Genomic DNA, 72,089 nt, shown 5'->3' with positions numbered 1-72,089 from the left:
GGAACTTCCAAGACTCCTGCCAACTGAGGTCTAGTAGCCTACCTATTTCATGCTATTTTAGGTACTACTAGGTCTAAAAATCCAAGATGTGACATTAGACACAAAAAGAAGTTTCTATTGAAGCTTGTGTCTGAGATTGGTTAGAGCATTAAATGAAACCTACTGTTGAAGATTGTTTCTAAGTAAGTTGCTCTATTTAAGGCTCTCTGACATATTGCTTTTCTTCTTAATATTCTTATTGGCTCCTTGATAACCTATAGAGTGTTTTTAATATATTATGAAAATATTTTCTCTTTGATAAGACACTCTATTATAAAATAATTTTTAGAACGATTCAAAATCCAACAAAATAATCTTTCAATGTAAAACTAGAATAAACTGAGCATTAGAAATCACTAGAAAGAAATCTTTAATTTATCAAGATAGTCCAACTGAGATATATCATTATAAAGCTTGGTTTGACTATGATAAAACTGTAGTCATTTTTGAGTTGATCTTTATCTTGAGTATATTAGAGTCAAATATTCAAATATATAACGTGAACTTTGAGAATATGATTAGGATAGGGTTATAGTTAAAAATGACTCTGAATATATTTTTAATACATTATGGTTTTAGTATAAAGCTTACAATTAGAGAGTGAGGCTTTTTTAACTTCGTTCATATCAAAAATTCACGAGTCAAATACTCATACTTAGAAAATGTTTAAAAATTAAGAACCAATTAAATGGCATTTTGAAACATATTAATAAAACCTGATAAATATATAATTCATTATTTTTTGTACAAAATAAATTCTTCTTTAAATTTGTTATCATCAAAATATGAGATCATTTATTCTAAGAAATTGTCCCTAATCAACCGAGAGGTGTTTGGAGGTAAGAGAAAAATAAGGATATTTGACTAGGGACAATTTAGTTTTTATAATCCTTCCAATAAATATCATTTTATTTAAGTCTTTTTTTAATTTTTTTCTAATTTTTTAGCCAAGATAAAAGGAACTAATGGATGAAAAATAATATTATACTACATTATAAAACATATATATAATATACAATTATATATTTTTTTTGGGTAGGACAGTGTTCTTTTCCTATGGCCCCTTCTTGCCCACGAATAAGCCCAAATTGGAGATGCCTTTTTTGTTCAGGCATCTTTTTCTTGAAATGGGCAGGGCCTTTTTATTTATTTTTTTTGCGGACTTGGAGTGGATGCACTAGGTATATGAGTCTAAGTTAAGAGCAGATTAAGAGATAAAAGATTAACTAGTTGCTTTGCATCAGATTCCACAATTACTCTTTAAATTCAAAGTCCCAAGCCGAGTTCAAGCCTTCTAGCAAGGCCCATCCCTCAGCCTCCATGGCATTGGACTGTCTAATTTCATTATAAAATAATGCAATCTAGTCTCCATTGGAATCTCTTAATAACTTGCCACAACCAGCTATCCTTGTTAGAATAGAGCTAGCACCATCTACATATAGTTTAGCCTAATTAAAAGAAGGGGCCGCCAACTAGGTAGAGGTATACTACCTTGACCCTCATTATCTTTTCTACCATCATTTTTTAAGACATAATTTCTCTATGTGTGATATATGACTTTTATAGCACGTATTGGTTTCTCAAATTGATAATTGTAACATCCTAATTGCTTTTGGGACTTAGAGTAGTTGCTTTGCCCTTAAGAATGACATAAAATTTGGCATTAGGCCTAAAAAATGTGTATGAATATACAATTGCAATATAATAAAATTGCTGTGGAAAAGGAAAGAAAGCAAGATTGCCGAGGATCTAATGGCAAGATGACAAAAATAAGGAAGAGAGAAGGAATGCCAAAGAAGGGGGAAAAAAGAGAGAAAAAGGTGCCTATAGAGCATCCAAAAGTGAGTGAAGTAGAGACTAGGTCTTTAGGTTATTATTAACACTTGTAAAATTTATAAAAATTTAAAATTTAAAATTCCATTCTCATCTGATATGATTTTATTGTTCTCAGTATATTATTGTCTTGTTAAATGTACCATGATCTACCTAATTGTTGATCTAAATATCTAGTTATTTGCTTGCATTTCTAGTTACACTTGGCACCTCATAGGTGGTGTCAATGGGTAAGCTGGATAGGAACTGAGTTATTAAGATGTTTTGTCTCATCCCATTATTTTTACCATTTTTTAGGTGGGAGTAGTAGGGAAAGTTATGGAGGCAAGAGGCTACTCCCATCAGTAGTTAGCCTTCATTGATTGTTGTGCTTTGATTTGTCATTAATTGCATTTTAAGGCTTTTTTACATTCATCTATTTGATTTGAGGAATTGCATTTTATTGTTTGTCTATTGATGTGAACCGGACAGTATTTGGTTAGTTGGCTAAAAGCCATAAGATTTACCTTTTATTTATTCATTCATTCTTGAATCCACAGGATATGAACCAATTCATTTAATAAGTGAAATGTTTTCTTTGAGGTTGTGGCCCAAGGCCCCTTTATGACCGTGGCTGTGATATGACTGTGCCTACTAAGTACTTGCGGTTCTTTTTATTTTATGACCATGTTAGATATGTAGCATTCCTTTCTAGCATGGTTAAGATAGTGACAAGTAATGTCCAGAGTTTTCAAATAGATACACCCCAGACAAGAGGTTCGAATCCCCACTGGAAAAGATATCCATATTTAATGAGAAATATTATTTTTTTTTATTTCATCAAAGTAGATAATGATTAATAATTAAAAATAATATAGCAATAAATATTATTCTCCGTTATGTGTTGTCCTTGCCATTTTCAGTTACTTTTCTTTAACCCCTAAAAAAACAGCCTAGAATTATGGAATCTCATCCTCACGCACTGAGTATCAAAGAATCCTACCCCGAGTATCCAATTTTGATGGTTGGTCAATGAAACCAGTGAACATTAAAAATTTCGCCCTTAGCCGAAAATAGAAGTTGAAAATTTCCCCAAAAGAAATCAACTAAAAGCTAAAAAGCCAATACTCCAAAGATTAATTGTCAACCATGACGCATCCTGGTGCGAATATCACGCCGTCATCACCAACTTTTTCCGTTAATAAGAATTTTTTTATTATACATATTTTATTAAAATAAAAATAGGCGAGATTGAAGGTGGCGTCGTATTATTACAAAATTACAGGAAACAAGTCGCATTCATAAAGTTCATAGAATTACAAAGAAATAAGAAAAAAATGACTAAGAATTATTTAGAAAAATGAATCAAAGACAATATGACTTTTGGGCCAATATTTTTATCTGACTTTTAATTATAAGTCCCCTTATAATTTAATAATATATGGGACTATTAATATCTTAGTCAAAATTTTGATTGATTAATTAATAATGCCAATGGTTCATAAGAAGGCATATTCCATCCACGCATTATTGGCTAGGCGGGCATTTGGTTATATAGAAAAGCGCTTTTAAAAAGTATTTTTCTGTAAAACAAGACAAAAAACACATTTAAAATCATAATTTGGTTTCCATCTAAACATAGGTTTTCTTGACCAACTAAACTATGATTAATTAAGGAATAACAATATATAGAACTGTATAAATAGTTGATGAGTTCTCTTAAGAACGATTTTCTTGTAACAGTGGATCATAAGAAGGCATATTTCATCCACAAAACCTAATACCTGCACTACCTTTGAGTTCAGTGAATGATTTGGACGGACATATGCTTGAAGAGGTCTCTTCCACAAAAGCATATTTATATGTCTAGCTTTTAAAGGGAGAAGAACAACTTGTAATTTGTAATCTGGGCTTTGCGCGTTCACCGACCTAAAAAAAGAGAAGAACTTGAAACACCACGAGATAGAGATTGGATTAGATTTGCAAACAAAATTAGGAATGTTGAGGTACAAGGGGTTCATTTTATATTTATATTTAAGAAAGATTAACAGCCAAAGATTAACAATCATTCTAGATTTAAAGCAAAGAAAGGAACGATAAAATGATCAAAGCAAAATGAAGATAGAAAATGATTCAACAATATCAGTCAGTTATATAATCAGAAAATGTAATTATTTCTACCATAAAACGATCCAATTACTTTTATGCAGAGTACCAGTGAATTTGATATATACCATTTCCAAAGCTTAGCATTAATGCCATGTGAAATGAAGAATCCCAATCCCCCCCGGGAAGTTAAGATCGATACCTAGCGAGCTAACATTCGATAAGCCATTTTAATTTCCTTGCTTGTGGCGAATTTAGAAACTCCAAGAGCAGCATAATAGTCAGAAAAAGACACAACTACTATTCGCAGGGGAATAATACAAGAGAATAAAGTTGGTTCACCTCATAGCGCGGATGGCTCGAATTGAGCGATGAAGCAAATGAAGACTGCCTACAAATTAGACGGGCTCCATGATTATTCCAAGGTAGCCATTTAATCATATTGATTCAAAAACATAATTGTATTGAAAAGGAAAAGACGCAGTAATCAATGCAAAAAAAGAGTCATTTTGAACGGATACATTAAAGACTTGGAAAACAGAACATGATGAAGAATGATTATCAGTAACGAATTTACTGGCAGCTGAACGCGAACCGATCCATTTTAACTTAAACAAGCATTACGAGATTTTAGAAAGAAAGTAGGTTTAGAAAGTAGATAGATAGATAGATATGTAATTTATTTTATTTGGGTTCACGTGATAGAATCCGTGATCACATAACAAGCCACGAAAAGCCATTTTTCTTACAAATTAACAAATTATGAGTTTATCAAAACATTATAAGAACTCAAAAAAAAATTGTAAAGACTCAATTTAAAATAGGGTTGAGGTGCAATTTTAATAATAAAATTTTAAATTAAAAACGTGTAGCACTATAAAATTTTGAAAGGTGTAAAAATACACACAAACTTTAAAAAATAGTGTAATTTTTTCACTCTCATTAGTTTGGCCAAACGTCTATTAGGTCATCATTATCAAGTCAAAGTGCTCTATATGTCCCAATAAAAAATTAAAAACATTGCACATCACTCTCCTAAATCCTAATTCTCCTCCTTCTCTCATTTATCTTATTTCTTCTTCATCACACAGCCCAATCTATCCTCAAGCCATACGACACATAACCTATCCTTTTCTCGCGTTGCTCCCTACCCAAGACTAAGAAGAAGGACCTGAACCAGTTGCCTCCTTTATTTTCAAATTTGATGGCATCCTCTCAGCTCTCTTTTGAAACCAGTCATGTTAACATGGGCTGCCTAAGTTAATGGCAATTTTGCCTCCCTTAACCAGTCAACGATAATGGTAGCTCTCCACTAAATGAACCATTACATCATATTGTTCTATCTTGTTTGTTTCTTCCTTTGTTTTTGTGAGTTCCGTAGGTTCATCTCCTAGCACAACAAAAGCTATCCTCAGAATTACTTTAAAAAAAAATGAATGAATAAAAAAGAAGGAAACATACAGAGACAAGGAGAGCAAAGTAGGAGAGGGCGAAGCCTGCAATTTTGATAGTGTTAGCACACTTGTGAGCAAGGTCTTTGTGATGAGGATGAAAGGAGAAAATGATCTTGAGTGTGAAGAGTGATTTTGTGCTGGGAGAAGAAGAATCAGTTAGTAATTTTGTGTTAGGGCAAGAAAAGGATTTGGAAACACTACAAAAAACAACTAATTTCGGATGGATTACCGACGAAAATTCTGGCGCTAAATTTAGCCATGGAATTAGCAATAGAATTTTTTTCGTCAGAAATTTCTGTAGCCAAAATTTTATAATTAAAATTAGCCACGAAATTAGTGACAGAATTTTTTCATCAGAAATTTCTATGGCTAATTCCATAGCTAAAATTTTATAATTAAAACTAGCTATGGAATAATTTTCCGTGGCTAAATTAGGGACGGAAAATTTTTTCGTCGCTAATTTTGTGGCTAAAGTAAAATTAGCCACAAAAATTTCTGACAAAAAAAATTCCGTCACTAATTCCGTGGCCAACATTTTATAATTAAAATCATTTAATTTTTTATATAGAATATCTATTAGATTTTATTATGGTAGCTATTTTTTGAAAAAATTATTTACGATTTAAAATTCAAAATTAGTGTCATTGGAAATTAATATTATATTAAAAATATTTTTTTAAAAATAAATAGTAAAACAAATATCTAAAGATTATTTTGTCACAAAAATAGTTATTATTAAAATTATCATATGGTTTATTTTTAGTTTCTAATAATATATGTGTGTATATATAATTATTTGTGTAAGAGAATATTATATATATTTTTAATTTTACATAATAAGTCAGCAAGTTCATTGTAACTCAACTGGTGAAACCTCTCGCGTGTTCGCGTACAAACAAGGTCCTTGGTTTGAGCTGTGGAGAATTCACTTTGAGAAGGAATTATATGGTGGTGACACGTGGCGATACAAGGTGGCATGTGAGATAGCGACATGTGGCTATGGAGGTGAAGTGGCAGCGACACATCGAGATGAGATGGCGACACATGGCCACGGAGGTGAGGTGGCAGCTGGTAGAGGTGCCACGTGGCATTTTAATTTTTTCTAAAAAAATATATTAATTACCGATGGAATTAGTGATGAAAATTATCCGTCACTAATTACTGACGGAAATTCCGCCAATAATTAGAGACGAAAAAATTTCATGGCTAATTCCGTCGGTAATTAGCGATGGAATTGAAATTTCGTCACTAATCCAATTAGTGACAAAAGAATTAGTGACGGAACAAATTCCATCACTAATATGATTCCGTCGCTAAATAAAAATTCTGTGGCTAAATTCTATCGCTAATTACATGAAAATGTGTTGTGGGTGGCCACCATGTAGGAGAAAGAGAGTTTGAGGAAATTAAAGACAAGAGAGGGAGAAGATTAATGAGGAGAAAGGAGAGAGGAGTGAGTGGAAAAAATAGGACCCACCTAAACAAGTAAACGGACATTTCGGCCATGTAACAAAAGTGGGAAAATTGCACTATTTTTTAAAGTTTGCGCATACTTTTGAACCCTTCAAAACTTTATGATGTCAGACACTTATTGCATAAAACTTCATTATTAAAATTTCACCTTAACCCTTTAAAATAAGCTAAAATCATATAAACTTATACATTATTATTTTTAGTTTTTAATATAAGAGTTAAATTAATGTTCAAAAAACCCAACCACTCACTGAACCGGTTTAGACAAGGATTCAAGGGTTATCAGGTTAGATCAAGGTCAACTCAGGGTGATCAAATCGACTGTGTTAAAATAATAGATTTAATTGACAATAATATAATTTAATATACTATATTTTATTTTAAGCATATTTTTAATATTAATGATGAAAAACAAATGGGCTTAAATGAATTAATTTTTATTTTATTTTTTTGCCAACAAAGTGCATTAAACCCAAAAAGTCAAGTACAAAGTTTGTGCTAATAAGAAAGCACAGACACAAGCATAGAAAGTAACTAAAAGAACAAAACAGAGAAGAAAATCCAAAGCACAAAAAATATAGCAAACAAACGGCACATCTAGCAATGACTTCTGCTGCTGCTCTTGCAACAAATGTGGCAACACCCAAATTAAAGGGTCAAACCTCTTCACTAGAGCTTTAGGACCCATTTAGAATAGCTTATAAGTAGGCTTTCAATAGTGATTTATGAAACACGAGGTAAGTATGTGAGAGGAGTTTTGTCTTGGCTTACGTGAAACGTAATAGAGAATTTCCACCATGATCCCAAATAGGCTCTTAATAACTCTAATGGCTATTAAATTTGCCTCTCTCATAATCCACTCACAAGAAAGATTCCTACCCACTTTCCTTGATACAAGAATAAGCTCAAGGAGGGGAACATCACTACCACAAAAAAGAGCTTTCAAGACATGAATTTATGGTGGTCATTAGGAAAAACGCTATAAAGAAAATGATAGTGGCATTTTTGTAACTATAGGGAAGTAAATTTTACTTTTCACGGCAGTTATGCAAAAAAAAACGCTGTGAAAGTTCCTTTAAAGGTGGTTTTTTAAAAATCTATCAGAATTTTAAAACCCTATCTATCGTGTGATATTTTTCACTTTTCACAGTCAGTGCTCATGGTCCCCTATTACCATCCCTACTCAATTTTCTCCCTCCTCCTACCTTTGCCAGCATTTATCCTTTACTTCTATCATCTCTGTCATGTTCTTCCATCACCGTCACTGTTATGGTTGTTGTCGTCCTCCTCCTCCTCCTCCTCTTTATTCTCATTTGTGAGTTTTTTGCCCTTTCTCTTCCATTCTTTCCGTGGGTTTCATAGCTTTTGCAGTTTGGTTGTTTTCTTTGATTAAAAATATGATGTTTGTTCTGAGTTTAAATAGATCTGATTTTTATTCCTCTCGTTGATTAAACATACTTTGATATTTGAAAGCTTGACTAGATCCTATTTCTCTCCCCCTCATTTGTTCATAAGAGTTTGACAGCTTGAAATTCATGAATCTTATCATATCTAAGTCTTTGATTTTACCTTTATTAAATCTTAGTGGCTTCGATCTAGTGTTTGAAAGCAAAGCTAAGTGGGGCTATTATGGCAGGGAAAGAATCTACATTTGCTCCATCAGAATGCTTTTGACTGGTGATAAGTTATTAGTTGATTGATTCTCAAACTCCTTCCTTTGGGACTTTGTTCGCTCGTTCCATCTTGATTAATAGGATGAAAGGTAAACTACAAAAAAATAAATTTCACAGTGGTTATTTATATAACCGTCTTGAAAAGAAAAAAATTTCATAGTGGTTATTTTTATAACCGTCGTGAAAAGTCACATACCACGGTGGTTCTTAAACCGCGTGAAATCCTCTACATTTTACGTTGATGGCAGAGATATTGTTCTCAAAACCACCATGACAAGTTCATTTTAACTGTCGTTAAATGTCTTTTTTATAGTAGTGCATATCTCCAACTTGAAAAAGAACAGTGCTGACAAACACAATAGCCTCTCCCAGTTAAAGATGATTATTCTTGACAGATTGTCTAACAATCTAGCATTCGGATCCTATTTAACAAAAGGACCATCCTCTTTTCCATCAGCAGGAGAAAAAACACATGTGCTTGATGGAAGCAATCTCAAGCAAAACACCGGGTTTAATGGGTGCTACTCCAATAAATAGAATGGGGTTTGGATGCTATGGTTTCAAATTAAAGATTTCATGGGAGTTAATGCTCATCAGAAACAAAGTCAAAATCATGCTACTCTGTAGTTCTCTCTAGCATATGCTTCTCACTATGTAGAAAAGGGCATGAACTCAACCTCTGGCTTTGAAGATCAAAGTCCAACCTAAGCCTTCGTGTTTTGGATCTCGTCTTTTGCTTTTCATTGTGCTTGCTTGTATGTTTGCACGAAGATGTTGCAACTGCTTGAATTAATTACCTGGTTCTTGAGTTTTGTTTATTTTGCACCTTGTACCTTCTTAATCTTTAATTCATGGCTTTCATTTTATTCATTAATCTTTAAAGGTTTATCATCCTTCTGCAATGCTTGTTTCTTTCCTCTTCACCATCCCATCTTTCTTCTCCAAACCTTTTTTTTTTTTTTAAAGATAATAATATTCTAGATAACCCACTCAACCTAGCAGGTTATTTGGGTTAGAATCTATTTACACCGGTATAAGTGGCTGGCTCATCAGTTTCTTTTTTGAATTGGCTGACTTGATTTGATTTTTTTTTGAACTTTTAGTTAAATAACTAATTTATAAATATTAAAAAAATTAATTAAATTAGTTACTTGTAACAAATATATTTTGATCTCCTTATACCACCATTTTTAAATTATGTGCTTTGGGACAGCTTTGATTGGACCTTATGTGTTATTAATAAGAATATTTTGAATAAAAAATTACTCCTTTGGTCTGTAAGATCTAATTAGAAAATTAACATCGGCCTTAAATGTAAAATCTATTTTATATAATTATTAACTTTTTTCTAATTAACTTTCTTAATATTTCTACAATAATAATCAAGTAAGAGAGGGAAGAAGGGAGTTAAAAGAATGTTTAGGATCTTTAAAAAACATATTACATTAACTAATTCAATTAACATTCATAATCTATACAAATTAATTAATTAAGTCATATATTAATGACATGATAATTATAAAATTTAGGAGATAAAAGTTAATTGTGTTTTTGTATTTAAAATATGGGAAAATTTTGTTTAAGGATTGCAGTACACAATTAATCTCAAACTGCCCCAAAACTTTCTGAAACCTCACTGCAGGACCAAGGGGCCAATCTGATATTAATTCCATAAACGAAATAACGTTTTTGCCTCTCATTAAACTTCCCTTGAAATTTGAAACTAAGGGCCAAAATATGATGATCAAATAGTCCTCCCTCTCTCTTTATGCAAAGGTGATCCCATCGTGCGAAAACTCTTCCCCCTCCCGCTCTGCAAACGTGCAACCACTCTGGGAAAACTTTTGCCTCTCCTGGTCTGCCAACGTGCTACCACTTTGTGAAAAATATGCCGTCTCCCGCTTGTGAATGTGCTACCACAGTGGGAAGATTATTGCCTCTTCCAATCTGCCAAAAGTGTTGGACGTGCCCCCCAAAAATTACATCACCCTCATTTCTACGGGTTGGTGGTAGTCACTACAACCAGAAGGAGAACAAGACTAGGCTGACAAAGGAGGAAACTTGCAAGGCTATCAACAAAGAAGGAAGAAGCAAGGTGAGAAGGATTTCCTTTGGTAAGCTTCACAGTCCACATGAAATGTAGTAGATTTGTTCGATTCTATTTTCATGGTAGGTTAAGGAAGAATGACAAACTGAAATGTGGGTGTGTTTGGTGATGATATTTGGGTTCTAACTGAGGAATGGTTAGCAATGTATGACATAGTGTTTGGTCGTCACCCCTTTTGCCCTTTATCAAATCCTCCTGATTTAGTGAGAGAAGGCTTGTGAATGTAGCGTTAAAAGTTTGTGTGGGGGTTAAGTATGAAATTGACGATGAAGGGAAAAATTAGTGTTAGTAGTTAACTGTATTGTTATAGTGTTTATAGGCATTTTGTAGGAATTAAAAAAAGAATTGGGGGGCAACTGTTGTGGGATGGATTAGGCAAATGAGTTTGTTTTCTTTGGTTTATTCCAGTCATTGGTGGAATGTGACATTTAGTGGGCTAACAATGATAGTTAGTTAGTTAATTGACGCGAAGAATTAGTTGAATAACCACTTGCATGTAAGAACGTCATGTTTCTTGGAATATGTGAAGTATGTGAAGTTAAGCAATTTACATGAAGAGTCAATAAATTAACCATGTGCATTACATGAATTCATGTTTGTCGGAAATTGATCTGTAGTGGCCTCAGAAGGAAAATTAGGCAATTGACACGAGGAATTAGGGGATTATCCACTTAGCTGGTGTGTAACGGTTTCCTGCTTGTTGGAACCTGTCAAGATAGGCAATTTACATGAAGAGTCAGTAAATTACCCACTATATTTGTGGGAATCTGGTCTGAAGTGGCCTGACAGGAAAAATTAGGCAATTGACTTGTACAATTAGGGGATTATCCACTTAGCTGATGGGTAACAGTTTCATGTTTACTGGAACCTATCAAGTTTGTGCTTCACGAACTTAGTGAAGAAATAAAAAGGTACAATACGAGCAGTAAGGAAGGACAAACTGAGGGCACCAGAGTTGTCCGAGGGTGCATCTACTTTTTATTGGTACTTGCATACTTGTTTATAAAAGAAATGATACTAGATATGGTTTGACAATTAAACTGTTGATATACTGTGTGATGTGATTTTTGAGTATTGTTCTGTTTGTTTTTTTTGTAGCTGTACTTCATGCAAAGGTTCCCTTTGCAGAGAGGTGAAACAAAAGACAAAGACGCTATCAAACATTAGAATGATAAGGCTGTGAAAAGTAGAATTAACACAGAAAAAGAAAGTCGGCATGACATTTTCTACACTCCACCCTTTGTTGAAGTAAATGAGTCAACACAATTGGGTTGTAGTAGAAGTTTCCATTATCCAGTGAGTAATACCAACGTGGTAATGTTTGTTGGTGACAGTTAACATCTGTTTGATCACATACGTTTCCAATGTGCAAGACATTAAGGAGTTTTGGGTTAATTTCAACAATACATTGAACAATGAAATAGCCAAGATTCAAAAATTCGTTTGTGATGAACTGGTTAAGTTGGAAAACAAAATTCTTAACCGGGAAGGCAATGAAGAAGTCAATGAGGAGCAGCCGGATGAAAGTGACAAAGATGAGGATGAACAAGAAGGAAAAGAACATCACATTGACGAGGATAAAGATAAGCAGTCAGGAGATGATGAAGTTATGACTGTAGAGGGCGGAGAAGAACACCAAAATGGTGAGAAATCACATGATGATGAAGAACAAGAAGAAGAAGAGGAAGGTGCTGACGAGGATGACAATGTTAGCAAAAATGAAGCTGCAGAAAAGGATACTAAAAGTGCACAGGAGGCTGAAACTGAAGAAGGGAACGAAGAAGGAAAAATGGTGGGGGAAGCGGTGCAACCACCTACAAGGAGGTCAACCAGACGTAAACACCAAGCAGTGAAATCTCTATACATCTCTACTAGTTATGGCAGAAAGGTGAAAATAAGTGACAAGAATGCATTTTATACTATGGGTACTGAGTGGTGTCAACTAGATGAGGCTCAAGAGTAAATATAGTCAGTTATTATGGAAAAGACAGCCTGTAATGATACTAGTATGTAATACTGACAATTTATTTCCACTTTCATATTTGTTGTAGGGTCATAGTAGATATGTTTGGACATTTGACAACACAAGCAAACCTATAAGCACTGGGTCCCAAAAGATGAATAAGCAACTAGGTACGTGCACCTGTTCAATTTAGAGCAAAGTGGGGCATATATCGAATGTGCCAAATTTTTAATTGTTCCACCTCCTTTTATCTGCAAATCATGACTCTGATTGCCCACACCATCAATGCTGACCAACAGGGGAATGCCTCTATGGTTAAAAGGCACATATTTGATGTAGATTTCATGGTTAGTGCTATGGCCTATTAATGGGTAAATGCTTTAAATTGTTTGGCCAAGTTATCGATTCAGTTTCTTTACTGAAAATTTGCATTACTGTGCAATTTTTTTCTGTCATAGACAAGGATGGTGCAGGAACACATAGCATGGCAAGTGGACAAGCATCTCAAAGAACTACTCCCAGAACACCTGGGGTACAATTTGGGTGAATGTGAATATATTTTTGCACCTATTTTGTTTGCACTGCATTGGTTTTGCTCTATGTTTGAACCCAACACACTAAAGTTTTATGTGCTAGAGTCTCTGCTTGGTGGCGAGGATATAATAAAGCAACGAAAGAAGAAAAAGTCTAATCTAGCATTAAGGGGGTAGGAAATGATGGTAGAAACTTGTGTAAGTGGTGTGATTACTTTTCTGCTTTTATGGACAATCATAGTATCCCCCGTGTGATTGTCATTTGTAATTGTGTAGAGGACACACTTCATTGAAATACTAAGGAGAGTGAAGCCTAAGCTAGAGGCTTGGGCCAACCCAAATTTAAACAATGTCATTTTGCATCCCACGGTTCATGTTCAAGAAAATACATGAGTATTTTTTGTTCAATGTAAGTTATTTGTCATAAATATCAACATATATGAGCCAATATTGTCATGTGTTGATTTTTCAGTGACGCTTGTGGGGTTCATGTCATCACATATCTAAAAGAGTAACCCCACCTACAAGACAAGGATGTAAGGAATTGAAAAGACACGTAGCGGAAAATAACTTTAAAATTTTCAATCCCTTGCCTGGATCTACTGATTTTGTTTAAGTCAAGTAGTAAGAGGTGTTACCTGCGGTATTCGAATCGTTGGTGGCTCGGGGATTCCGACATTCGAGATGCCTATGCTCTCCTTTTGTTCGTGAGAAGTCGACAACTCAGATCGACTTCCTCTGCCGGTATCCACACGAACAACATTCCAATCACGAATGACGTGCTAGTGCCTCTTGTCTTTCTAGGGCTTTTCGAAAATCCGTCCTCACCGTTTCTATTTTGGCCGTGTCTTATCTGTAAACCTTTTTCTCTCTCACACCATTAAACCCTAGCTCCTAAATATCAAATATATAGGATGCTATCGGTATTATGAAGGGTATTGGATTTCAGAATTAATCCTAAATTAATTTCAAAATTAATACAATATCATATATTGCGTAATCTGATAAGAAATCAATTAAATAAATATGGTTTATATATTAAATCTGTCCCACAGATTTAATTCACCTATTCATTTAATTCAAAATAAAGATATGACGGAATTATATTTGATTTATTCTAATAAATCAAATTTGAGATATTATATTATACCTTATCAATTTAAATGTGATATAGATTTAATTTATCCTTATAAATCAAATCTTATAAATATCTCTTATATCATATAATATATATACGCGAATTTATATATATATACATACACGTTCACCCTAGATTATTCATTGAATCTGGACATATCTTAGATCTTAGATTCAATGAATCTGGACATCATAGCTCGTGTTAGGCTATTTTGTGTGCGACCCTATAAGCCCATATGAAGTTGGCAATAGGCTATTTACTATAATGACTCACAAGTCGTAAGCGGTCTCTAGCAAGACATCACGACTACCCAAATCATATGAGGATCGATAAACGATGTAACCTTTCATACAACCATATCATGTCCCTTTTGTCACACGACATTTTGGTCATGGATGAGGCATGAAGAACGTCATCCTCCTATTCCTAACCGTTACTTTTTCGATCCCTGAGTAGTCTGAGTATAGAAATGGAACTACCTTTCCATTATAGTATGGCCATACATTTCTCAGACTCACTCATCGAGGGGCTTAGTAATATCTCTCTACGAATGTGAGGGACAAATTCCATCTTGACCATTCACATTCCTCCATATGAAAAACCACTAAGCCTGAACATAGTCTTTATGATGACTCGGTCAAAAGTGACTTTTGACTAGGTCAAAGTTGAGCGTTTCTCATGTAGGAACCCATAATGATCTCAGGTCAAAGGGCATAGTGACATGGTTTGTATATGAGAGAAGCTTATGACTTAACCCATGCAGCTCTCTCATAACGGGTCGGTCCAACACCCTGCACTCTTACATGTGTCTATGACTTTGATTTATATCTCTATACATCTTCAAAGTTATACTGGTCTTATTTCATCTCTGCTCCCACATAGATGACCGACCAGGGACATTTAGGATAAAATCATGAGTTATCTAAGGATTGTCATCATAGTAAACATGCAAATAATATGATAACATAATTAAGAAATTCATAAATCAACAATATTCATAACACAATGATTGGCCCCTAGGGCACAATTTCCAACAAAGGATGGAGTTGAATTCACCATGCCTTATTATACAGCAGTAGGTGTTGAATTATGTGTTAATGACTTTATGCATCTGTGTGAACTTACTGAGAAAACTTATTGTTGTCCTATAGGATCAATACACATCTATACGGTGTGAGCTATTATTGTGGCTCGTGACTCATCCAAGAAATAGCAAGTCAGCTGCTGTTGCCAAACACATTGCCCAAAGTAACACACAACGAAAGAGGAAGTGATAACATTACAAATTCTGACATTGAACATGTAGTTTTCGTTGATAAGCACTATAATTCATATTGTGAACACCTTGTGCTGACTCAAATGTTACGCATACAAAAGATGTTGGGGGAATGCCTATTTTAATGGAATTCATATTATCAACATTTGTTTTCTTGGATTATATGTACCGTTGACCATAGAAATTAGAGAATTTGTAACAAGAATACATAAATTAACACTAAATATCCATCCATTTCCAAGTTAACAACTTACACTAACGATTAGCCCTTTGCACAAAGGATTAGACAATTTGCAAGAGAGACAACAACGTTAACAACAACAACTAGACCATTCACATGTGGCGTTTTTCACCTGAACAACGTGTCCTCTTACATATGCAAGTACCCTCCATGACCTGAACAGGGTGTATATTTGCAAGTGGGACTAGGGAATTTGCAACACCTATACATATATTCACAACAGGAATCAGTCATATACATGTGCCTTCCTTGACATGAATAGGGTGTCCAGTTGCAAGTGGGAGTAGGGAATTTGCAAAAGACATACCTGGATTCACATATGGAATCAGTCCATTTACATGTGGACTAATTCACCTGAAGAATGTGTTCGTGAGTGAACAAGTGTGCGGGAGAGCCCATTTGCAAGTGGGACTAGACCACTTGTAACATTTATATACTTATTTACAACTACAATTAGTCCATTTCCATGTGACCTACTCGTCGTGAATGAGTGAACCAATGAGTGAAAAGGTGTGCCACAACCTATTTGCAAGTGAGATTAGACAATTTGCAAGACATATACAGAAATTCACATCTACAAATAGTCCATTCACATATGCCCTACCCGATCTGAACAACGTCCCTATTTGCAAGTGGGAGTAGGGAATGTGTAAAAGAAATACATGGATTCACATCTGGAATCGATCCATTTACACGTATGCTGATTCACCTCAAGAATGTGTCTGAGTGAACAAGTGTGGGAGAGCTCATTTGCAAGTAGGACTAGACCATTTTCAACATAAATACATTTATTCACAACTATAATTACTTCATTTGCAAGTAGACTGATTCACCTGAAGAATGTGTCCAAGTGTGGGGGAGCCCATTTGCAAGTGGGATTGGAAAATTTGTAACGTAGATACATATATTCACAACAACAAATACTCCATTTACATGTGACCTACTCGTCGTCAGTGAACAAGTGAGTGAATAGGTGTGCGATGGCCCTAGATAATTTCCAATATATATGTGGAGATTCACAGTTATAAAAAGTCCATTCACATGTGCCCTGCTTGACCTAAACAACGTGTCTATTTGCAACTGGGATAAGACAATTTACAACATATATATATTCACAACAACAAATAGTCCATTTGCATGTGACCTACTCATCATCAGTGAAAAAATGAGTGAAGAGGTGTGTGATGACCCATTTGCAAGTGGGACTAGACAATTTTCAATACATATACGAAGATTCATAGCTATAAATAGTCCATTCACATGTGCCCTACTTGACCTGAACAATGTGTCCATTTGTAACTGGGACTAAACAATTTGCAACATAGATACATATATTTACAACAACAAATAGTTCATTTACATGTGATGTCCTTCACCTGAAGAATTTTTCCGTGAGTGAACAGGTGTGGGAGAGCCCATTTGCAAGTGAGATTAGACAATTTGCAACATACATATATTTCTAACTACAAATAGTCCGTTTGCATGTGGACAGATTACAGCCTAACATAACCTGCGATAGCTATAGTCACCTATTGTCATGAAATATTTCAACTATTCCCAACACTATACAAAATATATTCCAACCCACCACCAAAAAATCAAAATGGGTTGTCATAGCTACTTCCCCAACCTATATATAGTAGGGCTCATTTATGTACAAAAATAGTTTTGTATTGAACCAAAAAAAAAAGAAGACCATTTTCAGTATCAAAGTCAACTAGGGTTCGGGTTGCTACAAGTCTTTTTAGTGTGACCAGCTTCACTACATCTTGAGTAATAATAAAGTTTCTTCTATTGGAACTGCGATTCAATCCTCCTAACTCTGGATCTTCTAGCACGGCAAGTCGTCACTGGCGGTTGTAGGAAGATAGTGGACGAGTAATCTTTATATCGAAGTGAATCTGGCTTAGGAGGGTCATGGGTCTCAACTGGAATCATGAGTCTGCCATAAATTTTCTTTTGCGCTGAGAGTAAAAAGCAATCTTCGACATATGTATATATATATTACGATATACCTTCTTGATTGCAGCACATACATGTGGGCAGGTAGTCCTGACATTTGCCAACCTTTACAGGTATATTCACATAACACAAGATTTACCTGCACATCTAGGTTTCCCTATCTGACCCTAAAATTGTTCATTCCATAATCTTGCACGTCCATTCTTTCTGATTTAGCCACATGATCCATAAGCTTTCCCTCTATATTAGGTCCCACACCATTGGTCCCATTCCTCATGGCCTATTTGTTGTTGTGCATCTTTTTTGCTAATTTTTTCCTATACTCATGTATCAAGATAGCTATGTTGTGCTTCCTCTCACCAACACGCTAAGCATTAAAAGATTTAGCTAGATTTGTTGTGATATTGTCCTACCTCTTGTAAGAAAATTTGCATTGTGACCAACGCTCAATGTCTCCATTTGTTTAAAACCATTATCCCAATTCTGGACAAAATCCCATTAACTTTTCCATACTATGATCAAAGTCTCTATCAAGTCTTGCGTACGCAATAGAATCAAGAATTTTAGTGCAACTTCCTTGGTCTGTCTGCTGGTCCTCCTCTTTCCCTTGGTTATCTTCAAGAACTCAGCACTGTAATTCTCCTTGACATGACGGTAGCAAAAAGCATGTCGATCTCCTCTAAACACGGCTTGTACTACACCTTTTATTACTATTGTCACTTCTAATGATCCTATAATATCCTTTATGTTACCAAGAAATCATGCCCACTCATCAAGCGTCTCACCTCCAACAATTACATATGCAAGTGGGAATAATTCATTATCCACGTCATACGCTTGTGCTCCCAATAACGTACCTTTGTATGGACCACCCAAGTGGCATCCATCCACATATAATATAGGTCTACCACCTTCCAAAAACTCTTTTACACAGTAACCATATGCAATAAATAGAGCTTGAAATTTATTACGTGATGATGTAACCCACTTTCCTACATTTTCTGGATCACTTTCCCTTAGCCTTTCACATATCCAAGGGATTAACATATAAGACTCCTTTGAACAACCATGAATTTATGCCAATGCTTTCTCTTTCGTCCTATATACTTGTTGGTAGTTGGGGCTCATTCCATACTCTCTTTCCAAATCCCGTATAATGTCATTTGGAGATTTGTGTATGCAAAATATCAACTCATCTACTATGACTACTAAAGTAAGTTTGCACCTCTTTCTATGAGGGACAGTTAAGTTGTCTTGTGCATAATACAAGTATTCACTGTTAAATCTTCTTATAACTAGGAATCCATGCTTGTTATCTGCACCATATGATGAAATTTCCAAAGGACAACCATCTACGTAGCACTTCACAATCATCTTATGCTTATTATTTTTTACATATCGGTAACCAAAGTTGTGTGCAAGGCTATACTTATATAATAACTCTCTAAAATGTCTAGCATTAACAAAGGTTTGCCCTTTTGACATCAACAAATCTGCCCACTTCGACGAATTCATCACCACTATTGGGTTGGCAACATTTCCACAGCTAGACTTCCTATTGGTGTTGGCACACTTTGTACGAGAGATATGTTTATGTTGTCAGTGTCTAGATCCAACTTAGTTGGACATATTGACCTTCCACAAGGGCCAACCAAATCATCTAACCTGCATAGACAAATATATTTACTAAGTCTTATAGTTCAATTTATCAAAATTGGACAGATTTCTTATCCTATACACACAATCTCAATAAAACCAATTGAAAACAACTTACTCTTATGCACTGTCCAACTGTGACACTTATATGACCTCTTTCTCATTCTCACAAATATAAACATGGCCACTGCTATTGTTGTACTCAATTACTTGTCTAACACCAATATTATCAACAAGATCCAAGAATGTATCCTGGTTAAAGCTAACTATGTACTTTATTTTATATTCACAGGTCCCTGCCCCTATATCATGAGCTACCAGGCATTGTAGTTCTTTATATGTTATCCCTTCTTTAATCAATCTTCCAGTAATGATGCCCCTTTCATAAATGAATTCTCCTTCTGAGGTCTTTACAAAGTGCTCTTCGACATGAAAAATGCAAAATAATTGTTTCCCACTACTGCTAGCCATTTATCCTCTATTGCTGCACATCATTCAAGTATGACTTTTAATCAACTTTTATAATTAAAGATAGTGTACGTTTACATCAGCAATTTGAAAATTGAAAACAACAATTAGTATTTTCACAACACTAAATTGCTTTTTCCCGTACACAAGTAGAATTAGCAAATTTACGATCGTAATACATATTTTCACCATTCCTCTGCAATCTCCCTGTCATATAACCCATTCTAGCCCACACTGCCATTTCCCTTTCATTTCGGCCTACCCAACTTCCTTCAGCAGGGCATTATACTCAATGTGCACCCACTTTTCAAAAATCACAAACACCACATCTTTAACAACTTAAAACAATATGAGCATAAATTTCTTAAAACCAAGAACACCGTCAAATTTGCAAGTCACTCCCAACCTACATGCCCATGCACTAAAATACTTATTTCTTCCTTATTCACCCATCACAACCCACCTGTGCTCACCAAATCACACGAACAAAACCAAAATTTTGAAAACAAAATCTTACCTCCCATGCCAAGCTGACTCCACTTCCATAGAAGACGTAACACCGTAGGGTAGACTTGCGATTTCTCTCTCTTCCACCAACTCTAGTTTTGACTTCTACAGACAGCAGTGGGATAGACCTCAAAAGTGAAGCTCTGCCACTGTGTTTTCTCAGCTCATGGTTGTTAGCTATCTTCCTTCATCACTAGTGCGCTACATGGGAGAGGTACGAAATGACGCTAACTTCCCCCCTTCCATCTTTTCTCTCTCTTTTACACAGCTGCCAATATGTCTCATTTTCAGAGGGAAATGAGTATTTACCAGGGTCAGTGGCGTCATTTCGCTTCTGGAATGAATATCAGATTGACCTCTTGATCCTACAGTGAGGTTTCAGAAAGTTTTGGGGTAGTTTGAGATTAATTATATACTGTGGTCTTTAAACGAAATTTTCCCTTAAAATATTGAATCCCTTGTCCACTTGATACACTGTGCAGTAATTTTTATAGTATTTTCAAGGAGGAGAGGACGCAGACATTAACGCCGTTACTCTACGCAAGGAGAGCGTGAACCGGGCAGTGATATATCTAATAATGATTTCCCTTTCATTTTGGATGCATCAGCGAGTGGCTCATCTCTATTCTCACGCGGAAACAAGGTGAGATTCTCTTCCCCCTCCCCCGAAAAAAAAAGTCGTCGCACCTTTTCTCGCCGGATCGCCACCTTGACCTCGTCATTCTCTTTTCTCATTATTTCGTGTTCTCCAAACATTTTCACCCGCCTGAGTTAGTTCTACCCTCCCTTTCATGGTCCTTTTCGTTGTTTTCGGTTATTGAAGTAGTGGGAAGAGAACTTCACAGCTTAGCCTCAAAAGCTTATACAGCTTTCAAATGCTACATGATACTTCACTTTTATTTATTGATTGATTTATTTAAATGTTTATTGGCTATTTGTGCGAGAGTCTTGTTCCTGCCTCTGGATTTTGGTTTCATTTTGTGGGGACTTCTGTGACTTGGAAATTTTACACTGAGATCAATATAATAGTCTTGTCTGTTGTAGGGAATCGAAGTTGGTGTTGTGATATCTCAATCTGCTGCTCTGTTTGAAGTACGAGAAAATGCGCTAGAAAATAGATTGTGGACCTGGTAACAAAAAAATAATCCTATCAACTATTTCGGACCATATTAACTAAAAGCGGGATTTATTAGAGCAGAAAATAAAAAATAACTATTCTCTTTGACGGACAAGTTCTCATTTTGATTTTCTTTTATTTCTTGTTCCTATCCTTTTTCTTGATTGATTTTCACTATTCCCTTCTGTTGGGATTTCTTTTGAAGGAAAAGATGATTTTCATTTCGACAATATATCCATGTAAAGCATAAAGCATTAAAAATAGATGTGGCTTTCCGTAACAAAGTTGGAAATTGCAATTCAAGCATGCAGGTAAGTGTATGTGACAGTGACAATTTTTGATATTACAAGTCTAATAATTTCTTCTCTCATAGCTGAAGCGAAGGAAGTTGTAAAATGTCAATACATTTTTTGGGTTATTCTTTCATTTGATACTAATGTGTAAAAGAAACTCATTTTTGATACCTATTTTCTCCAGGCTTCCTAGATTGATGCTCTTTGTCTAAATATCTCTGCTAAAGCGCTGACAAATATGGCATTTGAGCCATTAGATTGGTTTTGTCAGCCAGTGCCTAATGGAGTATGGACAAAAGTGGTTCAGAATGCCTTTGGTGCTTATACTCCATGTGCAGTTGATTCTCTTGTGATCATCATTTCGCATTTGGTCCTTTTTGGCTTGTGCTTCTATCGAATATGGTTGATTAACAAGAATTTCAAAGTCAAGAGATATTGTTTGAGGTCAAAGCTTTATAATTATCTTTTGGGGTTGTTAGCTGGATATTGCACTGCAGAGCCGTTATTCAGATTGGTTATGGGACTATCGGTTTTAAATTTAGATGGGAAGACTGGTCTTGCTCCATTTGAGGTGAGCATTAATTTATAAAATTTGTGCTTCTATAAGTTTTATTATTTTCTTTTTATTTAGTTTCCAGTTGCATGTTTCTTTAGGTACAACATATTAGATGTGATATTAGTTATGTTAAAAAATGACATGCACCTGATGGAACACTGGTGATAGAAGATGCAATGTAGTACATGTTCTGATATGACACTATTTACTTTGTTCTATATTTTATTTTATTTTATTTTTGTTTTGCTGGCAGAAATTGGTTCGTTGGTGCTTATTTAGCAAAAAAAACAAAAAAGAAAAAAAAAGAAAAAAAGAAGAAAACATTTTTGCTATGTTGTTTAGGTTTTGTAATCAAAGACATGGACTTCTTTTGTAGTGTAGTTCATTATGTCTGCTGTTCAACTCCTCAGGCTTTCTTATGGCAGAATGGTTTCTTTGACCACTGAAATTGTAGTATTATTATTTGACAGATGGTTTCACTCACCATTGAGGTTCTGGCGTGGTGCTCTATGCTGGTTCTAATCCTTGTTGAAACTAGAGTCTATATCTATGAATTCCGATGGTTTATCAGATTTGGCGTGATTTATACCATGGTGGGGGATGCTGTTGTGATCCATCTCATATTTTCCGCAAAGGAATTCTACACTAGGTCTGCCCTTATCTTATTGCATCTGTTCTTGTTGGCTAATCAAGGAGAAGAAGGATTAGTCTTTATTGAACAAGAGACTTGCAAACATGAAGCCTCATACCAAAGATGTTTGTGTGGCTTAATGTGATATGTTGATGATCATAAAGTCTCTAGTTGTCAATAAAACATGTCATCTTTTTTATTTTCCTTGAGTGTCTTTTGACATTTCTCTACCTCTCTTGATGAAGAACAGGTGTTCAACCCTAATCACTGTAAAAAGTATAAAGTATAGTAAAGGATTCATTAAATACTAATATACATGCATAATACACACACACAACAACATATACGTGTATGCCATACGTATTTTTGCTCATGTAATTTAAATATAGTACATTGTTCAATCTAGGTTACAGATTTTGAGCAAGAACATAAAAACTGTAACTGGTGTGAAAAATTTTACACGAGCAGAATCAGTTTTTGAAATGTAATGTTTTCTCACAGTTAATTTGACCATTGCATTTGCATTTTTTCCCTACTGAAATTTTTAATATAGAGAAATAGATTGAAATGCATGATTGGATCCTCTCTAGTTGTTGTCTTGACTAGAGAGGGTTTGACTTGTTACTTTGGACAAGTGATTGCGATAATGCAAAGTGTATTATCAAGTTATGTTATCATGTTCAAATCATGCATGATGCTTGTCACTCTTCTTCAATTTCATATTTTTATCTCTGCCTTTGCAGATCGACGTTATATTTATACACAAGTGAGGTTGTCATTCAGGTACTCTTGCGCTTTTCATGTTATGTGCTCTATGATCAATGCTTATTTTTTCGTTTATGTGGCTGATGGATCCTTAAGATTTGGGTATACTTATTTGCTAATACTTGTGGGGCGGCCCTCTGTTGCATATTGAAATTTGATGAGAGCGGGAGACATGGAAAGGGGAAAAATGTTTCATATTCCTATTTCTTTAGAAGGAGATGATGCAAGACATGGTAAATAGAGGAAGGATGCTATGTGATAAAATAAGAAGAGAATTCGTTAGTTAGGACTTTAAATAGATTTGAGGTTAAGGTATATTTTTAGTTCTTTAACTTTATTCAAGTTTTCAATTTAGTCCCTTAACCTTAAAAAAATATATTTAGTCCTTTAATCCTAAAACTGTTAACAAAAAATAATGATATTGAGATCTTGAATATTGATAAAACATTCTTAAATACCAACGCCTTAAGTTTAATTTTCAAAACAACCATGCTTATTACAAGAAATCATCATTTAAGATTAACAATTTTAGGATCAAAGGACTAAAAATACACTATTTAAAGTTAATGGACCAAACTATAATTTTATATAAGGTTAAAGGACTAAATGTATAATTTAGTGTAGATTTGAAGTAGGATTCAAATAGGATTTTAAACATTATCCTAATATTAATAGGATTTGGATAGATTAAGATATCTATTAAGAACAATACCTATAAATATGTGTAGCTTACCTAATTTTTGATTTGTGATTCAATAAGATTTATCTTATTCATATTCCTCTCTTTGTTTCTCGTTTCCTCTGTCTCTTTCTTGTCTCTCTCCTTATCTCTCTTTTTCTCAGCCAAATCTCATTATGTTGGCATCTAGAACCATGCTGTCTATGGGCTCATTGAAACAAGGTCCCAAGCTTCTTAGAGTGAATTGAAAGAAAATATTTGCTTAGATTGCTCAGAGGATTGTCAAGGTCTACATGTTGCCTTGTGGATGCTATCTCAAATAAGCTCCAGGGCCTTATGTTTGACAAGGATGAAACCTCCATTAACAATGGGCATGGTCACAAAGAAGGATGGCATTGTGCACATAATGTAATGTAGAAGACCAAATAAGGGGGCGATGGATGATTTTGGACGGAGTGTCAATGGCCAACCCAATTCGCAAGTATGGACTTTCCAAGGTTTTAGAGGATGGATATGCTTGAATGGATCTTAAAGTGTGAAAAGTTCTTTGAACTTGATAAGACACCCAATGAGACAAAGGTCAGGGCGGCAAGTATGCATCTTGATGATAAGGCCTTTTAATGGCATCTGGCATAGAAACACATATGGGATGTCAAAACCTCAGACTGGGAAGAGTACGTTAAAGCCTTGAAAGATCGTTGTAGGCTTGCTTATGAGTCACCCATGGAAAACCTAATGTGCCTTGATAGCATGGAGTGTTGGCGGAGTTAAAGGATGGGTTTGATGCAATTTCCTATAAACTATGTTTACTTAAAGATTACCTTGTTGACACTTATATTGTTGATTATTGTTGGCTTATTGGAGGACTATGTCAGGCTTAAACCTAGAACTATGCGAGATGCTTAAAGGTTGGCATGTATGTAAGAAATTAAGTTGCAACGACAGGTTGAGAGGAATATAGCACCCAAGAACATCAACTACATGGCTTTTGGCAATGCAACACAGTAATGAGCACGCAAGACAGGTGGAAACCATTCAATAACAACTTAATGGGAAGTCTTACTCAAAAGAGGCTTAAGCATCTGCATTAGGCAAAAATGACTCTTTTTGCCCTAAAACTCCTTTTAAAACTTTGAAGGCTTTGACTACAGAGGGAGATTCTAAAGCATGAAGCCCAAAATCTTTGATTTTAGTTTCAAGACAAGTTTATTGGGGATCATAATTGCCCTATATGAAAATAGATGTAGTTATAACTCATAGAGCTAGATGAAGAAGGAGAAGATGCTTTTGTAGAAGGGATCGAGAGTGATAACAAAGGCGACTCTCACATTCCGTGCATGCAATTGAAGGTATAGGAAGGACGATTTCTATTAGAACACAAGGGCAATTGTGGTGAAGAACACTACAAATGCTCATTCGTAATGGCAATACCTAATACTTCTTGGCCTATGATTTGACCAAGAAATTAAGTAGAAGGAGAGTGGGATTGGATTGTCTATAGTAGAAGTAATTGGAGGAGGAAACTGCAGTTGTATGGCATGCGAAAGAACTTTAAATGGAGAATGTAGGAGAAGATCTTGCTTTTGACTTGAGGGTAAAGGAGCTTCATACATATGACATGGTGCTGGATTAAAATGGCTCAAGAGCATTGAGAATTCTCTTGGGACCATGAGACATATTATGTATTTTTGGTATAGTTGCAAACTTCTCAAACCTTAACCTAGATCATCAAATGAATGCCAATTGGTGGAGCCTAGAGAAACACACTATGATGACATTGTTGAAGGTCAAATGTTCATGTTGCAACTAGCAAAGTATAGGGATGATTAGATTCAATTTTTATATTTTTTTTGGATTTCAAAGTAAGGGTGGGAAGGCTGCTAATGGAATTTCAAGATGTATTTGAAGATCCAATAGGGCTAACTTCATTGAGAGAAGGGCATAGTCTTTCTATTATCCTTCCAAAGGATGTCATTGAAGGCTTGGTGGGAGATTTGCTGAAGTTAGGAGTGACCCAAGGCAACTAATCTCTATTTTCAGTGCCTATTGTGTTGGTTAAGGAGAAAGATGGAAAATGGAGAATCCTTGTGGTTGCAAGAAGCTTAAGAAGAGGATAGTGAAGAGCCAATATCCTATTCTGCTTGTTGAGAATTTGTTTGATGAAGTTGTGTAGCTAGGTGGTTACAAAGTTTCATTTGAGGGTTGGCTACTGCCTAATCCAAATGGTGCCAAAAGATGTGGAGAAGGCAACTTTTATACACATAGTGAGGAGAGTTGTTTTAGTTTTCTTTGATGATATTCTAGTTTACAGTTTTCTATGAATGGTCATTTGACTTATTTGAGAAAAGTGCTGAGGATTTTGAGTTATTGGCAAAAATAAAAAAGTTTAATATATGTTTCTTCTTCTTCTTCTCTTCTTCTTCTTTGTTCATTTCAATTTGGTCTCTTCGAAGACTCTGGGGAAATGAAGCTAAATCTGCCACTATTTGTAAGCAATCCCTTTTCAACATGAAAGAATATAGCTCACATAGTTTATTGGCTAGATTTGTCTATAAATATGGAATGTAGAAATGCCCACATCGGAGAACCATAATAATAAGGGCATATATGATTCGATCTGATGATTTGATTGGATATTAATGCTTGTTTTTTAAAGGGCATATATGTTCTTTAACTAATCATGATGACATGAATTCTTTTTGTTTTTCATAGTGAGAAGGTAGAGTTTTGGTTACCAATAGAGATATTAAGGATTGATGGAAGCCTATCTTTATAAGCTGTTCAATAGTGGGGCGGAGGATTGACTTGTGAGTTGGAGGAATTGATAATTGAAGAGGGGGAGCACAATTTGTTGTTTTAACGAAGGATTTGAGTTGGTGAAGTTAAGGAAGTTCTTAAGAAAATGGAAAATGATAAAGTTGTTGGACCTGGTGGTATTTCTATTGAAGTTTGGAAATGTTTGGGTGAAGAGGGTGTGATGTGGTTTTCTAAGCTATTCAATGAGATATTATGCTTTAAGAAAATGTCTGATGATCGGAGGAAAAGTACTTTAGTATCCTTTTACAAGAATAAAAGGGATATCCAGAATTGTGCAAGCCACGGGGGGATTAAGCTCATGAGCCATACCATAAAATTGTGGGAAATGGTGTTTAAACACAGGTTGAGATTGGAGATGTGTCTTTGAAAATCAATTTGGGTTCATACTAGGAGGGTTTGCAACAGAGGCAATATATTTACTAAGGGGATTAATGGAAAAATATCAGAGCAAAGGAAGATACTTGCATATGTTTTTTATTCATTTGGAAAAAGCTTATGACCATATGTTAAGAGACGTTTTTTGGAGAGCCTTGAAAAAGAAAGGCGCGCATGTTGCTTATATTAAAATCATACAAGATATGTATGAGGGGGTAACAACTAGTTTTAGAACGCTTGGAGTTGAGACAAAAGGCTTTTCTATGAGGACTAACCTTCATTAGGATCATCTTTAAGCCCTTATTAAATAAGAAATCTTTAAGTGTATGTTTTTTGTTGATGATATAGTTTTTTGACTGAGTCAAAATAAGGGACCTTAGGGTCGAAGGTTTTCGCTCGAGTAAAAGCAAGACACAATATGCGTATTGCAATTTTAATAAGAAACAAGTTAGAAATGATATGAAGGTTAGATGGAGAGATTAATTCATCCCACAAATGGTATATTTGGGATTAATTATACGGAAAGATTGTGAAATTGATAGAGATGTTAATCATAGAATTCAATTTGGGAGATTTAAATAGAGAAAAGCTATGAGAGTTATTTGTGATCTAAAAATACCTAATAAAGTAAGAGGAAAGTTTTACCGCATTGCTTTAAAACTAGCAATGCTATATGGTAGTGAATTGTAGGCTCTAAAGGGACAACATGAGCATAAAGTGGGTGGTAGTTGAGATGAAAATGCTAAGGTAAATGTGTGGTTATACAAGAAATGATAAGTTTCATAATGAGCATATATGTAGAAAAGTTGGGATGGCTTTTGTTATTGAAGAGAAAATGGTAGAGAATTGTCTAAGATGGTTTAGTTACCTTCAAAGAAGGTCTTTGGATGTGCTAGTGAGGAGGGTTGATCAAACATACAGAGTCCTCTAAAAAGGCCATGGTTAATAGAGTTCAATGGTGTCATGAGATCTATGTAGCCAATCCCGTCTAATGAGATAAGGCTTTGTTGTTTTTGTTGTTTCCTTTTTCATTTTCTAATTTGAGAATTTGTGAAATTCAACACTTAGTACTCTCTTCTCTTTTTTATCATGGTTTTTTTTTTTTTTTTTGGTTAAGGAATCTAAAGCCAAACTTAACACATTATTGATCATATTTTTTGATCCAGGCATTGTTTGGGATATTGCTGCTTGTGTATATTCCTGATTTAGATCCTTATCCTGGTTATGCTCCTATCCAAAGTGAATTGGCCACTGATATTGCTTATGAAGAACTTCCAGGAGGAGAACAAATATGTCCTGAGAGGCATAGCAACATATTTTCAAGTAAGTATTTACTCCCCAGTAGGATGTTAATTTAGAGTAATTGCTTCATCCACGTGGGTCCACACTTAGCTAATGCATGGCAGGGTATTTAGCTTTAGTCCTTGATCATGCCATAACTTCTTGTTCCCCAATTGTTGGCAGAAATAACTTTTGCTTGGATGAATCCTATATTGAATTTGGGATATCAAAGACCACTTACTGAAAAAGATGTATGGAAGCTAGATGCTTGGGATCGGACTGAGACTTTGAACAGCAAGTATGCTTTTGCTTCTCTCTAAATTGATTTCTATTTCATTTTGGTATTGCATTTTAATTGGAAGTTGAGCCTTTTGACTTTGTAGGTTCCAAAGATGTTGGAATGAGGAATCTCAAAAGCCCAAACCGTGGCTTTTAAGAGCATTAAATAGTAGCCTTGGAGGAAGGTATGCTAAGGATTTGTAGATTGTGGCATTCTCCTAGCGCAAGTTTATGAAAGATTGCCCAATTGTGGGTGTTAAATTCCTATGGAAATGCTAGGCCGTTGCGTGTGTTCAGCAGATCATAAAAAACGCGTATGAATTGGAGGGATGGCACACAGCAATTTGATTGCTCAATTCCTTTTATCACGACCATTTGTTATTCATTAAGTAATAGAATTATACACAGAATCAATGCATATCAAAAGCATTAAACACAAAATAACTTGGAATCAAATATGATCAGCATTAAATTCGATTATGATAGAATTTAATGTGTTGAGATTCTCCAACACTCAAGCTAATAAATAGATATTTATCATCCCAACTTACCTATAAGTTCTTCAGATCTCGGTCTTAGCTTTTTTGTCTTTAAATCAAGAATTTGTAGATTTGAGGCAACATGCTTAAGATTAATGATGTGTGATTTGAGTTTTTTCTTTGTGAAGTGGCAGTCTTTGTTAATGTACTTTGTCCTATTAGGATGCTTAGGGTTCTTCACTATCTAATAGCTAGATAATCACACCAAACTTTTATGGGCGTTGTAAATTCCATTCTTAGTTCCTTCATTAATCTCAATATCCATATACCTTCTTAGATTTCATGAGCTAGAACCTTTTTATGTCAACAGGTATTTTTATATCATCATTAACTTTTTTGTTGTTTCTGTTGGAATTTCCTTAAGATTTGTACCTAACATATCTGTATCCATAAGTACATTCAGAGTGCATGTCTTTTGTGAGAAACTAATCCCTTCTTTGGATCTTGCACCTTCATCCTCAGGAAGTATCTAAGGTTTATTAGGCTTTTAACTTCGGAGTTAGATGCTAAAACCTTTTTCAGTTTTGAAATACTCTCCATATCATCCCTCATAAATACCATATCATCTACATAAACAATTAAGAAAGATATCTTCTTGTTGACATGCTTAACAAATGGTGTGTGATTAACTTGACACTGATTATAACCCACTTTGTTTATAGGATGATTAAACCATTCAAACTTGATGATATTTTAACCCAAACAGAGATTTATGCTGTCTACAAACTCTTTTTTTTTTGTTTTTGGTTTAATTTCAAACCTGGAGGAACTTTTCTGTAAATCTCCTCTAGGCTGCTATTAAAGAAGGCATTCCTCACATCTGGTTGAATTAAGTATCCCCTAGCATTTTCACTCAAAATCTTTATGAAAGTTTGAATGCTTCAATGACATCATATTTATTTCTTAACTGAAATACCCGTGTAACCCTTGCGTGGTTATTCATGAAAGTGACAAGCCATTTGGCTTTCGACAAAGTTGAAATTTTTGAAGGGCCCTAGATATCATTGTGAATGAGCACAAAAGGTTGTGTGGGTTTATATAGTTGGTAGATGAGTGTTCTTTACATGCATTGCAAATTAACACATATTGCACTGAAATTGGGAAAGGGAAATGCTTTTAATAATAATGTTTGGGAACAAATGCTTGGAAATGCTTTTAATAATAATGTTTGGGAACAAATGCTTCATATATTTGAAACTAGGATGGGCATCTCAAAATTGAGGATTAAAATCAGGAAAAAAAAAATCACAATCATACTCACATCTATTGAAAACTATGGTAATAAACATGGAAAAATAAAATATTGATGGCAGAAATAAACTAATTAGTAACTTAAATGTTTTTGGGCCCAATGGGCTTTACAGGTTGGGTCGCGTGAACAATGGCAAACTGACAAATGTTGGGTTTTGTATATTGGAATCAATGAGAAAATCAGAACCCATGTGAATGTCAACTATGATCCAAATTGAGGTGCTGATGAAAGAACCCAAATTGAGAAGTGTGATAAAAGCCCATAAATTGCTCAGGAGAAGAAATAGGATAGTGATGGTTAATATATATAGTCTGACTCCTTGTCAAGCTTACTCTAAAAGCAATCCTAGCTAGTGAGTAAAATTGTCAAAAGCAAGTGAAGAGCATAAACAAAGATGATGGTCTTAGAAAGAAAAGAAAAGAAAAGAAAAGAGAAGGGCAAAATGAAATAAACTAGTGTGGATGATTATGGAGAATCAATAGAATGGATTGGGTCCAAGAGGATTGATAATTAGAGACATAATGATGAAGGGAAGAAAGAATGAAGAGAGACATATATGAGGCAGTAGAAATTTGCACTATTTTTAGAGGTAATTTTTAGTAATTTATCATTTCCTTCTTTCTTTTTGTTCCAACCAAACATAAATTTATCCATTAACATATATTCTCTTCGTTTATGTACCAAATCTATCCTTTTCCTTTCTGTTCTTTTCTTTAAAAACATATTCATCCGCTGTAATATTCCCATATCAATGTGTAACTGAGTATGGACCTTGGAGGATGAGCTTGGAATGAGCCAACTTATGTGTAACTACCCAACCCTTGTAATTGTAAAAATATGCCCTTAAGCTTGTTTGACTAATAATAAAAGATCATCCTCATTAAATATACTCTATTGAGTTTGCTTTTAGGCTGTCAGTCTGCTTGAAAATTGGTTAATGGCACAGTAAGTGTTGGGAATATTATCTTTCTTATTTGGATAATCCTCATCGATGATTTTCTTTTTCATGATAGTTCTGAACATTTGTTGTTTGAACTTTAATTTCCCATAAGCTTTATTTTTTAATTTAATATCTTCCTTTGCTTCAACATGAACCCAAATTTCTTGAAATGTATGTGCAATGGCGTGTAGTTTATTTCTTGCCAATTATAGGGCTAACTCAATCAACATTACTTTAGATCTCTCTAGAAATTCAAGGTTTAACGATCTTTTGAATCTAATTTCACTAATTGAGAATAACATCATGTTTGTAGATAATAAAAGAGGGAAAATCCCAAGCTCTCTAGTAAGTGTGAAGACACTAAACAGAATATTTAAAATAATTTTCAACAAAACAATAACTGATAGAGATTTAGAGGGTGTTTGGGAACAATCAAAAGCACTTGAAAAAGTGCTTTCATGCAAACCAAGACAAAATTATTCTCATATACTTATTTTATATACCGTAAAATCACATTTGAAACTGTGGTTTGGTTTCCACCCAAACACTCTTTTTAGGCAGTATGGGATAATTAATGCCCACATTGAGTAGAATGGGTGCTCAAAGGATATTAAAGTGGGTTAGTTTTCCTCCTTAGTAGCTAGCTTTTGGGGGAGGATTTTCCATGTTACTTAAGTAACTATCAATCGGGATAAGAGGCTGGTTTTCGAGAGGGCCACATATCCAAGGTTTTGATTGGAGCAAGGTTCTAATTGACAAGGAAGTGAAGTGAAGTATCATAGAGTGTAGCCATAAGGATGTTGGCTTTTGAAGGGGGGTCAATTGATGAAGACTTAGGTAGTATGGGATTCCTAAGCCCCACATTGAGTAGTATGGGGCGCTAAATGGGATATTTAAGTGGGTTAATTCTCTTTCTTAATTGATAGCTTTTGAGCTAGGATTGCTCATCTCACATGATAACCTATCAATAACTCATACATATTAAAATAGAATGCTTAAACTAACCCTAAATGGTCTGGTTGTTCAAACTTCGAACAGCTTGGTGCCTTGGTGGCCTGGTATGGCCAGGCCAAAATATTTGACAGTAATAGTAATTTGGAGCTGATTTTGTATTGAGGTAACAAAAAATTGTCAAAACAAGTGGCGCCTCATATTTTCTGTATATTAGATATGTCCAAGAAAGACAAGTGTGATCGTCTATGAAAGTGATAAACTGGTTAGCCCGGATAAGATTTGCAATCATAATAGGCAGAGTGATTGAGACTCGACTACAATTCTAGTAGCTTCATCAACTCATACATATTGCCAAAGGCTAGGGTCACACTCTTTAAATCAAATCAGATTCTAATGTACTCATATCTTCTGATATCCTAGATATTAATATATACAAATAACAGAGTCAGATTAGGATCACATAATAATAATGATAGGATCTTCCTAAGGGAGGCAACAACATGGTAGCTATGTGCCAAGTCCATTATTGGGTCTTCCAACCGTAATTTTTGGTGGACTTGAAAGATCACTATGGATAAATTCATTGGTCCGAGATGAAATATAATTCCGGGGTGGATTGGAAGATTTAGAATGTTTTGATTGTTGACTACCATCTCAATTGAAATAAGCGGCCTTTTTCATAAATAAACTTAGGTACAATTCAGTAATTTGAAAAAAGGGCAGACACTTTTTGTTTTTTTTTTTGCTCCATATACTCAATGAGTCTTTCTTCTGGGTCCAAGTAAAATAGAAATACATTCTTATTTAAGTTTAGTTATATATCACTATATATTAAATTTTATTATGTTTTTGGTAAATAACTTTGTTTGGATTTTGCATCGCATGGTTGTTGGACTTTGATCTTTTTCTTTGATCGTCTGTGAATGTAACATAATTTCCATCTAATAGAATAAGTTCAGAGGGAAACTGAGCTTTGAATCTCTTCAGTATCCAACTACTTCATGTCAATAAAAGTGCTAGTCCCTTACTATAAAATGAGTTGGTCATGATTTATTAATTATGCATTTACCTCTCATATTTGTGAGTTTTGCCATTCTCATTTGAGTTTTTGTTTTTGTAGGTTTTGGTGGGGAGGCTTTTGGAAGGTATTAATATCTATATATCTATATATATTTGCTATCATCATGTTCTGTGGCCTCCATTTGATCTTATTTGATTGGAAGTGCTGTTTGATTTCAAGTATGGAAAGAAAAAGAAGACGACTAAATAAAGACTAGGCTACTTTTTTTCAAGTTAATTAGTCTAGGTCTCAGCTGTCAACTTTTGTACGCTAGTCTGCAATTGAATTCACAATAAATAAAATAGTAGGTCGGTGGCAAACACACTGCTGTTCGCTTTTCTCTAAGTAGATATTGGAGAACGCTGATTCTCAAATGACCTCTTAATCAAAGTTACCTGTTTGGGCCTAAAATGATTCTCTTTTTAGTTGTCCGGTAAGGATTATGGAAAATTTATTTCTTTGAAGATTTGGAACTTTAGCTACGTATGGTTAAGCTATTGGACTGGACACCTTCCTCTGACATATGTTGCACAACTATTGACAACTTGTAGATTGGCAATGATGTTTCCCAATTTCTGGGTCCTCTCATATTGAACCAGCTGCTACAGGTTTGTTGCTTTCTTACTAAATCCATCAGTAATTGGATCACTGATCCTTTCTTTTTCTTCTTGGTTAACTTTTCATTGGCCCTTCTTTGGTTTGCACGTGACGTCCTCATGCTCATTCAAATTTTCATCAGGCTGAAACGTTAATTAATGTCCATTTAAAGAAGCTAGTAGGATTTTATATATAGGGTTTTGTAGTTCAAGTTTCAACTGCTAATTTACATCTTATACTCTGTGAAAACAGAATAAAAGGGTTATAGTTTTTAGTTATCCGTCACTTTCCTTGCTAAAGATGTTTAAATACTGCCATCAAGGATCGAAATGTTTGCATTAATTTCTGGTTATTGGGGTTCTTTGTTCTTAATTATCTGGGAATGGGTTACTTGGGTTCCTTTGTGACAAGAGTTTCTTCAGAAGCCTCAGTACTGCAGGAGGTTTGGGATATTTTTTGCGGACAACCATGGAGTATCTTAATAAGAAGTTCAGGAGTCTGGCTGTGCATCTATATAAATATGATATATACATGTGTTTGTATGTATATTAAGGGAATTTGGGATATATTGACTTCTTATCTTGCGAAAGCCTATGTAACTATCGTGAAAATTTATTATGGGTTCCTAGAGTTACTGGGGCTAGAAATCTCCGTTTTTTATTGATGAAAAACTAAAAATACAAATTTCATAACAAGTTGCAAAAGTTGTTTCTAAGACATCTCAAAATCAGATTGTATTATAGATAGTTCAACCGTCTCTTGTTATGACGCTTTCTGCTGTAGGTTACTGAACTTGGAGTTTTGTTGATATTCTTTGTATGCATCAATCTAGTTCTTTCTTTCTTTTTTTGTCTCAGAGAAACTCAAGTAGATACATCCATCTTGTGTAGTTAATTTTCCCCTTTGTCAAAATCAAACAAAAGTGGTTGAAAAGCTCCGAAAATATAGAGTATATAAATTTTTTAGGGCAAAAGAATTATGTAAGCAATGCCATGAGAGTGAACAAGATTCAACCTAAAATGAAGAAAATTTACAAGACCAGTTTCTGCAAAATGTGAATGAAGCTCGTATAAAATTAAGTTAAATGTTATTACGTGATTGATTCAGAATTACATTCTATTCTACAGCTTGAAAAATAGCTAGTCTGTACAATATCAAATTCTTAAATGAATGGTATAAAGAGTGAGAGCAGAATGCACAGGAAAGAGTGCTTCCGGCCCTCTTTGGTTTTCCCAAATAATGTTCTACATTTAGTGCCCAGGACTCCTCTTAGAAATGGGAATAGAAGCCGATATTGTTCTGGTTATTTTCCCGCCAATATTCTTTAGTATATAGAGCTTCATTAGAATTATTTTATATCTTAGTAAATGGTGGTCACTTGTAACTATTTGGCTTTGTGATTGCATGTGAAAGTTTGGAAACATAACATTATTTATTTAACTAACAATTTTCAAAATGTTTTACTGGATTTGTCCTATGAATTAATTGCAGTCTATGCAAAGAGGTGACCCAGCATGGATTGGCTATGTGTATGCCTTCTCAATATTTGTTGGAGTGGTACGATATTACATCTCTTACTGAGTTCTTCAAGCCTGATTTGAGTTGAGACTTTGGTTAGGATGTTTATTTGCTTGAGCCTTGTTAAGAATGATATTTTTATTTATTTTAGTTTTTTTTAATTAATGATCTTTTTAGTTATTTTTGCATAATGTTCTTATCCATTTAGGATTGCCTTGAGTGTTTGGTTTACTTAGGACAAAGTTATCCTATTTTGATCATGGTAAAATTATTTTAGGTATTTTTTTTTTCCTGAATATGCTTCTTCCTAAATTTAGTTCATTGAGGCCCTCTCTCTATCTCTTGTGATTTGTTTATGTAACATTACTTTCATTTATTTACTTAATAAACTCAAGGGTGATTAAACCGAGTTGATGCATGGTTCATCACCTTCTTGGTTGCGAGTCAATTACTTTCTACGGATCTCAAGATTTGTGGAAGAGACCAGTTGCTAGAAAATTGCTTGTTATCTTGATGTCTTTGTTTCTATTCTATTTCGTATTATAATGTTATTGGAAACTGTGGAACACTGATTGGGTTCTATCAAATTTCTTTTTGGCAGGTTTTTGGAGTTTTATGTGAAGCTCAATATTTTCAGAATGTCATGCGAGTTGGTTTTCGGCTGAGATCAACTTTGGTAATTCCATTTATTTAGTTTAATTAAAATTTTCTCCTTGTTTCAAAAAAAGTGTTTGTCTCTATTGTAACTTTGAGAAACAAAGTCTTTGACTTAATTCTATAGAATGGAAGAATGTATACAAATAGGAGATCTCATGTTAGCAAGTCGGCCATTCACAAAAAAAGGGTATATAAAACATATCAAAGTGAAAGCAACAAAAATAAATCCTAATCTATGTTGGCTAGTCCTTTATCAAAAACATCGTCAGCATTCATTTCTTCTGTGTTTTTTGCTCAGTTGATCTTGGTGGTTTGTCTACGAATATTGTTTTAGGATGCCTGAGCTGTGGCTTTTATGCCTTGAGCCCTAGTCATCATAATGGCTTTTGATGCATGTAAAAAGCCATGGCTTTTTGTATATGAAAGTCAAGACTAAACTAATTTTATGATAGTGGTGTTTTAGGCTTAAAAGTCGTGATTTTGAACTGATTTTTAGATGGCTATTTTTTTGTTGGTTATCTTCAATGGTACTTTTTACCATTTGGCTGATATATTTTACACTATGATTGTCTCAGTTCCCTTTTTGTTGGTATAGGGTGGCTTTTGCAAATCTTGGATTCTTTGATCTAACGGTGATATGACCCCTAACTAAACTTTAAATTTTGTGCGCATAAATTGGTTCCTTGGAGATTTGTTGAGTAGGGATTTGGGGGCCTCATAATGACCAAGATAGAACAGAAGGAAAACAATGCTGAAGCTGATATTGATTACACTAAATACTTCCCTCCCAAGAACAGTAGAAGGTTACAATGCATCACTTGTACAGCTCACGCAGGGAACAAAACAGCACACTCAACTCATTAACACACTAAATGATGAAGAGAGACTATCTTCCTCCACCCCTAACCCGGCATTCCAGAGGCCAGCAATCTCCTCACCAAACTCAGTTTACAAAATGATTCTAACTCCCCCAGGATACACCAGCTAATGTAGGTGAAAAAGTGATGCACACAGTCCCAATAATACCCTTTTGACCACTGGCAGGTCTGAAACATCCTAAATAATGCTAGCCCTGTGCTCTTTCTCCAAAATAGCAAGGTCAACTCCTGGGTTGTTAAAAAGTGACTTTCCTTTTTCCCTGTATCTTCCCAAGTTCCCTTTTAAAGGTCTGAGGAATAAAAGACAATTCTATCAGGGCCTCATCCAACAATTTTAATTCGATGCATACCAAATGCATTCCTGTCCTATTTCTATCGTTAAAATCCAAGTTCGTATATTTTTTCTTTGTTATGGCATGTGATCACCCCTTTTATCTCTGGAAATCAAGTTGAATAACCCTTAAAATGTGGACAAATTCTGTTTTGATCAACAAGTAGATTATTGTTGTGAATTAATTTATTAGATCGTACAATTCCTTTGCTTTCAGTTGCAGTAATGGTTTCTATTGCATTTAGAACATGATTTATGCATTGCTGTTTGTTTCTGTTTTTTTATTTCTATTTTTATTAATAGGTGGCAGCTGTGTTTCGCAAATCTTTAAGGCTGACTCATGAAGCCCGAAAACAATTTGCATCGGGGAAAATAACCAATTTGATGACTGCTGATGCTGAGGCACTCCAGGTATGCTTTTCCTCTATTGTTCTGATCCCTTTGTCCTCCGTTGCTTTCTGAATGATGTTAGAGAAGAAATTGATTGAACTTGTACAGTTTGAACCGCTAGGATTGTGGGCAGAATGAAAGCATTTGCTTCAATGAAGTACTAAATTTTGGTCGGAAAAAATAGCGTTGTGTATAAATAAATAACAAGTGTACGGATTCTTTCAAGGATTTTGCCTCCGTTTGTGATCTAGTCTTTTTTATTAAAATTAATGATATGTGATTCTATAAGATTCATGATTTCTGTCATTATCCATATTATTATTATATATTCTATTCTCATTAGCCTTTTTAGCTTAGCTTGGATAATGATGATGTTAGTTTACCACCCACTTAATTCTTTTAATATTGGGATATGGCTTGACAATCCCTATTTTTGTCCACCTAAACCGAAGAATATATTATAAAAAAATATTAGAATAGTTGAATCTTTGCAATATAGAGTTCTGAACATTTTGAAGAAAAATATTAATAATTAATAATAAAAGACAAACATTGGTGCTGGTATTTTGGCTAATCTAGGTTATTGCTTTAAGGCACAAAAGACAACATTTAATGCTTGGATTCCCATGGAGATCCCAACAAGTGTCTTTAGAGTGACTTGTCTTCTTGCAGGAGTCACACACAACCTTTCCATGATTAGCATGTTGGTCTATTAAACGTACAACTAGGGTTGAGGCTTCAATTGTAGTGGAGTGAGCCACTAGTTCATCCTATAGCATGTTTGTGCGTCTAGCATCTTCCTTTCACACCATAGCAAATGCTTCAAGGATTAAGGGTAGGGGTTCCAAACTATTCTTCCATGAATATCATTGATAGGACTCCAAATCAGCACATTAACGCACTAGGGAAGAAATAGGGAGATTGGAGAAGTGATTGAGTCTATTTGCGTCCTTTTAGGAGAGTTGAATGAGTCTCTTAGGTTTTATTGATTTTATTAATGATTTATTAGTTGAATAAGGGGACTTTAGGTTGTTAGAGGTCCACTAACATCTCTTTCTATTAGTTCCAAGATATTAGGGATATTTACTTAATTTTTATATTTATTCAATTGTAATTTCTGCGTTATAAATATGTTGGCTGTCCTATAAGCTAAAATATGAGAGAGATAAATATTTATTCAGTAATTTGGAGATTCTCCTTCTGGCTACTAAATTTAGTTAGGTGAGATCCTTGCTTAAAGTAAATTTTAGTGGATTTTATCCCGGGCTACTAGTAAGTTGAGAGTGAGATTCTTGCCTCAACCCTCTACTAGATTATATTTCAGTTTTTATTTTTATTCACCTAATTGTCTAGCCATTCGGGTCCTATCAAAGTGGCATCAGAGTCATGGTTGGGACTAGGTCATCATGAAGTACCAACCTTGAAAATCCTTTTGCTGGTAATAATGATCCTCTTACCACAATTACTGCGTGACTGGAAAATATTGAAGCACTGGCCAATCGAGTAGCCTCTCTTGAGGCTGCATCTGAGAGAAGCCGAAGAGGAGCCCAGCATTCTCATTGGGAGGCCGAAAGCGAGGACGATCCGGAAGCCTCTTATAGGCAACAAATGCCTTACACAAAAATTGAATTCCCCAAGTTTGGTGGTGGGGATCCATGAGGCTGGATATTAAAGGCGGAGAAATATTTTAAGTACTATGACACACTAGAAGATTTGAAAGTGGACGTTGCATCAATGTACCTGGAGGGAGATGCGCTTGATCTATTCTCTTGGGTTAACAATGAATGCACAGTAGTGTATTGGGATGAGCTTATGAAGGCTCTTCAAGAGAACGCTGATTGGAAATTTGCTGATGAGACAGTAGTGTATTGGGATGAGCTACGAACCATCAGAGTACTAGAACCCAGATGAGTACCTTTGTAGCATTCAACAAACAGGGACGGTGTCGGAGTATCGTTTGGAATTTGCTCCCAGGTCCTCACGCGTCAAGAACTAGCCAGAGCATTGCTTGTTAAGTGTCTTCGTCAATAGGCTCAAGGAGGAGCTGAAGGCAGATGTATGTATCCATAAGCCTAGGATTGTCTATCGAGCAACAACTTTAGCGTTAGAGTATGAAACTAAGCTGCAAAATGGTAATGGGCCGAAGCCCAACATAGCCTCAGACTAACTCGCACCATTTTACCCTATACCCAGCCAATACAAGACGCAAGAATCTCACAACCATCTTCATCTGTGATTCCAAAGTTCCTTCCACCTACAACACTAAACACATTTTGGTCTCAGCACTGATCAGCAAAATCATCCAGCCCGTCTACCTTGGAGTTTGAATGCCAGCGTCGCAGGGAGAAAGGGCTTTGTTATCACTATGGTGAAGTTTTCAAACCGGGCCATCACTGCAACTCCTCTTTTTCTCTCCTAGAACTTACTGAAGAAGGAGAAGAAATTGTCCTACCCTTAAAAGAGGATGTCAACGATATGGGAGATGGATGGGAAGTTGAGGTTATGTTTAATGCCATCGTAGGGAAGGCAAATGCTAGAACCATGAAGCTCGAAGGTTCTATAATGGGTCGAGAGATTCTGATTTTAGTGGATAGTGGGTCTACTCACAATTTTATATCAAAAGCATTAGTTTCTGATTTGTGTCTTCCTACTAGTGTAACGTCTTCATTTGGAGTTCAAACAGGATATGGTAGGGTGGTAAAATGCAAGCGTGTTTCCGTAGATTTGGAGGTAAAATTTCTGATTTAGTTATTAAACAAGATTATTTCCCCTTCACTTTAAGTGGAATTGATCTTGTCCTGGGCATTAAATGGTTGGCTTCATTGAATACCACCCAAACCAATTGGAACGAGATGTTCATGATTTTCTAGATAAATGGCAAAAAGTACAAGCTTCAGGGAGTTATTTTAGGGACCCATTCCGCTGCCTAATTTCAAAGTCTACTCTTATTAGAAATTCAAATGAATGGGAATCATCGGTCAAAGGCAAATCCAATGGATAAGGGAACAGTTCAGGTAGCTGCGCAAAATTACAGCTTGAGGGCAAGTTGTGTTTTCAAGGAGGGAGTATTGATAGGACTCCAAGTTAGCACATTAACGCACTAGAGAAGAAATAGGGAGATTGGAGAAGTGATTGAGTCTGTGTCTTTTTAGGAGAGTTGAATGAGTCTTTTAGGTTTTATTGATTTTATTAATGATTTATTAGTTGAATAAGGGGACTTTAGGTTGTTAGAGGTCCACCGACGTCTTTTTCTGTTAGTTCCAAGATATTAGGGATATTTACTTAATTTATATATTTATTCAATTGTAATTTCTGCATTATAAATATGTTGGCGGTCCTATAAGCTAACATATGATAGAAATAAATATTTATTCAGTAATTTGGAGATTCTCCTTCTGGCTACTAAATTCAGTTAGGTGAGATCCTTGCTTAAGTAAATTTTAGTGGATTTTATCCCGGGCTGTTAGTGAGTTGAGAGTGAGATTCTTGCCCCAACCCTTTACTAGATTATATTTCAGTTTTTATTTTTACTCACCTAATTGTCTAGCCATTCGGGTTATACCAATCATTGTGGTCAAAATTGAGACCTACCAAAAAATTCAAACAACTACTCTTTTGTGACATGTTTGCGAAACTTAGCGGCATCTTCAACACACTTCTATTCTTTATAGTTCAAGTCAAATTATTGAGAGAGAGAAGATTTTTCAAGATAATATTCATTTAGACTACGAGACCTAACTTGCTAGAGTTTCAGTTTGATTTCAAATGCTTGAGACATATTCTCCCCATTCGATCAGGCATTGGGAATTGCCTCCCATATCTCATCAGCAATTGGGTGAAACATAAAGCTTTGTTCAGCGGTGGGTAGCTTCGAATTGACAAGCCATGAAAAACTGAGCGAGTTTTCAGCCTTCCATACACTCATGGCCTTGTTTGTTGAGTTTGTTGTATACTGTTCACTAGTGATATGGCTGACCCCACCATGACCTTTCAGTTTTTTTGGAACTAGAGATCCCATTAAGCCTTCTAATGTTGCTGTAGCTCTCTTGTGGTCGTCGACCAATCACATATGGTTTGTGGAGGATTCATCAAGCCTAGTCAACTATGAACATCCATGATCTCATCGAGGTTATGACTCCATGGAGATGTGTGACTCGCTACTCTTCTCTCGGTTTGCTCTGATACCATGAAGAGAAGAGAGGACTTAAGTCTAAACCATGTTTTCTATTGATTGAAGAGATGAATAAATGCACAGTAAGCCATTATTGCTAGTTGAGGGAATGGTGATATGAGGAGACATATGAAATCAAATTAGAACCAAATAACAAACAAATCCTATCTCTCATAATTGCAAATATTTGCATAATAAATACATATAGTTTTCACAGAATATTTGAGAGAAGAATATATTTCTCAGGTATTAGAATACTTAGATACAAACTATTTGTAGTTTGTACATCAAGGGAGGAGACAAGAGGATAAAACCTATTAGAGCCTAGTAACATAAAGGCTATATGATATTGAGGAACATTTACAATAAGTACAAAATATTCCCACAGACTCCATCTTTGATTGAAATTGTTCAGGCATGGTCATCATCTTTATGAGAAATTCATTGTCCTTATGATTGCATTCCTCTATCATTCCTAGGCTTGTGAATGTTGGGTCCTTTCCAACATCAGACTGTCATGACTTTGTTGTCTCTTTTCTTTGAGCTTGCGATGCTCACCCATTTTTTGTCCATCCTTTTTCCCAACTTTGTCTCAAGACCCAAACTCGAGACCCAGTCCTCTTCAATTCTGTGGTCTCTATTGGTTGATGGGTTCAAGGAGTTTGTTGTTGTTGCTTCTTCAATCAAAATAATGATGCACTTGCACATAATCCCTCCCTAGTTTGAGGGGGAGCATTGAGAGCTGCAAGACTAGCTCTAGTTAATTATATTATATGCTTATTTATGTTAGGTTTTGAAAGTATGAGGTGCTGTCTATTCACAGTATTGTAAGGCATGTATAGAGAGGGAGGGATCTTGTAGAATCAGACGAGAGCCTTATTGAGAATAATCAGGAAAAATAAGAAAGGAAACAAAATAACACTAGGATCCATGAAAACATGGAAATACAGAGTAATCGAGATAACGATCACAAGTGACTGTTGTAGAGTCAAACTAGGCTTTAGGCCTAATAACGGAGGCCCTCTTCCAAAAGGCTTGATATTTTCAATTATGTGTGTCCTATGATTAGATATGGATATTATATCCTATATTAATATCTTATCATATCCTGTCCTTCTTAGAGAATAAAATGTGGTATTAGGACTAGATATGATTTGAGGGTTAGCTTATTAGCTTAGGTCTTTTGCTTATATACAACTACCATGTACTTGGTTTTATTCAAGATTTAATAATAATTAGAGGCCCCGTTTTTCCTCTGCTATCAATCCTTCTATACTACGGTTTTGAATATCTCCATCCCAAGAACTTAGTTTGGTATACATCTATCATAGTGGGGTATGATTAGCCGTTAACTTTTAAATACAAGATTGACGGTGAGTGTGGAGTCTTAATTCATTATAAATCTCAAATTTATGAAGACTCTTGCTCACTTTGATTTCTGTGTTTGGGGTAATCACTAAAGGAGGTATATTAGTCTGTAAGTTTTGCAGTGCAGATTTATTGTGATTGTTATTTATTTTCAAGATATTTCATTTGATGATGATCAATGGAAGAAATACTCTTTGCGCAATTTGATGAATCCTCTTGATTACTTAGACCTTGTTCTTAACAATATGCATAAGAATTTGGTTGTGAGGGCCAACATCCTGAACAATGATAGAATTTAATTTAGAAGGTAGATCATAATATGTTTAATGTTTGATAACTAACTGTGGCTGGTCCTTTTTCTTGTCTGAAACAGCAAATATGTCAGTCACTTCATACTTTATGGTCAGCTCCATTTCGTATCATTGTCGCGCTGGTTCTTCTATTCCAACAACTAGGTGTTGCTTCCCTTCTTGGTGCCTTAATGCTGGTTCTAATGTTCCCTTTACAGGTACAGAAACTTATGTGCTTCATGAAATTAATCTTAAATTCATGCTGGCTGCTAAAAGTATGCATGTGGCAGTTTTTTCCTGTTCACCTTCAATTCCTTTTAGTGGGATGGCACTTGTGTTATTGGCAGGCTATTTTGTAATTCTTGTTTTTCATGATTATTTCCTTGGCTTCATTATGTAACCTACCTTGTATATTGCTTTAACATCTATTGTTAAGTCCATCAATGTAATATTTGTTGGAGTTGAAATTTTCATAATGGAAACTTCGACTGTAGTTGAAATATCCATGATAAAGTTGCTGATGATGTTGCTTTGTCATTGAAAATATGTACTTTGTTTTTGAGATTTTACTTTACTTGTTGGAAGGATTTGGTGTTTGATCTCTTTGCTTGAACTTGATTCTCCTTTATTGCTCTTATGCCCTATTTGGTACGATGGAAGAGTTTTTGATGAAAGCAGAAGTGGAATTAGAAACAAAAATGGAAGTGGAAATGAGGTTTAAAGTATGTTTGGTAGCAGATGGAAATGCGATATAAAATTTATTTAATATATGTATTTATATTATGAAAAGACCAGAATACCCATGAAATTTAAAAAGAAAAAAAAAAGATCCAAGTTCGGTTAGAGAACCACCATTAGAGATTCCCACGCACAAATTCTTCTCCCCTTCTTGCTGAAGATCTTCCATCAATCATAAATTAAAGGAAGAATCAGAATCTGACATCAACACAATGAAATAGTTAAAATCAAAGAGTAAATCCAAGAAGATGAGCAAACTAAATATAGAGTTCTAAACATCTTAAAATGGAACACTAAGAAGGAGAAGAATGGAGAAGATGAAATCGAACATGATTATGACTCCTTTTTGGTCAGAAAAATAATAGTCGAAGCTTTACATATCGGAAGGGCTCATGACAGATCTAGAAGATGGAAGAATAAAGTGGGTTGCGAGCTTGTGATGGATTTAAAAGAATCTGGAAGAGAGCATAGGGTATGTGCCAATAAGTGTATGCTTGAATTATTTGAATAAAGTGAACATTTTTTTGCATGAACTTCTTCATGGTATTAGAGCTTGGTTTGAGAGATTCACAAAGGTCTTAAGATGCTTGGAATTTATTCAACTCGAGTTTATCACATGCTAGTTGTAAAACATTCAAGAGGTAAAATGGCAATCTTCATTGTTTATGTTGGTCATATTACCCTAGTCGTTGATGATGTAGCTAAACTAGCTAGACTCAAGGAGTTTGAAGTAAAGGACTTGGGATGCCTTAGATACTTCCTAGGAGTTAAGATAGCCAAATCAAAAGAAGGGATTGTTGTCTTAGAGAAAATACACACTCAACTTGTTAAAAGAAATAGGGATGTTAGGTGCTAAACTTGTAAAGACACCGATGGAACTTGCATGCAAGCTTCTTGATAAAGAAGAGGAAGAAATAATGTCAAAAGGCGAGGAAGGTGAAATAAAACTGAAGCTCTAAAAGGGGGCTAGTCCCAATTGATGCTGAAAGGTGCAACAGACTAGTGGGAAAACTCTCTTATCTTTTTCATACACGTCCTAACATAAGCTATGATGTTGGTGTGGTGAGTCATCTTGCAAATAAACCCCTAGAAGAGAACATAGAGGCTGTGTATAAAATTGTGCACTACTTAAAAATGACGCCTAGCGGAGGACTCTACCCTGCTAGGGCAACTTGAGAGAAATTAAAGTGTCACGGATGTTGACTATGGGGGTTTTCTACTTTATAGGAGATTCGCTTTAGGCTATTGCACTATGGTTTGGGGAAACCTTGTAATATAGTATGAGAATTTTTCAGTGGAAGACAGAAATGTTGCTCTTACTTTTTGAACATACAGCATTTGGAAGATGACTTTTAATGAAGTAAAAAAATGTTTTGATGTGTCTCTTTTTGGGCCTGCAAAATAATTATTTTGTATTTTTGCTGACGCTGGAACTTTCTGTATGGCATAATGTCTTTATGCTCCCTTGATTTGGACTTTAGCATCTGTCATTGAAGCGTGCTTTAACCTACAACTCATTTAATTCTGTGTCCTTAACTTCTGTATTGTGGAAGCAGACTTTTATCATTAGTAGAATGCAAAAGTGGTACAAGGAAGGGTTGCAGCGTACAGACAAGAGAATTGGCCTCATGAATGAAATTTTGGCTGCTATGGACACTGTAAAGTAAGGTTTTGTCCAATATGGTTAATCTTATGCATTTGATTATTTTCTACCTGAGGATCATAAGTTCAGTTTCTGTTAATTGTGCGATTCACATGGTTTTAGATGTTATGCGTGGGAGACTAGTTTCCAATCTAAAGTACAAGCTGTCCGAAATGATGAATTATCATGGTTCCGGAAGGCATCACTACTTCAAGCGGTATGGTATAAATTTAAAATATTAATGTATTTTCGACATTATGTGGGTTCCATTTCTATGGATTTTTGCTATCTTGTCCGGTAATTCCTGTTTCTAAATTGCTTGAAGATACTACATGCATACTTGCGAAGCCAACTTAGTTCTCTGCTCATCTCATATTTGATTCTTTTCTTTGGAACTATCTAAAGACATATGAAATAACAACAAAATATAGGTCACCTAGGTTGTCCTTGCTGAACAAACAGAAAATGGAATTTCTGTGAATCTAGTCACAGATAGATCAAGTACAGAAATAGGGGAAGATGAGCAACAATCTTGCTATTCAGTCCCCCAGAAATTAGCTAAAAAATAAACACCAGATAACACAATCCCAAGTAATCAGAATATTTAAAGAAGTTAATATACGGGAGAAAAGGAAAGAAATATACAGAATGTTATTGCTAATATTCCGCTAACACTCCTGAGCTTTTTCTGCTGTAAATTGCTTTCTTTTACAACTCATCTTCAACGTTTGGGTGAATTTGGGAAAGTAAAGAGCAGTAAACATGTAAATTGGAATGTTTGAAAAAGAGATAGGAATCAACATTGGCCAGGTGAATTACTTGTCACAATATCTAAAGTGATTTGTAGTAATCTATCTAGGAAGTTTATTCAAAGTTGAATCAACACAGTTTTTGTAATATTAAGACCGTATAGAGGATAATGAACTTTTGAACGTTAATTCCTTACAAACTGAGCATGTACCTTAACACTGTCACTCTTTTACTAATTATTTGGGTTTTGATGCTAACGAGATAGGAATCAACATTGGCCAGGTGAATTACTTGTCACAATATCTGAAGTGATTTGTAGTAATCTATCTAGAAAGTTTATTCAAAGTTGAATCAACACAGTTTTTGTAATATTAAGACCGTATGGAGGATAATGAACTTTTGAACGTTAATTCCTTACAAACTGAGCATGTACCTCAACACTGTCACTCTTTTACTAATTATTTGGGTTTTGATGCTAACGACCAAAAATTTCCCAACAACAGGAAAACATTAGCACCCTCTTTTTCTAGCAGAATGACCATGCTCTTTGTTGCCTCTTAGCCAGAAAGAATACATTGGAAAGTGGCAGGGCTTTCCTTTTACACAAACCCTGTATTAATCATATTCATATTTAAAGAGCTAATAGTTTTATTACTGATGCTTTATTTGTTATTTCATCTACTATAACCGTAAAGGATGAAAATAAAATACATTGAAAACTATTTTGTTATGACCCTTTTCTAAACAAACTTATCACAGGACTAAAATGCAGAAGTAAACATCACAGATTAATACTACTTTCTGCATAAAGGACAAAGATTACGACACACATGACAACAAACAAAAGACGCAACACAGCTAAACAAAACTCTTACAACAGGAAAGGAACTCTAGAACATAGAAACCAACAAGTTTGCCATTTGTTTGAGAGAATTGGCTCTCTCCCTCCAAAGACCTAAGCCACACTTCTCAAAATTCTTCTCCCCCTTTCTCTCTTGACCAGAAGGATTTAAAAACTCAGAAAGCAACTAGCACAGCTCCCAACTAACCTCATAGCCCCTGCTAAAAAGCAAGCCTACTTGCCTATGTCTTTCTTCAAAACAGTAGGATTTTCTAAGTCAATGCTCTGAATCCCTTTTCATGTATTTCTAATTTTCCTTTTGTATGTCTGATCATCCTATCATATACGCTATTTTATTCTGATATTGATTTTCTTAACTTTGATGCCTCTTTATTTTGCAGTGTAATGGATTTATACTAAACAGCATTCCAGTTTTCGTAACTGTTATTTCATTTGGAGTGTTCACTTTGCTTGGAGGGGATTTAACACCTTCAAGAGCATTTACATCCCTTTCTTTGTTCGCTGTGTTACGGTTTCCCCTCTTCATGCTTCCTAATATGATTACTCAGGTGTTTCTTCTCCCTAATGCCTTGTTATGGTGATATAATGCAACAATTATTCGCTTATTGTACTTTACACTTCTGCACTACTTTGTACATATAATTCGTTGTTTGGGACAAATTGAGTTGGTCCAGTGAACTTTGAATAAATAAAATTTGTCATGTGGAGGCTTTAAGGGACACAAAGACTGCAAGATCTTATTTGCAGTTTTGGTTTCTTTATGATGCTGAGCCAATTATTGTTTTGAGGAACTATTCTTTGCATTATTGTACTCAATTGAATAGTACAAATAGGTGGGCTAGAGCTTAGAGATGTGCCTTCTGCTTTGTGAAGTGGCTTAATGAATTTGGAATAGTTTGTTCCTTATTTTTGTTCTGTACAAAGACTTTGGAAACAATTAGGACAATGACGTTCTTTGGTAATGTGTATTTCTTGCTAGACTGTGGTCTATGTTCATGAGTGGTTGTGGAGGATTGTGTCCTTCATTGACGTACTAATTTCTCCGCTCTTAATGGTTGTATAGTCTCTTACAGTAGTCTTGTTTTTACTGTTTATTTCCTTGTTAAAATACCAAATATGAGGCACAACAAAGTTCTGTACTTGTATGAGGAAATTAGTACGTCAGTGGAGGACACAGAATCCTCCACAACCACTCTCTGATAAACATAGACCACAATTTCTCCGCTCTTAATGGTTGTATAGTCTTGTATAGTCTCTTACAGTAGTCTTGTTTTTACTGTTTATTTCCTTGGTAAAATACTAAATATGAGGCACAACAAAGTTCTGTACTTGTATAAGGAAATATGATATGTGAATGTTATGCTGGACTTTCTCTTCAAGACCTGAACTTACTTTTCTTTTACAAGGTTGTTAATGCCAATGTATCCTTGAAGCGTCTAGAAGACTTGCTCTTAGCAGAAGAACGGATTCTTATGCCTAATCCGCCTCTAGATCCAGCACTTCCAGCCATCTCTCTGAGGAATGGAAACTTTTCATGGGATGCAAAGGTTGGTTTCTTTTTGGTCATGATATTCGTGCATTGTTCATGATTATGCACATATACAGCATTGAATATTGTTATTGTTGCGCCATTCATGGGTCACATGGGTTTTAACAGTGTCATGTCCCTTGATGTGGTTTTGGTTATTGCGTACTTCCATTTTCAGCAATTGTTACAATTAGTTGATCTTTTATACTGGTTGGGAGATCAGGTTTGTGATTCTGTTTGTGTGTTAAAGAGACTTTCCAAACTATGTGCCTTGCATTTCCTTTCTATTTATATTGTGCATTTTCTCTGGCTTTTTTGGCTGGATGCATTTTCTCTAGATTAAATAACACACAAACAACTTATTTCTGTTTTGAAAGAATATTCCCATGTAGTAGTGGGGAAGCTGTTGACTCATGACAAATCCGCAGAGAGGGGAAAAAGATATTGACAACAAATGATTATGCTTATGGCTCGTAAATGTAAAGGATTTCCCACACTTTCCCTCAAGTTGGATGATAGGTATTGATTATATCTAACTTGCTTATGCATCGATCAAAATATTCTCTTAGAAAGTCCCTTGTTAAGTACATTAGCAAGTTGCATCTATGCTGAGTTCTATATGAGGCATACTACCCTACTTTCAATCTTTTCCTTGATGAAATGCCTATCAACTTTGATATGTTTCGTATCATGCTGAATCAGATGGCTGCCTTGCTATTAAAGTAGAGCTTGATAGACAATTCCTCATCAATCTGCAGTTCTTTGAGAAGTATTTGCAGCTAGAAGCCCTCATAGATTCCATGAGTAAAGACTCTATATTCATCTTGTACTAACACTTCTTGCCACCACATTCTATTTGTTGCTCCTACAAGTTACTAGGTTTCCCCATATGAAGGTACAATATCCATATGTAGATCTTCCATCCTCTAAAGCAAGCAACAAAAAACCGGACCAGGTATTGAACCGGTTGAGGAAGTGAGTTAAGGGTTAATGGGTTAGATCGAGATAGGACTGTGATCAAATCGGTCATATTAAAATAATATAATTTAATTGACAATAACAAAATAATTGAAAATATTATATTTGATATAAAAATATTTGATTATAAAATTTTTTATATTTGGCTATAGAATTTTCTTAATCAAAATAACATTTAAAAATATGCCTAGATGGCAAAAGTGTTGCATGTGTAATATAATAAAAGAAACTCCATTCATCTCTTTTTTCTTAGTTTTTGCCACTTCCATGCCTAGGAAATACCTCATCTGCCTAAGGTCTTTAACTTGAAATTCTATAGCCATTACCCTCTTTAGCAGATTTATTGTCGTATCATCATTTTCTATGATTACAATATCGTCAACATAAACAATGAGTATGCTAACCATCTTATTGTTATGTCTTACAAGTAGTGTGTGGTCTGCTTGCCCTCGGAGATACCCGAGGCATTTTAGGACCTTTGCAAATCTATCGAACCAGGCCCTAGGTGATTGTTTTAGTCCATATAATGATTTTTTGAGCTTGCAGACTTTAGTAGCAGTTTCAGTTCCTCTCACTCCCTTGGGAATCTCCATGTAAACTTCCTCTTCCAAATCTCTATTGAGAAAAGCATTCTTTATGTCTAGTTGATGTAGGGGCCAGTCAAAGTTGGCCGTTATAGATAGTAGAACCTTGATGGTGTTGAATTTGGTTACTGGGGCAAAAGTCTCCTCATAGTCAATTCTGTAAGTCTGAGTGTATCTTTTTGCTATGAGCCTTGCTTTGTACTTGTTGAGGCTGCCATCAGGACTGAACTTTGGCATGAAGACCCGTTTGCAACCTACCACTTTCTTTCCTGGAGGTAGTGTTGTGATGTCCCACTTTTTGTTCTCCTTTAGGGCTTTAAGTTCTTCTTCCACTGGCTTTCTCCAACTAGGATTGGTCATAGCCTGTTGGAAGGTGTCTGGTATCTTCACTTGTGCACTGTTGGCAACAAAGTTTTGCATTCTAGTAGAAAGGTTACCATATGATACAAATCTTTGTATGGGATGTTAGGTACAAGATCTTCCTCCCTTTCTTGGATCAATTGGCCATCCCAAGTCTTCGGGATCCAATTCTCTGTTGGATTCATGGTCTTGCCTTGGAGTGGGAGAGTCTTCTCTTTCATCTTGGTTTTCAAGGTTTTTCTCAGTATTGGAGTAATCTGTTTCTTGATTTTCAGTGAGGTCGTTGGGGTAGGTGTTAGATCTGGTTGCTGTCATTTCGTTGCTGGTTGATTTTTCTGGTTCCTCATGTGGGTTTTCTGGAGTGAGTGGTGTACTTTCAGATATGTTTGTTGGGCTTGCTGGTGGAGTGATTGCTGTTTCAGGTCTGTTCTGCAGGGTTTCTGGGGTGTGAGTGACTTCAGTTTCAGGTGTGAAGTGAGTGTCCTGAATTAGCCATTCTATATCTGTATAATTCTCCCCCTGAATGGGTAATTTAGGTTAATATGCTTCTTCCTCATAGAAGACATCATTTTTTGTGAAGTAAGCATTTTTAGTGGCTGGGAAATAGCACTTATATCCTTTTTGTGTTGGAGAATATCCCAACAAAATACACTTTTCAGCCCTTGACTCAAGTTTTCCTATATTTTTATAAAAGAATACTGCACACCCAAAAACTTTAGGTGGTAGGTTATTAATTAGAGGGGAATTTGGATAGTTTTCAATTAATTTCTGGACAAGAGTTTTGAAATACTTTGGAGGGTACTCCATTTATGAGATATGTTGCTATTAATACTGCATCTCCCCAAAAAAGGTTTGGTACATTTTTCTCAATCATTATTGCGCGGTTCACTTCCAGCAAGTTTATTCTTCCTCTTTGCCCCTCCATTTTGTTGGGGGGTATAAATGTAGGAAGTTTGATGATGTACCCCTTGTTGGTCAAAAAATTTTTTGAAGGACCCACTCATATATTCTTTTGCATTATCATTGCGCAAAACTTTAATTGTGGTTTGAAATTGATTTTTCACAAAGATGAAAAATCTTTTGAAAGTTTCAAAAACTTCAGATTTTTCTTTCAACAGGAAAACCCAAGTAATTCGCATGTGATCATCGATAAAGGCAACAAACCAGCATGTGTTGGAGAGATTTTTAACCTTTGCAGGCCCCTAAATGTCGCTGTGAATGAGAGTGAAAGGGGCAGTAGGCTTATAGGGTTGCTTAGGGTAGGTACCTATAGTTTGTTTTGCAAATTGACATGTATCACACCTTAGGAAATCTAGAGTCTTTGTTGAAAAGTTGTGGAAACAAATATTTCATGTAGCTGAGGCTAGGGTGGCCTAACCTATGGTGCCCCAATAAGATGTCTTTGTTTTGAGTGTGGTGGCTAACCATTGCTTGTCTTGTTTCCTTATTTTTCATGCTAAAATAGTAGAGTCCATCCCACTCCTTAGCCTTGCCAATCATCCTCCCCGAGACTGGATCCTAAAACACACATTCGGTATCATTGAATAAGACATGGTATTGCTGATTTTTAGTCAGTTTGCTTACAAAAATCTTATGACATTTTAGTTCAGGCACATACAGCACATTATGTATGGTGAGATACTTAGATAGTTCAAGAGTGTTCCAATACCACATACTTGAGTTGTGATTCCATTTGTTACTCTTTTAGATTTCCAGGACAGTATTTAAGAGTGTTAAAAGGGGATTTATGACTAGTCATGTGGTCTAATGCTCCAGAATCAACAATTCAAATGTTATCACTGGTCACCATAGTATTAAGGGCAATTATAGAGCTACCTGACTTTACTAAATTGGTGGTGGGGAGACCGGTTTGTTTTTCCAGAATTCATCTTAGCATTTGGAGCTCTCCTGGGCTTAGTTTTTCTCCCTCCTCTTCTTTCTTCTCAACATGGTAGCCTTTCCTTTCTGTTCTTTGTTTATTGTTCAGGTTAGGTGGCTTTCCATGGAGTTTCCAACAAATGTCCTTGGTATGACCCTTTTTGCTGCAGTGATCACACCATTTTCTGTCTTTCTTTTCTGTTTGGTTGACTTGGTCCCTTTTGTCATTAGTGCAAAAGCCTCGGTCTGTGTAACTAGTGTTTGTGTGAGTTGTTTCTTGCTTTCCTCACATTTGACCATGTTAAATGTTTCAAACAGAGAAGGGAGAGGCTTGAGGCCCATAGTCCGGCCCCTAGCATCTTCAAAGGTATTGGTTAGTCCCAATAAAAATTCATATCAATAAGTTGTCTGTAGTATTGAGCATCTACAACACATTTCCATGAGTATACCTCAAACAGATCTAGTTGTTGCTAAATTCTCATGAAAGTACTATAATATTGGGTTACAGTCATTGTACCTTGCTTAAGCTCCCTTAGTTATTCCTTTAGTTGTTAAAGTGCAGCTTTGTTGTCAACAAAGGAGTAGGTTTGTTTGCCATAATCCCATATCTCCTTTATTGTCCTAGCAAGCAGGTATCCTTCACTAATTTCCAATGTCATTGAGTTACATAACCAGGCCATGACTTGGTTATTTTCAGCGAACCATGTGTCAAATGATGGGTCATCTGGCAGTGGTTGCTGTGCTTGGCCATTAATGTATTTCTCTTTCTGACGGCCCCTCAAGCACATTAGGATGCCTTGTGACCATTGGAGATAATTGTTCCCATTTAGCTTATGAGCAACCACCATTTGTTGATTTTCAATTGTAGAGGTCAGCTTTCAAGCCATTTGTGGAGCCAATGGAGGGGCCAATTGCGGCAAAGGATGATGAATCTAAAGTGGCTGAGGTACTCAACGCACTAGATGAGGAAGAACTGGTCATTAAGGCTATCGGAATTGAGCCTGTGCTTGATTGATTGCGTCATAGAGTTCCAAACAGAGGAGGAAACTCTTTGCTATTCATTCTTTTCTCTGTTGCTCTGATACCATATTGGAAGAATGATTTAGAAATGTTTTTCATATTATTCCATTGTAGAGATGGTACATATATAGGATCAGATTTCCTTACAATATATTTGGAAATCTGATTGTGTAAATTTATGATAGAGAATCCCCATGATTGGAGACCGTGATTCTAGGTGATTTAGAAAAGGAAATGCACAAATTTAAGGGATCTGATCCAAACGGCTCGTGCTAGGAATTAGGGATTCAATTCTGACTGTAGCTAATGATGATAGGATATTGTATTGAGCTTAGCAACTGGGACAAATGTATCGGTGTAATCTAGGCGATAGATCTGAGTGAATCCTTTAGCCACATGTGGAGCCTTGTAGTTGTCCAAGGAGCTGGTGGCCTTATACTTCAATACAAAGATCCATTTGCATCCTACAAGTTATATTCCTCGTGGCAAATCAACCACTTCCTAGGTCCCCCCCCTTTTTTTTTGGTTTTAAGAGCTTTCATCTCTTCCGTAATAGCCTTCCTCCATTTTAGTGTTCCAAGGGCTTCATGGATGTTGCTAGGAAGTTCTAACTTGTCAAGATTAGTTAAGAACAAAATCGCAGAGCTAAAGCCCTATAGGATGCCAATTTTTTATGGGATGGTGAATACGTGAAGGAGATTGCTTCTTAAGTGCATGGGAAAATCAAAATTAGTAGGTTTACTTACTAGAACGTCTAGTTTATTTGAAGGATCCATATTTGGTGCCTTAGGTTCCAATTCTCATGTACTTTGAATTACCACTGGTTCCAACTCTCTTGGTGCCTCAAGTACAAGTTGCTTGCTATTTTCTGATTTCTTACTTTGTGAGCAACTAGACAACTCCCTTTTGTTGTCTTTCTACATCTCCCCTTGTTTTCTTGCTATTCTTGGTTTCTTCCATGAGAAAAGAAATTGGTCTAGGTATAGGTGATGGTGGGTTAGTGCCAGGTGTAGTAGAGTAAGGTTTAAGTGGTTCAAGCAATGGCAAAGCATTTGAGATGAGATCGTTGTTGGCTTCCTTACTCTCTCAAGTTTGAAATTCACCTGTATTCTTTCCTTTAACGTGAAGGCTTGGGTGTAACACGGTGTCCTCAAAGAAGTTAACATCAAGGCTCACAAAGAGGCATTTAGAAGCACGGTCATAACACATGCAACCCTTAGTGTTGGTGAGTACCCTAGGGAGATGTGTTTAGCAGCATAGGGTTCAAGTTTAGAAGTAGGGTCATAACAGTTGTAACATTTTGTAACCTTTTATTGAAGGATTGCCTTTCCCACAAAAGGACTATTATTCTTGTTGTTATTAATGGAATGTCTAAGGTTGCACACTTCATTATCCTACAACAAATATTCCCAACTGTGGTGGTAGTTCAAACATCTATGGATGATGAGGATAAGCTGCGTGGATTCCTGCAATTATGTAACTAACTGAACCCTAGATTTTGTGGGAACTTTGGAGATCCTTGTTCAAACTTCACAAGGGCAAGTTCTCCCGCATTCTTAAACAAATCACTACAAACCATTGGCTGAAAGGAGGTCCGTAATCATAGATTCAAGTGCTACACATTGCTATTAAATTGGTTTTTGATGCACCCATTGGGAATTCTCATTCCCCTTAAATAAAAATGTGCATGTTCTATACCTGATTTTCTTCCATTCATATCAGCTTGCCTATCAACATGTACACAAGATCATAATTACAAGAATTGACTATATAATGGATAGCATCAAATATATGTTACTTGCATGCTCTCACATATTAATACCAGCTGCCTTTCTTGAATTTGTGGTGGTTACCAGAGAATGCCTTTACTGGAAATAGCAGCAGTATGATTTCCTAGAATCTGCTGGAGGGGTAGTTTTGGGTTATTACTTTGGAAGTGTAAATTAATAGAAGATGGTGTACTGATGAAAAGTTCAGAGTGAGCATTGCAGTTAAGAGGTTGCTGGTTTTGTGTACAAGTTTTGATTTTCCTCTGTACTAAATCATCGTTGAAGAGTTCTCTGGAAATCATTCCTCCTACCTTCAAACCATTTCTAATGTCTTGCCTGAAGAGTCAGACCTCGTGGTTTTTATTCTTTTTTATTTTCCCTTCAAAATTGTTGTGAAAAGTATACTGAAAAGTGCCCTTTTATATCATTCTCCATCAAAGTGATTTCAAGTTTCATATGTTTAAATGTTTCCCCCTTCATCAGGATGAAATTAGCAAGCGGGTTTCTCTTGTCTTTGTGATAGAATTGTCTTTACTTATCAGACCTATAAAAATGAAATTAGCAAGATGCATGAAAAAAGAAAATCGCTCTCTACTGTCCTGTTTTAGAGAAAGACTGAGCATATCAGAGTTACTTTAGAGTGGCTATAGGCCTGACCGAGGAAAGGGCTATATTGGGGGTTGTGGGGGGATCACTTTTTGGGCTATTGATGATTATAGTCGTTGGTTTCTGACGGGATGGGAGGACTTGTTTTGTATTCAAAGGATAGTGAGGAGAGGACTGGCCTCTTGAAAGCTGGGTTGGTGTGGAGTAATGTCATCTTGCTTCATCGTTTTCTGTTTCTGTCCTAGTGTGTCTCCCTCCGTGTGAGTGTTGAGTGAGCTTACTTATATTGTAACTCCTTTTCATTTAAGATTCTGCTTCGGTTCTATCACTTTGTTTATTGTATCCCTTTTAATCTTGAAATGTCTCCTTTTGTCTTGATAACTTCTTTTATCTTCTTTGAAGTATGAATATGTTTTCTTCTGTGAATATATTATCTTGTAGAAAGGTAGAATCAACATTTAATATGCCTATAAGTATCTTATGACCACGAATCTTACTTGCACTTTATTGGTTCAGACAATTTGATATTGATACTAAAGGTTCTTTTCCTCAGGCTGGGAGGCCGACATTGTCTAATGTCAATTTGGATGTACCTGTTGGAAGCTTTGTTGCAATTGTGGGCAGTACTGGAGAAGGAAAGACATCACTCATATCTGCGATGCTTGGGGAGCTTCCACCTACTGCAGATGCAACTGTGGTTATAAGAGGGACAGTTGCTTATGTACCACAAATTTCATGGATCTTTAATGCAACCGTATGGTGTTTATATGTTTTTTTTTTCCTTTTTCTTTGTTTAATACTACAACCTTGGTATATGGTCTTAACTGCAGTCATATGCAATCAAAGTCTATATTTTTTGACAAAATCCTCCACCATTCCAGTAAATCTAAATTGTGTGGATGATTAGGTGGTTATTAATTAATCATTAAAATCTTGAGTGTTTGATGCTATTTTTTCAATTGTTCCCTGGGATAATTATTGGGTGACCAAAACTGATCAGTTTTCTATGCACAGGTGCGGGATAACATTTTATTTGGTTCTCACTTTGACCCTGTGAGATATGAGAAGGCAATAGACGTGAGTGAACTGCAGCATGACCTTGAGTTGCTTCCTGTGAGTATATCAAGAAAGTTATATGATTCAGGTTGATCTTATAAAGTTGACATCCAAGTTAACAAGGTCTGTGGCTTGATGAATAGGGTGGTGACCTTACTGAAATTGGTGAAAGGGGGGTAAATATCAGTGGTGGTCAAAAACAAAGAGTATCCATGGCTAGAGCTGTCTACTCCAATTCAGATGTGTACATATTTGATGACCCTTTAAGTGCTCTGGATGCACATGTCGCAAGACAGGTTACTATCATGCTAAATGACTGCATTTTTACCATCAATTGTTTCTATTGCTTCTTAATTTGTGAATAAGGGAAACAGTTAGGCTGCTTCAGATGCTTTCATGCTGTAAAACGTTTGATGTAGTAAATAAATTTTAAATGAGCTGATTCTGAGAGTTAAATGAAATATGCAATCGTATCACTGCTTTACTGAGCTCTATCTTTGTCTTTGCTGCTTATTCTCATGCCATTGACTGAATTTCAATTTCCGTGCTCAATCATAACATTATCTAACTTGCATATCATTTCAGGTGTTTGATAAATGCATCAAAGGTGAATTGAGAGGAAAAACCCGGGTTCTTGTTACAAATCAGCTACATTTCCTTTCACAAGTTGATAGAATTATACTGGTCCATGATGGTATGGTAAAAGAAGAGGGAACATTTGAGGAACTCTTGAACCATGGACCACTGTTCCAAAAGCTTATGGAAAATGCAGGAAAGATGGAAGAATATGCAGAAGAAAACAGAGACGGTGAAAGTAATAATCAAAAGTCCTCTTCAAAATCAGTTCCTAATGGATCACCTAATGATATGGCAAAAGTTGAAAATAAACCAAAAGAAGCCAAATCTGTTCTTATTAAGCAAGAAGAACGAGAAACAGGTGTTATCAGTTGGAAAGTTCTGCAGAGGTAAGAAAGGCCAATAAATTGATATTTAGTACTTTGTATAATTACTACATGAAGTAGTAATAAACTGAACACAACTCCACACACCCTCCTGGATAGACGTTCATAGTGCAGAATCTTTTATTCTTTGCATGTATAGTGTTCTAATTATTCTTGATGGTGGAATTTTAACCTGATGTTCCTGTTTCTTTTGGCCTTTCTACTTCTATGTACTTGTCCATTTGTTTATCTGGCCTTTCATCTTGTTACTTTGTGGTTTTAGGTACAAGAATGCATTAGGAGGACTTTGGGTGGTGCTAGTACTCTTTGCATGCTATATTTTGACAGAAGTTTTGCGAGTTTCTAGTAGCACATGGTTAAGCTATTGGACTGATCAGAGTGCGTCAGAGGGTTATAATCCTGGTTTCTACAATTTGATATATGCAGCCCTGTCATTTTGTCAGGTGTGACTTTAATATTGGCAAAAGGAATCATTTTGCATCAATTTCAAGTCATTGTCAATTAATTCACTTTTTTGCATCTACATGCATTAAAATAATCTTGCACCTGTTTCAAGAGATTATCTTGTGACATTTATTTTTGTGTGTGGTTGTATGTTATCGTTATGAGCATCTTCTTATCTTCTCTCAATCCTTTGTAAATGATAAAATTGTTGTTGCCCACACAATTCAGTGAGTTTTAGCTCTGTTAAGATATTAAATTTCTTTATCGTTTTCTTTTTCAGGTTTTGGTGACTTTAACAAATTCTTACTGGCTAATCATATCAAGTCTTTATGCTGCTAAGAGGTTGCATGATGCTATGCTCCACTCCATTTTACGGGCTCCTATGGCATTTTTTCATACCAATCCTCTTGGGAGGATCATCAATAGGTTTGCAAAGGATCTAGGTGATATAGACCGTAATGTTGCTCCTTTTGTGAATATGTTTTTGGGCCAGGTTTCCCAGCTTTTTTCAACGTTCGTCTTGATAGGGATTGTCAGCACATTGTCCTTGTGGGCAATAATGCCATTATTGGTGTTGTTTTATGGAGCCTATCTATATTATCAGGTATGAACATTTTATGATGGACTTTTTATGACTGCTGCTAATCTTAAAATCATTTAACGACGGAAGACAATTCATTGGATGAGTTTCATCTTCATGAAGTCTCAATCTTCTTAAGTTTAGCTCCTAGGAGAATCTTTTTTGAAAGTAGCAAAACTTTCTGCTGCTCTCTTTGGCAGCATGCGTGCAACTTATCCCATCTGACACCCTTTCTTGCTTTGCTCAGCATTTAACCAGTTAGAAGCTCTGTGAGCAGTTACGAGGTCTTTTTTCTTGTTTTTCTTAGTGGATAAAATCCAAGCACCTATACCTTGTTCAAAGGATTTTTTTGTTAGTCACGTGCATATGGATTTACTCTTATTTAGATAGTATCAATACAATGTGAGTTTTAATCCTTACCAAAAATCATAATTATTTTCTCTAAAAGTCAGTTTTCAGCTTGTGATCTAAATTTCTTTATATATGCAATTTTTCTTCATTTTAGAGCATGGCCCGTGAAGTGAAGCGCTTGGATTCTATCAGCAGATCCCCTGTATATGCTCAATTTGGAGAAGCACTTAATGGTCTATCAACTATCCGTGCTTACAAAGCTTATGATCGGATGGCCGATATTAATGGAAAATCCATGGACAATAATATACGATTCAATCTTGTGACCATGAGTGGTAACCGATGGCTTGCAATTCGTCTAGAAACTTTGGGCGGTCTTATGATATGGTTTACTGCATCTTTTGCTGTATTACAAAATGGGAGGGCTGAGAACCAGCAGGCATTTGCATCCACAATGGGGCTACTGCTTAGTTATGCTTTAAATATTACTAGTTTGCTCACTGGAGTGCTCAGACTTGCAAGTCTGGCTGAGAATAGTTTAAATGCAGTTGAGCGTGTGAGTTCGTATATTGATTTGCCTTCAGAGGCTCTACCTATCATTGAGAGCAACCGTCCTCCTCCTGGGTGGCCATCATCTGGATCAATTAGATTCGAAGATGTTGTTCTTCGCTATAGGCCTGAACTTCCACCTGTCTTGCATGGGTTGTCTTTCACAATTTTTCCAAGTGACAAGGTTGGTGTTGTCGGTAGGACAGGAGCAGGAAAAACTAGCATGTTTAATGCTTTATTTCGACTTGTTGAGTTGGAAAGAGGAAAAATCTTAATTGATGACTGTGAAATTGCTAAGTTCGGACTGACTGATTTACGTAAAGTTCTTGGAATTATCCCACAGTCACCTGTTCTCTTTTCAGGTATTTACATTTTTCACTTCATTTTAATCATAGTTAGCTTATGACTCTCAAACTCAATATTAAGTTTCATTGCCATTAAAAAAAAATTTCTTTCTAGTCTGCCCAAGTCAATTTCATGGCTTGTTAACTCGAGAGCTTTCCAATCTTATTGCAAGAAGCCATGCACAAAATCTCAAAGAAGCAAACTCCATCCCACTTTTTCCCTGCTCCCTTCCTTCCTCCATGCTTCCTATGCACTGAATCTGGTGGAGCTGTAAAACTAATCCTTTCCTGGAAGAAAATGTGAAGGAAGAAACTTGTGGTAGAAGACTATCATTCCATTCTACCCAAATATCTAAAATGAATGTTATTTATGGATAGTTTAAATTGTCTCCTACAATGCCTAGGAAGCAACGGTTCCAAAACTTGAGCTATTAAGTGCTTCCCATGAACTTTCCTCTTGCAGAAGAAATTGTAGGTGAGCCACTACCATGTACCTAATTTTATATAAATTACAAATCTATCATCCTTTAAGCTTATGCTGCTCAGGAGGGTCCAGAGTTGTTTCCCCATTTTTGTTTGCAATGAACTCTATTCTACATGGTGAACTTTTCTATCTTTTACGGAAGGGATTAAAGTGGGAAGGCTTACCAAAGAAAGGAAAAAATTGATGATAACATTAATGGCACTTTCAATAGCCGCAACATTAATGGCACTTCTGATAGCGGCTTCATACCTTTACGGATATTTGGCCATTTAACTGATCGTATGGATCGTAAAGCTTGCTGCCTTGGTTTGTCTGAGGATACTGATCAACTTACATTTAATTCTTCTGTCATGAACTCAATATGCCATACATACCATTGGATAAGCCTTACAAATCAAATGGGAGTTTTAAAGAGTTTTGATGTTATTTCTTGGGAGTGTTGGAGTTTGTTTTCCGTTTATCTAGGAGACTTATAATTATTTGTTATCACAATGCAAAATTTTCAAATTACCTTCGCTTTGGTGTGTAAGCATTCATATTACCTTTGCTTAAACCCTAAATTTCAGCAATTTCTTATTGGTAGTTTCTATAATATCTTAAGTTGTGTTTTGTGGATACGGCCTTTCAACTTAATTTGGTTTCATATATGTAACCATATAAAAGTTTAAATAAAATTATGGCAATTACATTAATCTCTTTTTGCAACTTACAGGAACTGTGAGATTTAATCTTGATCCTTTTAATGAGCATAACGATGCTGACCTTTGGGAAGCTCTGGAGAGAGCTCATTTGAAGGATGTGATTCGAAGGAATTCATTGGGACTGGATGCTGAGGTAGATGATAAATGGCTCTTTAATTATGGTTACTTGTGTTTGTTTTATAAAATGCTTCCGTCATTTTCTGTTCTCTACTTGTACTTCTGTTTGAATACTTCTTTTGGTTGATGGCAATGACGGTTGAATTGATACCCTTTTAATTTCTCCGTATGTATGTTTTAGTCCTACAGTTCGTGTTACTGAGGTTGATGTCTTATTAAAGCCCTTGATTAATTAATAATATGTATTGTGGCAATATTTGATAAATCATGACAGATTCATGCAACATTAGCACATATCGTTTTATTTTGTTATAACCTTACGGATTTAATTTCTGCTTCTTGAAGTGCTAAATGCATTATTAAGAAGGTTTTTGTATGTCTGAGAAATGAATGCAAAATTCATTTAAATTGAATGTTAACAATATTTCATAGATGTGCTTCAAGGTGAAAGGTTTATATATATCCTATACGTTTCTTGCTGTCGTAAAGGTTGTTGAAATTGGTATTAATCGGCAATATTGAATTTTGTCAAGGTATCCGAGGGAGGAGAGAATTTCAGCGTTGGCCAGAGGCAACTATTGAGTCTTGCTCGTGCATTATTACGGAGATCAAAGATATTGGTACTTGATGAGGCAACTGCAGCGGTTGACGTCAGAACTGATGCACTTATACAGAAAACAATTCGAGAAGAGTTTAAATCCTGTACTATGTTAATCATAGCTCATCGACTAAATACCATAATTGACTGTGATCGGATCCTTCTGCTCGATGGTGGTCAGGTATGCCTTATAGATGTCTTATGACGTGAATTTTGTGAATTTAATGTTGATTCTTGGGTGCTATTTTAGTTAGATCTGATACTAACGTTTTACTTTGTTGAAGGTTCGTGAATATGGAACCCCTGAGGGGCTACTGTCAAATGACGGTAGTGCTTTCTCAAAGATGGTGCAAAGTACTGGAGCTGCAAATGCTCAATATCTACGGAGCTTAGTGCTCAATGGGGATGGTGGAAACAAGCCTACGCAAGAGGAGAAGCATCTTGATGGACAGCGGAGATGGTTAGCTTCGTCTCGCTGGGCAGCTGCAGCACAATTTGCCCTAGCTGTCAGCATGACCTCATCCCAGAATGACCTTCGCCAATTGGAAATTGAAGATGACAACAGTATTCTCAAGACTGCCAAGGATGCCGTGATAACGTTGCAAGGAATTTTGGATGGAAAGCATGATCAAGAAATTGAGCAATCCTTAGATCAACATCAGATATCACCCAACAGATGGTGGTCTTCCCTTTTCAAGATGATTGAGGGTACAACTTTGTTTCATACTTTTAACCAATCTATTAAATTATGGTTTGTCTTGGTCTGGAGCTTATACTGTGCAGGATGCTTGGTTTTTAAAGCCATTATTTTAAAGAAAAATTTAATATTTAAATCAATTTACATTTTTATGTAATATATGTTCCGAACAAAATATTGACAAGAATTTTCGATCACTTTCTGAGAATGGATTTGATATGGTGCGAGATTACACGTTCATACAACTGCTCTAACTTGGGTTCTTATCTTAATCCCAGGCCTGGCTATGCTGAGCAGATTGGCCCGAAACAGACTGCATCAATCTGACTACAATTTTGAAGACACCTCGATAGATTTTGACCATGTTGATATGTAGGGAAGCCTGCTCTGCATAAAAATTAGTTCAATGATAGGGCTATGGTGAGGCCCGTTTTACTCTCTTAGTGTCAGCAATCCAATTATGTATAATAGAAAGATATTTTATGTGGTCGACAGTGCATTGCTGAGCTACAAACTTTTGAAATGGTTCGTTCAGCAGAATGTAGAAGTGGAACAATTTTATCAGTTGAACATCTGTGAATCTCTGTTCTTACTATATCTAATTGAGTTCCCCTGGAATCTTAATAAACATTTATTGGCAACTTAAACAGGGGAACTGATTAATCGATATTTAGTGACACTTGAGTATATAGTTTGTTCCTTTGGCTAATAATTTCATTTAAATGCTCATTGGAGATTTGACGTGTTATATACACATCGCCCCCTGAACATCATGACATCAGTGCCTGATGGAGGATTTTGACAATCTCACGTATACTCTCTGATGCTAAACAATTCTCTAGATGTCCGAGTGGAAGTATAGCGGGCTTTCAATTCTTTTGATGTTATTTTCAAACCAAATTGTGCTGAATTAACCGGGTCTAGCTTGTCGCTAGAGGCACAGTGGTCTCTCTGTGACCGGGAATATAGAGGTATATGGAGGTCTTTATTTGTAGGTGTTGAGATTTGAGACTCCATCCCCCACCTCCTAAAATTACTAGGTGGAATACTTAATAGTTAGTTAATTAATTTGATTAGATTAAAAAAATTTATTAAGTTAGTTATTTGTAATTAGTCATTTTTTCACTTTAAAAAAATGGCTGTCAGATTGAAAGTTCATCATAGTGTGAATGAGTTTTAAATAGTAGTATATGGGCAAATAGTTCCCACGCTACAGCATTTGGGTAATTATTTTACCGTGTATAGTATCACTTCCGATTCTTAATATAAAATCTTGTTTGACTTTTATTTTAGTTTTAAATATAAGATCTCAATCCACTTTATCTCTCATATTTATACTTTTTTTTTTTCAAAGTAGTCCTTCTAACAATGATAGTTTTAATCAATACATTTGATTAGTAAGGATATTTTAGGAAAGACAACAATTATTTAGGACAAATAACTAACTCAACTTATTTTCTTAATCTTCTCAAATTAGTCAATTAGTTCTTATAATTAGAACCGAAGGTAGTATTTTGATAAAATTGCCATCCAACCACATCTTATATGTTTGAAGGTGTGCATCTTAATAAAATGATGCATTAACCTTGAGTTTATATGGATGGTCTGGAAAGCTAATCAGGCAGCAGAGTAGGATGCCAAAGTTTCATGAAAAGGTCTTTGCCCGTTTAAAATTTGAAAAAAAGTGATCGTTAAATGCTAAACTATTATATTATATAGTTAATGAGATGTTTGGGTGTTTGGGTGACTGCCTAATTTGGAGACCTATCAATTTTTTCAAACCCCGTCAAAACCTTGGTTTTATAATGAGCAAAAAATTTTCGCTTTTTGAACAATACATGGGTATTGTCAGAGAAATTGTTTGCCCCATCCCTGTCACCTCCACGCCTTGACATTTTTTCTTCTCTCTCCTTCCAGATTTTTTTTGTCTTTTGGGCTGTTCTCCCCCCTACATTAAATTTTTTTTGTTGAAAACAATTATTCATTTTTCTAAAAACATAATCTTATATTTTATAATTATATATACACCTATTAACAATTATTACATCATGTCTTTAATATAAGATCTCATTTAATTTTTATTTAGTCCTAAATATAAAACCTTAATCTATTTTATTTCTCATATTTGTCTATCGTTTCTCTAGATAGTCCTTCTAATAATAGTAATTATAACCAATAAACTTGATTAATAAGGATATTGTAAGAAAGACAACACTTATTTATTACAAATAACTAACTTAACTTATTTTCTTAATCTACTCAAATAAGTCAACTAGCTCTTATATTTAGAATTAGATATAGTAATTAATATATGTTTTTATACATTGTTTATTATATTGGCAAAAAAATTAACAAATTTATTATTCTTAAATGTAAGATTATTATTCTGGTCATTAATGTAAAACCTAATTTGAGAGTTAATATGTAGACTAGGTCTTAAACTTTCATTGAAGGAAAGCTTCGACCGGATTGGTAATATGTAGTTAAAAAAAAAAATTATAAATGCTCCATATCGATGCAACATCTTAATTATTACGACACTTTTTTATTCATTTTTCTATAAACATATTTAATCTTTTTTATAAATATATATACACATATTAATTATTTATTAATTATATTTTCTAATATATTATTAATTATGTTCGTAAAAAAATATTATTAACAATTTTATTCTTTCAAATTAAAATATATTATAAAATCTATCTTTTATGTAATTATTATATTTGTATGTTCTTTTTAGTAATTTGTACATATGAAAACTGTTTCTAACAACAACTATCCAAACATTCTCAGAATCACTTTTCAGAAAATTTATTTTTCACAAAATTTATGCTTCTCAAAATCTATTCTCCGAAAGCTATTCTCCAAACCATGATTTGGTTTTATGCAAACACCCCCATAATGAATTGTTAAATAGAAGTTGCAAATAGTAAACTTAAATTGTTGTCCTTACATATTATTTTACGTTGTTATGCCTAAATTTATTAGCGACTCAGTGATCATCTAACTTCTTGATACGCAAGAGGCGGTATGGTCAAATCAGCAAGCTTTTTCAAGAAAAATAATCCCGGAGGATAAAGATCATTTGACAACATTTTCAAATATCAAATCCGCACATGTGGATTGGTTTTTTTTTTTTTTCCATATAAAGTAGAGACTAATATGGCATTTTGAATATTTGAGTCGTCATTGATTTGTCATTTGCTTATTTGAATTAGTTGTGGAAAAAAAAAATTTGCTTTATTAGATAAATATCCAAAAGGAGTTTTATCTCAGAAAGTTGAAAAGCATTTTTTCAATTATGGATACCGTTTCTAAATTTGTGTATAATAATTTTTTTCCCGTAAAGTAGGCTAAATGAGATAGCAGCAAAATATGTGTTGTCGAGATTCCAAGTGCGCTGAAATTGTCACTTCTTTCCCAAATGGAAAAGATTTAAATGGCACATAAATCAATTTAGAAATAATTTTAAAATGATTCAGACAAAACACAGCGTCAAAATTAATTTACAAAATTCCAAATATGGCGTGATCCCTTAAAAATAGTAAAATATTACCTCCAGTCTTTAATATATGACCTTGTTTGATTTTTATTTTGATCTTAAATATAAGACCCTAATCTACTTTATCTCTCATATTTATACATTTTTTCCAAAGTAGTCTTTCTAACAATGATAGTTCTAACCAATACACTTAATTAGCAAGGATATTTTAGGAAAGATAACACTTATTTAGAACAAATAACTAATTCAACTTACTTCCTTACTCTTCTCAAATTAGTCAACTATAATTAGGACCAAAGGTAGTAGTTTCTTTTTTAAACAAGCTGAATAAAATTAACAAATAACAAATAAACATCATTTTGCAAAATCTATTATGTTTCAGAATTGCCTTAGAATAATTTTAGGATAAAAAGGTAAATTTACTCATTGTAATATTTAAAAAAACAAAAAGTACCAGACATCATGATAAATTGTTGGAGGCATGAACTTTTTTAAAATGGGATAAAAATACTAAGTTAGTTAAATCCAGCAAATGTCCATCACTTCTTTTATTCGTGGAACTCACGTTGCCAAGTGTTTTTGTTCTCTTCCCATGATCAATTCTCTCATCATCCCTCTCTCTTCCCTTTTTATCCTTTGTTTTTACTTCTTTTTTAAAAAAAAAATTACTCTTTTAAGAATTATTTATTTAAAAATATTTGAATAAAATAATAATTTCTATAATTAATTTTTTACAAAATTTAATGTGAAAGGTAATAAGAAAATACTTTCTTTTCTGTTTAGAAGTTTGAACTCTCAATTTAAAATAAAAAATTAAATTTTTATGTAATTTATTCATTATTTAAATTTAAAATATACAAATAAAAAAAATACTTGATCGTACTACGGTGAATTCTCTAAATATGATAGAAAAAGAATACAAACAAGCAAGAGGCTTTTCATAATCTTTTGATTATACAGAATTACATAATTATCAACAACAAAAAATTTTTTATTACTAAGAACTTAATATATTAGTAAATCCGCAGATCTAAAAATTCATTTCAGATAATTGAACCCTATCATTTAAAAAAGTATCATGCACTAAGGGTGTGTTTGGTTGGAGGGGAGGGGAGGCGGGGGGAAATGAGCCCCTCCCCTCATTTGGTTAAAAATTTTAGAGGGAAGGGAAGCCAAAATGTCCCCTCCCTCCCCTCATTTTAACTCCCTTCCAAATTAGGGTTTTTTGGAGGGGAGCTAAATTTTTGGACCATTATATCCTTATAATTTTTTTGATATTCTACTTCTACCCATAAAATATGTTATTATGATATTTATTTGAAATAAAAAATATATTATCCTGAGTAAAAAATAAAAAATACAGATTATTATAATTAAAAAATATATTGTAATAAAAATTAATATAAATTATTATAAAAATAAAAAAATTATTTAAATAAAAAATTATAATATTATAAAATTAATTGTTTTTTATAAATATATTTTAAAGCTGAAAAAAGGTATAGCCTAAAGAGAATAAAATTTCAATTTTTTTAGAGCATATAAAATTTGTTAATTTGATTATTTCAAATATATTATTATATTAATTAGAATTAAAAAAATACTGTACCAATTTTTTAATGCATATATTAACATGATAAGAATGAATTTTTATTAAATTATATGATTTAAATTAAGATGTAAATTAATTTATATAATATATCAATAAAAAATATAAACTAATATATAAGGATAAAATGGTAAATTGATTATTACTATCCATCCCCTCCCCTTTTTAAACCAAACAAAGGATCATTAAATATCCCTCCCTCTCCTCTTTTTTAATCAAACCAAACAAAGTGAGAATGAAACTTCCTCTCCTCTTCCCTACCCCACCCTCCCCCTCCCCTCCCCCTCCCCCTCCCCTCAAAAAACCAAACAGGCCCTAAAAGTTTATCTTTACCGAAAGTATCTATCATTAACATACGTAAGTCATAATAATTTCTATAATCCTATCATAAGATGGAAATAATAAAAAAAAAAAAAAGAAGAGACAAAGAGTAAAAGGTGAAGAGAGAAGAGAAAGAGAAAGGGAGGATGAGAGAAATGATCATGAGAAGAGACCAGAAGCTGCCATTTAGCAAAGGAGGCCTTACGAAAAAAAATATATATATTCAACAGGCTTGGTATTTTTGCCCTGTTCTAAAAAGTTTATTGATGTTTTTTTACGTAATATTTTATTATCATGCACGGTGCTTCTTTTTTATACTATAATGGGTAGATTTGCCCCTTCGCCCATAATTTTATTAACAACTCAGACAAATTGATTAGATTTAAGGGTTAATAATAAAAAATACTCATGAAAATATATCAAAAGTTCACCAAATACTATGAACTTTTTTTGTGCTCAAATTTACCAATCCAAATTTAAAAAGAGCTAAATAATGTCAGCACCATTAAAATTAATAAACGTCCATTTTTTTATAGTTGGGCCCATGATTTTTGGATAAAAGTACTAAAACACTCCAAATTAAAAAAAGAAGTTAAGAGTAAAAAATACTCATAAATCTATACTAAAAGTTCACCAAACACTATATAATTTATAATGAAAGTTCCGAAATGTCTTCAATCTCAAAAGGCTATTGCATTGAAGTGTATTAGAGATTATTAACTATAATAAATTTTTATATCCCCTATATTTATAACCAAAAAAGATTTTTAATGTTTCTTACTAAATTTTTTTCTTCATCAGCCAATTTTTTCTTTTTTTTTATATATAAAAACCAGCAGATTGTAATAATTATTATATTAATTGTTATGACTAAAAATATTTTAATAGCACAAATATTTTACATAATAATTAAATATCTTCAAATTAGTATTCATTTGATATTTTTATATTTTTAATTCAATAAAAAGATTATAATTAAATCTAGAAAAAGATTATATAAGGATGTTTGAAAGTTTAATTGAAATGAAGAATCTGGATCCATCTTGTGAGAGGTGTGCTTTTTTTTTTTAAGGGAGATGAACTGAGAAGACCATCAAGAGGTTAGAGAGAGATGGTGGTTTTTTTTTTTAACTAGGGATATTTTGGTGCTTTCATTAAAAATATTATAGGTCCCACTACCAAAAGTGGCTTTAAATTCTCTTAAAGAATTAAACATAAATGTCAAATAAATTTCAAGTTAGTTGTTAAATTTGATAACATAGCCTAGAGGATAAACACACAACTCTACATGTTGTCGATACAAACAACTTATTTTCAAAAGATACTCATACTGTCTACTAAAAAAAATATTGGGGATATAAACAATTTATCACTGGAGAGCAATTCAATTCAAACTTAAACTTTTTAAGACAAGTTATTTTAATTATAAAATTTATTATAATTAATAATCTTTAACACACTCTAATGCAACAGCCCTTTAAAAATGGGGTAGGTCAATACTTTTATTAAATATTATATGGTGTTTGGTGAACTTTTGGTATAAATTCATGAGTATTTTATATCCTTAACTTTTTTTTTTTGTTTCAATTGGGATATTTTGGTATTTTTCGTTAAAAAAACCGTGGTGGCAGAAAAAAGACAGGTGTTAATTTTAATGGTGCTAATATTATTGAGCTTTTTTTAAGCTTAGATTAGTAGATTGTGTTAGTGGCAATCTCACTTAAGAGGGGGTGAATTGGGTGAGTTATAAAATTTAAATCTATTGAAAACAGTGAGATAAATAAAAACAGAGAGCTTTGAGTTAGAAAGATTCCACTGCAGAGCGAAAACACAGGATTTATATTGGTTCGGTCTTAACCACTTGACCTACGTCCAGTGCTCAGAACACCCTAGAGATTTCCACTATGATTCAAGATTAAACAGGCTTTTAGCGTCTCAGTACAGTAATTGATTTTCTCAATCACTCCCTCTTACTACCCATAAGGTTACAATCCCTCTCAAGAGTCCACACTCTTAAGTTACTCTCTAAAAGTGAGTAAGGTAGGTATATCAATCTCTCTCATAGAGTAAATAAGTATGAAACACTGAAGCTCTATAAAAAAGAAAAAAGAGTATTAAATGCAACAGTAAAAATTTTAGCAGAAGGTAGCTTACGCATTCAATGACTTATTCAATGCTCTTCGTGCCTTTTATAGTTGGAGAAGTTTAATTAACTGTTAGACTGAATAGTTTCTAGCTGTTGGAAGTTCGGTTACATGTTTTCCTAGTTGCAACGGTATTCGTCATTAATGCTTCTGACATGGTAGGTTAAGAGCTACTAAATATCCATTGAGCTTTGTATTCTGTAACAATACTTAAAACTAAAAAGTTTTTCCTTCAGAATGAAACTCATGAAAATAACTGATCAAGTGACAATAATAAATATTCAAGTGGCAATTGGAAAGGGAATCAAGCAATCACCAGATGCATTAAACATGAACTAGACATCCTTGATCGAAGTCATAATCGATGATTGATTGATCGATCAAGTTATCAATTAATCAAAGTGAAAGAATTTGAAATAAATAAGTATATTTATCGATCAAGTTATGGATGAACAGTTGATCGAAGAAGTGATCGATAAACAACGAGAGATGAATACGGTGAGTTCAAACGAGATATTTCAAGATTAAAGCTTTTAAATTCTCCTATGCCTTTGAATCCCTTCAAAGAGAATTATGTATAAAAGTAAGGCTGAGAAAGCTTAAAGATAAAAATATGAGAGATTTTCAAATCATCGTGAAAAGCTTGTTTTGAAATAAACTTGTACATTGATTGAATAAGTGATCAAAAATTGCTTGATCGATCAAGTTATCGATAAAGCTAAGTAAGAGTGAAATAGATTTTGAACATTGTTGATCAAACACTTTA

General features: G+C 34.8%; 1 protein-coding gene across 5 annotated transcripts; it reads left to right on the top strand.

Moving 5' to 3' along the window:
* The first annotated feature begins 21,036 nt into the window (after window positions 1–21,036).
* Window positions 21,037–64,470, top strand: LOC114754682 (ABC transporter C family member 2). 5 transcript variants are annotated; one of them, XM_028943484.1, is made up of 29 exons: window positions 21,437–21,538; window positions 21,731–21,836; window positions 22,003–22,389; window positions 22,845–23,023; window positions 23,749–23,788; window positions 28,808–28,964; window positions 29,106–29,220; window positions 29,306–29,386; window positions 34,007–34,031; window positions 34,498–34,554; window positions 36,035–36,100; window positions 36,663–36,737; window positions 38,231–38,338; window positions 44,230–44,364; window positions 46,441–46,547; window positions 46,650–46,743; window positions 48,519–48,686; window positions 49,545–49,685; window positions 57,415–57,615; window positions 57,876–57,974; window positions 58,061–58,213; window positions 58,503–58,882; window positions 59,142–59,322; window positions 59,604–59,927; window positions 60,409–61,165; window positions 62,344–62,465; window positions 62,983–63,228; window positions 63,332–63,755; window positions 64,023–64,470. In XM_028943484.1, the coding sequence occupies exons 3-29, from the start codon at window positions 22,057–22,059 to the stop codon at window positions 64,118–64,120; spliced, it is 4,866 nt and encodes a 1,621-aa protein (XP_028799317.1). In that variant the 5' UTR covers window positions 21,437–21,538; window positions 21,731–21,836; window positions 22,003–22,056; the 3' UTR covers window positions 64,121–64,470. The 5 variants fall into 5 exon arrangements, with proteins under 5 accessions (XP_028799320.1, XP_028799322.1, XP_028799317.1 ...); XM_028943487.1 differs by lacking the exons at window positions 21,437–21,538; window positions 21,731–21,836 and adding an exon at window positions 21,037–21,051; XM_028943489.1 differs by lacking the exons at window positions 21,437–21,538; window positions 21,731–21,836 and adding an exon at window positions 21,106–21,178.
* Window positions 64,471–72,089: the final 7,619 nt, after the last annotated feature.

This window comes from Neltuma alba, unplaced genomic scaffold (assembly GCF_004799145.2).
Source record: "Neltuma alba isolate B1F8T4 unplaced genomic scaffold, ASM479914v2 tig00010174_pilon, whole genome shotgun sequence".
Taxonomy (NCBI): Eukaryota; Viridiplantae; Streptophyta; class Magnoliopsida; order Fabales; family Fabaceae; genus Neltuma; species Neltuma alba.
This window is presented reverse-complemented; position numbering and strand designations above follow the sequence as displayed.

Bases quoted from the DNA above. Each gene is read 5' to 3' on its own strand.
- LOC114754682 (XM_028943487.1), top strand. From the start codon at position 22,057: ATGGCATTTGAGCCATTAGATTGGTTTTGTCAGCCAGTGCCTAATGGA. The intron at 29,221-29,305 runs GTATGCTTTTGC...TTGACTTTGTAG, and splicing joins ACTGAGACTTTGAACAGCAA to GTTCCAAAGATGTTGGAATG. The intron at 46,548-46,649 runs GTAAGGTTTTGT...ACATGGTTTTAG, and splicing joins GCTGCTATGGACACTGTAAA to ATGTTATGCGTGGGAGACTA.